Source organism: Cucurbita maxima, unplaced genomic scaffold (genome assembly GCF_002738345.1).
Source record: "Cucurbita maxima cultivar Rimu unplaced genomic scaffold, Cmax_1.0 Cma_Scf00005, whole genome shotgun sequence".
Lineage (NCBI taxonomy): Eukaryota > Viridiplantae > Streptophyta > Magnoliopsida > Cucurbitales > Cucurbitaceae > Cucurbita > Cucurbita maxima.
The window spans coordinates 1,204,989-1,277,077 of record NW_019272021.1 but is presented as its reverse complement, the minus strand read 5'-3'; the positions used below and the strand labels follow the sequence as shown (position 1 = coordinate 1,277,077).

General features: G+C 36.3%; 4 protein-coding genes across 11 annotated transcripts; 2 read left to right on the top strand and 2 right to left on the bottom strand.

Moving 5' to 3' along the window:
- The first annotated feature begins 2,013 nt into the window (after nt 1–2,013).
- Nucleotides 2,014–4,866, top strand: LOC111479980 (putative lipid phosphate phosphatase 3, chloroplastic). Its single transcript, XM_023124916.1, has 8 exons — nt 2,014–2,263; nt 2,852–2,939; nt 3,018–3,127; nt 3,756–3,846; nt 3,997–4,185; nt 4,281–4,343; nt 4,410–4,615; nt 4,682–4,866. Exons 1-7 carry the CDS (start codon nt 2,048–2,050, stop codon nt 4,517–4,519), a joined length of 867 nt encoding a protein of 288 aa, XP_022980684.1. The 5' UTR covers nt 2,014–2,047; the 3' UTR covers nt 4,520–4,615; nt 4,682–4,866.
- A 30,546-nt stretch (nt 4,867–35,412) lies between these two features.
- Nucleotides 35,413–47,838, top strand: LOC111479992. 5 transcript variants are annotated; one of them, XM_023124932.1, is made up of 8 exons: nt 35,413–35,530; nt 35,620–35,691; nt 37,569–37,750; nt 38,225–38,275; nt 38,623–38,900; nt 46,804–46,929; nt 47,031–47,096; nt 47,441–47,838. In XM_023124932.1, exons 3-8 carry the CDS (start codon nt 37,588–37,590, stop codon nt 47,522–47,524), a joined length of 768 nt encoding a protein of 255 aa, XP_022980700.1. In that variant the 5' UTR covers nt 35,413–35,530; nt 35,620–35,691; nt 37,569–37,587; the 3' UTR covers nt 47,525–47,838. The 5 variants fall into 5 exon arrangements, with proteins under 5 accessions (XP_022980700.1, XP_022980702.1, XP_022980701.1 ...); XM_023124933.1 differs by having other exon boundaries at nt 35,426–35,530; nt 35,625–35,691; XM_023124935.1 differs by having other exon boundaries at nt 35,431–35,691; nt 38,623–38,687; nt 38,718–38,900.
- Nucleotides 47,839–47,993: 155 nt separating this feature from the next.
- On the bottom strand, nt 47,994–67,935 carry LOC111479874 (receptor-like protein kinase FERONIA). 2 transcript variants are annotated; one of them, XR_002717716.1, is made up of 2 exons: nt 64,891–67,935; nt 47,994–48,003 (listed from the first exon to the last, which is right to left on the bottom strand). XR_002717716.1 is itself a non-coding variant. In XM_023124736.1 (1 exon), exon 1 carries the CDS (start codon nt 67,755–67,757, stop codon nt 65,043–65,045), a length of 2,715 nt encoding a protein of 904 aa, XP_022980504.1. In that variant the 5' UTR covers nt 67,758–67,935; the 3' UTR covers nt 64,862–65,042. The 2 variants fall into 2 exon arrangements, 1 of the variants encoding a protein (XP_022980504.1); XM_023124736.1 differs by lacking the exon at nt 47,994–48,003 and having other exon boundaries at nt 64,862–67,935.
- On the bottom strand, nt 55,531–57,135 carry LOC111479977 (transcription factor TCP13-like). Of its 3 annotated transcripts, none has more exons than XM_023124912.1 (2): nt 56,964–57,135; nt 55,531–56,547 (listed from the first exon to the last, which is right to left on the bottom strand). In XM_023124912.1, exons 1-2 carry the CDS (start codon nt 56,965–56,967, stop codon nt 55,676–55,678), a joined length of 876 nt encoding a protein of 291 aa, XP_022980680.1. In that variant the 5' UTR covers nt 56,968–57,135; the 3' UTR covers nt 55,531–55,675. The 3 variants fall into 3 exon arrangements, with proteins under 3 accessions (XP_022980680.1, XP_022980681.1, XP_022980679.1); XM_023124913.1 differs by having other exon boundaries at nt 55,531–56,478; nt 56,964–57,134; XM_023124911.1 differs by having other exon boundaries at nt 55,531–56,553; nt 56,964–57,132.
- Nucleotides 67,936–72,089: the final 4,154 nt, after the last annotated feature.

Here is a 72,089-nt window from a genome sequence, read left to right as displayed (position 1 = left end):
TGATGATGTTGAATGCCATGTTTCTGGATAGCGTCCATTAGATCAGCCCTAAGGCTTGTCGATCCTTGAGCTTCCACTGCTCCGTGGTCATGGTATTCGGCATCACCCCCAATAGAGGTTTGTGAAGACCTTTCTAATATAAATAATCTTCAATTTTCATTTTCCAGAAATCGAAATCGGATCCATCGTACTTCTCAATTCCAATTTTAAGCTTTCCATCTTCACAGATCGTGCGCCTAGCCTGATACAACTTGTTAGGATCGCACAACAACGCACACACTCGATCTAGATTAACACAAAAAACAGGATAGAGAAAATGCAAAGTGAATATTGACTAAAGGATTTGTATTGATGATTGAGGTATGTACAGGAAGAGAGAATACAGAAGTACTTCACGTATGTATAGGAAGAGAGAATACAGAAGTACAATTTTAAAGCTCTGCCCATAGAGGTTATATATATGATTCAACTTACTATATATAACTTTACCGGATATAATCATTTACTATGTATAACTATCTACTATTTACCAGATATAGCTCTTTGCTCTTATTTAACAATTTATTTTATATGTTGTTTGTCCTATATAGTTTTAGTATGTATAAACGTTGACTAAGTTGTAAAAAGCCGCAGACTCCATAACCTAACAGACTTGATGTGCAATTTTTCGGCGACTTTTCTCTCTCCTTCTCGCAACATTTTTCGACGTCTTTTCTCTCCCTATCTCTTTATCAACTTCTCCTCCTCTCTTCCACTAAGTTTCGTGTTTGGTGGACTTCTGGGGGAGGTAGATCGGGGTTTCTCAAAAATCCAAATTAAATTTTTTTTTTTCTGACGACACGAGCGACAACGTTGCGTGGGTTTTACTTTTTAGTGGACATACTAAGGTTGGCAAATTTACTAGTATCTCTATAAAATATACTAGTAAAGCTCACTGGCAATGTAGTGCTATGACCCTTTTCATCTCTAGGGTCATAGCACTACATTTTTTTCTTTTCATCTAGCCGAGCCATTCCCTTTTTTTCTTCTTCTATGTTTTAAGGCGCGTGATTAAGCTTTCTAATCTTCCTCAACAAAGCAAAACAAAGAAGTATCTTAATGCACGTGAACACATAAATTATTTTCGTATTTAATTTTCTAACCAACATCAACTTAATTGTAACGAAATGGATGAAATTTTGATCAAAGGAAATTTAAAAATTGACTTACTCGAAGAAAGAATTCCAACCAAAACTCCTATCTTCGTAGTATTGAGAACCTCATAAATAAATGTAAAACCCAAAAGAATGACTGGAAAACATACCTGAATATACAATGGATTTTGTCCGAGAGGAAGATTTTGGGGAAAGTTCTTTTTTATTTTTTATTTTACGGTAACCAAGAACAGTTGGCTTGGATTCAGGTATATTTATTTATTTATTATTTAATATTTATTTTTATTTTGTAAAGAGGGATATTTAATGGGGAAGTGAGTTTTTTTTTTTTTTTTTTTTTTTTTTTTTTTTTTTTTTTTTTTTTTTTTTTTTTTTTTTTAATTTTATTTATTTATTTATAGTGGTTACATCTTGCTTCTCTCTAACCTATGAGAATTGAAATTACGATTAGGTATATTCAAAATTATGTTCTTAATTTATGCTCATTGGTTCACTAAATTAATAGTATAATGCCTCTAGTGTTGTTTTTCTATACAATTTTTATCAATTTTGTGTTGTATATATGTTCTTTAATTCATTAAATACATAGGAGAACTTTCTTTTCTTAATTTTTTTTTTTTTTTTTGAATGATGAAAATAAATATGGTATAGATTTAGAGAGAAAATAAAACAATGTAAAAAATAAAAATAAAACAAGCTTGCTTCTTTTGTTTCTTCAATAAAACAGCTGCAGTGGCACCCTTTGAAACGTGTCCATTCACCTCCACCACCGCCACTCTCTCCCAAATATTTCACTTTTCTCCCCATTTTTGAACCTCCTTTTACAAGAACCCAAAGCAATCACCGCTTGCCCTCTCCTTCTTTTTCCTTTCTTTCTTTTTCTTTTCCTATCCATGAGGGAACCACCGCACCGAAATTCTCAAACTGTTGCCACCGCCGTAACCTCCCCGAGGAGCCGCCGGATGGATTGGTTGATGGTGTTGGTGCTCATGTTTATGTATGTTGGGATATACTTAATCCACCCATTTAAACGTTTTGTGGGGAGAGATGTGATCGCCCATCTTAAATATCCATTGATGTCTGTCACTGTTCCCTTTTGGACTGTTCCAGTAAGTCATCTCTACTTGTTTTGTTCGGTGAGTTATAAACTAGCAGAATAAGCCACTTTTAACTTTTTTAGTCGGAAGAATGGTTAGTAGACTGAATAGAATTATCGGACCAAGTTTTTGTAGGTGTAGACTAAATTTCAAGAAAGTTTAGGAAACAAGTTAGTGCTTTTTCCATTATAAAATACTTCTTTCGTATACTCTTAAGAACTATGTATTCTTCACAACTAACCTAACAAAAAAAAAAAAAAAGAGAATTAAAAGTTAAGTGCTTAAGGTTTCCTTTGTCTCTGGTACTTGTTTCGATATAATTTCGATTGGGTAAAATCCAACCTGTTCTTTACACTCAACTATAAACTATATTGGCCCAATTTGAGCTAGCCTAGTAAATAAAACACCCATCATCGTCCCAATTTATTCGTTATATTAAAATTTTTATAAGATTTCATTTTTAAAGTTGAGCTAAAATTACAAGAACATTTTGATTTAGAAAAGAAACTAAAAACAAGTATTTTCATAGATACTGAAAAATGTATCCTTTGAGGAAGAAAGGAGAGCCTGATAATTATTTATTATATTGCATGGTGTTAGTTGTATGCAGTTGTAGTACCAATTGCAATCTTTCTGTTGGTGTATATGCGTAGGAGAGACCCCTATCAACTTCATAATGCCATTTTAGGTGATTATGCATCAAATTTGTTTAAACCTTTTGTTTTTGCTTAATTTGTGGCTGAGCTTCTAATATGGATCACTGTAGGCATTCTCATCTCTGTGCTCGTAACAGGAGTTCTCACCGAAACAACTAAAAATGCTGTTGGTTGGCCACGCCCCGACTTCTTTTGGCATTGCTTTCCCAATGGAAACGAAGTACGTACGCTTGTTGCTTCAAAATATGGCATGTTGAAAACTATTTAAATGGGGATTTGTAGAAAGGTGTAAGTGAGAGATCCCACATCGGTTGGGGAGGAGAATAACACACTCTTTATAAGGGTGCGAAAATCTCTCCCTAAGCAGACGCATTTTAAAAACTTTGAGGGGAAGCCCATGAAAACCCAAAGATGGGTGTGAAAACCTCTCCTTCGTGGACGTGTTTTAAAAATCTTGAGGAGAAATCCGGAAGGGAAAGCCCAAAGATGGGTGTGGAAACCTCCCTAGGAGACGCGTTAAGCTTGGACAAGGAGAAGTCCGGAAGGGAAAGCCCAAAGATGGGTGTGGAAACCTCCCTAGGGGACGCGTTAAGCTTGGACGCATTTTAAAAATCTTGAGGAGAAGTCCGGAAGGGAAAGCCCGGGAAAGCCCAAAGATGGGGGTGGAAACCTCCCTAGGAGATGCGTGAAGCTTGAAAGGGGAAGCCCAAAGAGAATAATATCTGTTAGTGGTGGGCTTCAATCGTCACGGTGGCTATCTTGCTACTTGGGTGCCACATCGCTTATATTTTCTGACCCTTGAGATTTAATCAAATTGCATTTTGAATGTTCATTTGTTATTTCTTTAGGTTTACGATCGAAGGGGAAATGTGGTATGCCATGGGAAGAAAAGTTACGTGTTGGATGGGTACAAGAGTTTTCCAAGTGGTCATGCTTCATGTAGGCAAAAACATGCACTTTTTCTTCCCTTCACTCAACTCATTACCAATTTCAAGTCATTCCATCATATATCTCCTAAAATATTGCCATGGAAATAGTTTTAAGCACACAAAAAAGGGTTCTGTAAGAAAAGAATGATTTTGTTGGCAGGGTCATTTGCTGGTCTTGGTTTTCTTTCATTATATTTATCAGGAAAGCTGAAAGTATTTGAGCATGGAAGCCATGTTGCCAAATTACTTGTGGTTCTCTTCCCTTTGTTGGTTGCTTATGTTGTTGGGATCTTTATGGTGAATGACTATATGCATCATCCCCAAGATGTCTTTTTTGGTTCTCTCATGGGTAAGTGCTTATAACTATTCTTTGTTTTCCTTTATGAATGGAGAAAAATGAAAAGATATTGAAGACAATGTTATGGATGACCATTGTTTTTGCAGGTCTTTTAGTGGCCACTCTTGTTTATTTTCAGTTCTTTCCATCCCTATTTCATCATCATCAAGGTAAGATTTCTCAAAGCTTCTTTGATTTCTGAAGCCTTTAGAATGATGTCTTTGGTTTTGATGTAGATGTTTTCGTCCCAACTTCGGAACAATCTCGAACCAATGATCAAACAAGCGACATTCTAGTGAATGTTGTTGATAGGTCGATAGACATCGAAGCCCCTGCCCCCCCCTGAAAATAGAGAGAGGTGACTTAATATGAAGTAGAAAGACTATCATTTTCTCGCCTCGAGACAAAAGAGAAGAACAAGGTTCCAAGCACACAAAAAAGGGTTTTGTAAGAAAAGAATGATATATGTGCATCGATCGACAACATTAAGAATGGTCTTGTTTTGTAGGGAACAAGCTCACCGGCCTCTCTTATATATTTGGGGGACTACGTAAATCATATTTGTATGAGTACGTGTGTGTATATAATATATGATTGGAAACAAAATCCATTTGTTTCAAGATCACTATTACTGAATTAAGGTAGATGTACATTTGTTTTGGTTAGAATTAGTCTATGCATACTTATATGAGTTGTTGGGACACGTGAATAATTGGATACATGAATGTACACGAATCCGTACATGAGTAACACTAAAAATGTCTCATTTCTAGCTCCTACTTAACACTATAAACATCAAAAAGGAGAAAAGGGGAGAAAATTGTAGAAGAGGTAAAAAGAGAATCAAATTAAAACTAGCCTTAAATCTAGACTTTAGGCTTGAAATCCGAACTTAAGTCTAAACTTTAGCCTCGTTGGACAAATCATCCGAACCGAAGGTAAATAACTAAAGCTTTGCAAACTTGGGAGTTTAACCTGCATGTCAACAACCCATGCAAACACGACCTAGTTTAGCTTCACGTCTCAACCCAATCCAGCTCTTAGCCAACCTAGCATTCTCACAACCCAAAATCAACAACCCCTCGGTCCAGTTGCAGGGTCACTTGTAGACATGTATGAATAGATACATGTGTTGAAGTGTCACTTGTACATCTATAAATACATGTATAAGTACATGTATGAAAAGATACAGGTAGGTTTAGGTACATGACTTTTGGATAATGAATGGTATTGGAGAATTTCTCAAATTACCTATATATATATATATATATATAGGCATTGGTGGAAGATGTAGAAAATCAATTAAGCATTCCTTCTTACTTATACAAAGTTCTCTTCCCCCAAAGAATTCTACCAAATTTCTCTATTGTCACCAACAACTGGTATCAGAGCGATCTTGCAGCAGCAAGAATGGCAGCAGAAAGACAAGTTGATAACTTCATTCAACCTGCTATCCCGAGATTCGATGGTCACTATGACCATTGGGCGATGTTGATAGAAAATTTCCTCAGATCAAAGGAGTTCTTTGATATGGTGGAGACGGGTTATGTAGAGCCAAATGAAGGCAAGGTACTCTCAGCTGTTCAATAGCAACGGTTGGCAGCATCGAAGTTGAAGGACCTGAAGGTCAAGAACTACTTATTTCAGTCCATTGATCGGACTAACTTGTAAATGATGCTTCAGAAGAAGACATCCAAGGAAATTTGGGATTCAATGAGGAGGAAGTATCAAGGCTCAACGAGAATAAAGCGTGCTCAACTTCAAGTAGTTAGAAAATACTTTGAAATTCTCCAAATGCAAAAGGGAGAAACGGTGAATGATTATATTGGCAAGGTTATGAGTCTTGCAAGTAAAATGAGGATGTATGGTGATTCAATCAATGATGTTGTGATTGTAGAAAATATTTTGCGATCTCTAACTCTAAAGTTCGATTACATTGTATGTTCTATTGTAGAAGCAACAATGTCGAAGAGATGCAAATAGATGAACTTCAAAGCTCCTTGCTAGTGCATGAGCAAAAGCTTTTAATCGCACGAGTGCAATAGAGGAGATGATAGCCTTAAAGATATCCACACCAGGTGAAACTTCAAGCTCCAGAGGTAGAGGGCAAAGAAGAGGCAGAGGTCGTGGAAGAGGCGGTCGAGAAAGAAGTTAAGATGTTGGCAAGTCAGCAGATCTAGTCAGAGACGATTATGACAACAAAAGCAAGAGACATTTTGACAAGTCTAAGGTGGAATGCTACAAATGTGGACGCCTTTGATATTACAAGAATGAATGTTATACAAGGCTCCAAAAGGAGAAAAGAGATGAATTCAATGTTAGATAAAAGCCTGAGGTTTTCTTATTTAACTTTACACGTTTTAATGAGTTGATTGAATATCTTCCTTTGACCACTTGACAAACAAGTCGAATTACCAACTTTTAGGTGGCCATTTCGAAGGAAGTGAGACAGATTTAGTTGGTCATTTTTAGGATAATTAATTATTTAAATAGGTGAGAACAAAAGAAAACATCACTTCTTTTTAAGCAGAGTTATTTTTACACGTTTTTATTTTCTTCCAACAATTTTCCTCTCTTCCCATCAAACGATTTCCTCTCACACCAACTGTGAAAAGGGATTTCCCTTGCCGATGGTCGAAAAACAACAAGTGGTATCAGAGCCCAGTTGATGCCATTGATAGTATATCATTGTAGAGGAGCCAACGTTATCAACAGTCAAGTTGAATAACTCAAGTGGTTAGAGCGTCAATCTAACAATACACAGGTCTCAGGTTTGAGGAGAAGAAAATGCAAAGCGCGAAAATACACACATCGTGGGGTCCATCCCGGGAAGGCTCACTCACTCCTCCACGCCGCCGTCGTGTGCCGGCATCTCCATCACTCCCACAAAGGGGTCGATGCCTTGATGATGGGTGGTCGAGTTGTCGTTGAGCGAGTGATCAGGGAGACAACTACCGCTTCAACTGTCGACAAGGAGGGAGAGGGACGAGCAGCATGAGCACCAGCGATGGGTCCTCGACATAGGGACAACAAACCATATGACCAAGGGTTAGATTTTCATTTTTCGAGCTTGACTCGGGAATTCGCGGGACGGTGAAATTCGGCGACAGCTCTATCGTCGAGATTGAAGGGCGCGACACCATCCTGTTCATCAGCAAGGGAGGCGAGCACTGCAAGCTGACCGGCGTCTACTTCATCCCGAGGCTCAAGGGGCGCGACACCATCCTGTTCATCAGCAAGGGAGGCGAGCACTGCAAGCTGACCGGCGTCTACTTCATCCCGAGGCTCAAGGCTAACCTTATGAGCCTGGGTCAACTCGATGAGACTGGCTGCTTCATTTCCATCGAGCGCGGGCTACTCAAAATCTGTGATGATCGACGACGGCTGCTCATGCAAGTTCGGCGCACGACAAACCGTCTTTATATTATCTTGAAGGTGGCACACAAGGTACGGGCACTTAAACTTTCCTGCTCTACAAAAATTACACAAGGAGGAGATGGTGTAAGGTTCGCCGGCAATCAAAGGCGTGAACAAGCTGTGCGACGGGTGCCTCATCGGCAAATAGAGGCGCACCCCATTTCCGTCTCAGGCATCCTACTGTGCCGGTGAGTCATTGGAGTTCATGCACGGCGATATTTTTGGACCCATCAAGCCGGCGACCCTAGGCGGTAAGACCCTCTTCCTCCTGCTGGTCAATGACAAAAGCCGCTTCATGTGGTTGATCCTGCTACAAACGAAAAGTGAGGTGACAGAGGCGGTTAAGCGCATTCAAGCGCGAGCGGAGGCCGAATGCGGGAAGAAGATGCGAGTGCTGCGCACAGATCAAGGTGGAGAATTCAACTCGATAAGTTTCAATAAGTACTGCGACAAGTTCGGCATACAACGACACCTAACGACGCCCTACTCCCCCCAACAGAACGGAGTGGTGGAGCGCCAAAATTAGACCATCATCGGGACAGCAAGGTCTTTAGAGATGACAGCCGGGATGCCTGGGAGATTCTGGGGAGAGGCGGTTATGACAGCAGTCTACCTCCTCAATCGTTCGCCAACACGAAGACTCGACGGGAAGACGCCACACGAGGCCTGGTACAACAAGAAGCCAGCGATACACCATCTTCGAGTGTTCGACTGCGTTGCATACATGAAGGTAGCACATCCCCACATCGCCAAGCTCGATCTCAGGGGGTTGAAATTCGTCTTCATCGACTATGAACCCGGGAGCAAGGCATACAAACTCTATGATCCTGTGGGGGGGGGGGGGNCCTGGGGGGGGGGGGGGTAAGCTCACGTGTCTCGCGACATCATCTTCAATGAAAGCACCTTCTGGAAGTGGAACGACGTGATCGAGGTAGACCACAACCAAAATTAATTCACGGTGGAGTACCTCGTTACCGAGCGGCAAGAAGGAGGAGTCCAGAATCAGGAACCGTCACATCCGCTAGCAGCTGCACCCCCTGAACCAGTGGAGTTCGCAACACCACGGATTGCGGATTCGACGCTGGATGCCGATCACGATGATGATCTAGTGGCCAGATACCGGAGGATGGAAGACCTAGTGGGAGGAGGTGAACCACCTAGACTGGCGCCGAGTGAACTTGAATAAGAGGTGGCCAAACAGCATGCCATCAGCGCAGATGAACCGAACACCTTCGCCGAAGTAGAAAGGAACCCATGCTGGCTAAAGGAAATGCAAGAGGAGATGACATCCATCACCGAGAACCAAACGTGGAGTCTAGAGGATATGCAGCCGGGACACCGAGCCATAGGGCTTAAATGGGTCTTCAAACTAAAGCGCAACGAAAAGGGAGAAGTTGTGAAACACAAGGCCCGTCTGGTAGCGAAGGGCTACGTTCAAAAGCAAGGTGTAGACTTCGAGAAGAGGTATTTACGCCGGTGGTAAGCTTAGAATCCGTCTGCCTTTTGCTGGCAATCGCGGCACATTTCTCTTGGGAGGTCTACCACATGGAAGTGAAGTCCGCTTTCCTTAACGGAGAGTTGAAGGAGATCGTCTACGTTCGTCAACCACCTGACTTCCTAGACAACGACAACCCGGGTAAGGTAGTGAGCTTGCACAAGGCACTCTACGGGCTTCGGCAAGCACCACGAGCCTGGAACACGAAGCTTGACAGTACCCTACTGTCACTGAAGTTCAAGCGCTCTACCTCTAAGCATGGCATGTACACGCACGGCCACTGCAAGCAATGACTGATTGTGGCAATGTACGTCAACAACCTCATAATCACTGGAGGCGACATGGAAATCCTCTGAAGGTTCAAGAGGGAGATGTCAAAGAACTTCAAGATGAGCGATCTCGGCGTACTCAGCTACTATCTCGGCATCGAAGTGCAATAGAGTACTACTGGTATCACCATCTGCCAAAGTGCGTACACGAATAAGCTGTTGGACACAACTGAGCTTGCGGATAGTATCCCTACAAGGATGCCAATAGAGGCCTGGCTCCAACTAAGGAAGGCCAGCACTACGACAACAGTCGCCGCCACCAATTACCGCAGCATTGTCGGGAGCCTGCGCTATCTGGTAAACACACGCCCTGACTTTGCTTACTCGGTTGGATATGTGAGTAGATTCATGGAAGCACCTCGAGAGGAGCATCTTGTAGCTGTCAAGCGCATTCTGCTCTATATGGCTGGAACCAGTGGCTGGGGTATGAGATACAGCGTAGGGAAAGAAAATACGAAGCTTGAGCTGGTCAGCTATAGTGATAGTGAAATGGCTAGTGACGTTGATGATCGTAAGAGCACCAGCGGGATGATCTACTTTCTCTCAGGCGGCGCGATCTACTAGCAATCAACAAAACAAAAGGTAGTTGTTTTGTCTTCCTGCAAAGCAGAATACATCGCCGCTTTGACGGCGGCAACACAAGGGGTCTGGCTTGCGCGACTGATGGAAGAACTCATCGGAAGAGAAAGCGATCCACCAATGCTTTATGTGGACAACAAAGCTATGATCTCCCTGATCAAAAATTCGGTTTTGCACGACCAAAGCAAGAACATAAAGATCAGGCTCCATTACATTCGGGAGTGTACAGATCGGGGGCTTATCAAGATTGACTTCATCCGAACATAGGAACAACTTGGAGACATCTTCACCAAGTCTCTAGCACGGGTAAAATTTGAGGAACTACGTTCAAAGATCGGAGTTCAAATAATAAGGTAGATATACCACAGGTTTTATGAGGAGATGTTAGATAAAAGCCTGAGGTTTTCTTATTTAGCTTTACACGTTTTAATTAGTTGATTGAATATCTTCCTTTGATCATTTGACAAACACGTCGAATGGATTACCAACTTTTTAGGTGGCCATTTTGAAGGAAGTGGCACAAATTTAGTCAGGCCATTTTTAGGTGAATCTATTTAGAAAGAAAACATCACCTCTTTTTAAGCAAAGTCAAATTGCAATTCTCTCTCTATGTTATTTTTACTCATTTTTATTTTCTTCCAACAATTTTTCTCTCTCTTCCCGTCAAACTATTTCCTCTCACGCCAATTGTGAAAAGGGATTTCCCTTGCCGATTGTCAAAAAACAACATCCAACTTTATGGAGAAAAGAGAAGAAGAAACATAGTTAATGTCATTTCATGCTATGAAGGTTGCAGATAAAGGCGTGTGGGTCATAGACTCTAGATACAGCAACCATATGATAGGTTGTAAGGAATTCTTCTCAACTCTAGATGAAAATTTTCATACTACTATTTGTCTTGGCAACAATGCAACATTCCAAGTGATGGGGAAAGGAACAATAGATATCAAGATTAGAAATGGCTTTGTAGAGTCAATTTCTAATGTGTTTTACATTCCTGATCTGCAGGCCAACTTTCTTAGTATCGGTCAATTGCAAGAAAAGTGGTATGTGATCACATTCCAAAATAATGAATGTGAGATTTATGACTCCAAAAGAGGATCGATTGCTAAGATGCAGATGACCACCAACCGCTTATATTCATTGATGTTAAATATCGTTGCCTGAATTTTGATGGTGAAGAAAGAAGATACCAATTGGCTTTGGCATTTTAGGTATGGTCATCTACCCTTTAAAGGGTTAAAGACGTTGTCTTCGAAGAAGATGGTGATTGGGTTGCCAGACATCATTCTTCTAACAGAAATTTGTGAGAGTTGTGTGGTAGCAAAGCATGAAAGACATCACTCGTCGACAGCCAGCCAGCAGTTGCCGGACGGGACTTCCTTGCCTTCAGCAGTCCGATCTCTCCCGCATCAAATGGTAATAAGAAATATTTCATGATCCTTATTGATGATTTTAGTAGAAAAACATGGACTTATTTCTTGCATGCCAAATCAGAAACCTTTGATTGCTTCAAGAAGTTTTGTGCTACTATGAAGACGGAAACTAGAAGAGTCAAGGCTTTAAGAATTGACAGAGGTGGAGAGTTCTGCTCGAACGAGTTTATTAAGTTTTGTGAAGAGAAAGACATAAGGAGGCAGTTGACAACAGCATATACACCACAACAAAATGGTGTGGCCGAAAGAAAGAACAGGATCATTCTTATCATGGTTCAAAGTTTGCTAAATAAGGGAGAACTTTCGAAGGAATTCTGGCCAGAAACTGTTGTGTGGTCCGTTCACATTCTCAACCGAAGCCCTACTTTCTCTGTTAGAGATATGATTCCACAAGAAGCATGGAGTGGATGGGAGCCTACGGTAGACCATTTTAGAATCTTTTGGTGCATAGCATATGCACACGTTCCCGACGAGAAAAAGAAGAAACTTGAGGACAAGAGTTTGAAATGTGGGTTCCTTGGAGTAAGCGAGACTTCTAAGGCGTACAAGCTCTATGATCCTTTGACAAAGAAAGTGATAGTAAGCCGCGATGTAATTTTTGACGAAAAGAAGACTTGGACATAGGAAGAAAAGATCACTATGAATCAGCAGATTCATGTAGAACTTGATTGAAGAAGAACAAGCTAAAGCCCCTATTCAGCCTCACTATGAGCCTGGAGAGAGCTCATTACAAGCTTAACAAGGAGATCCAGTAGAAGAGAAAGATCATGATCACAGTCAAAGAAATCCAAGAATAAGAGGGAGACCAACTTGGATGATTGATTATGAGATGGACTATGACTCAAGTGATAGTGCTTATTTTGCATTCTTTATGGATAGTGATCCAATTGTCTATGAAGAAGCTGTAAAGGAGAAGAAATGGAGAGAAATCATGACAGTGAAATCAAAACCATAGAGAAGAATAACACTTGGAGCTCACTAATCTTTCTAAATGGCAGAAAAAAATTGGAGTAAAATGGGTTTTCAAAACCAAGTTGAATGAATATGGTGAGGTGGATAAGTACAAGGCATGACTAGTTGCAAAAGGATACAAGCAAAAGTATGGAGTTGATTATGGAGAGGAATTTGCACCAGTAGCACGTCAAGATACTATAATGTTTATAATTTCTATTACATTAGAGAAATCATAGCTTATTTATCAACTTGATGTGAAATCGGCCTTCTTACATGGAGAGCTTCAAAAAGAGGTATATGTGGAGCAACCAGAAGGTTTTGTTCAAATAAAGAGGAAAAAGTGTATAGGTTGAAGAAAGCTCTGTATGGTTTGAAGCAAGGTCTGAGAGCATGGTACAATCGCATTGATTCTCATTTTGAAAAGATGGGATTCACTAAATGCCCATATAAACATATGTTGTATGTGAAAATTGAAAAGGGAGGTAATAGTCTCATTATTTGCTTATATGTTGATGATTTAATGTATATTGGCAATAATGAAGAAATGTTTGAACTTTTTAAGAAGAGCACGATGAAGGAATTTGAAATGACAGGTCTTGATTTGATGAGATATTTTCTTGGAGTAGAAGTTACTCAAACTATCCTGATAACTTTATCTGTCAAAAGAAATATGCTCAAAAGTTACTTGAAAGATTTAAAATGGATGAGTGCACATTTGAAACTCCATTAGAATTAGGTTTGAAATTGCACAAGGATATTGAAGGGCGAGAGGTTAATAATAGGTACTTCAAGCAAATTGTGGGAAGTTTGATGTACTTAATTTCAACAAGACCAGACATCATGTATGCGGTTAGTATGATAAGTCGCTACATGGAGCATCCAATGGAAAAACATCTCAATGTAGCAAGATGGATACTTCATTATGTGAGAGGAACTTTTGATTTAGGGGTATTCTACAAGAAAGGAGATGATTCGAAGATGGTTGGCTATACAGATATCAACTATGCAGGTGATATAGATGATCGTAAAAGTACTTCAGGAAGCATTTTCATGATGAGTTCAAGAGCTATTTGCTGGTCTTCAAAGAAGCAACCTATTGTAACACTCTCAACTACAGAAGCAGAGTTTGTGGCAGCAGTAGCATGCTCGTGCCAAGCAATTTGGTTAAGAAAGATGCTTGAAATTCTTAATCAGAAGCAACCAGATACGATGATTATATATTGTGATAATATGTCAACTATTAAGTTGTCTAAAAAATTTGTGTTGCATGGAAGGAGTAAGCACATTGATGTTCGATTTCATTTCAGCGTGACTTGTAAATAAGGCACTATTGAACTCAATTTTTGCCGAAGTGACGAACAAATCACAAACCTATTCACAAAACATTTAAAACAACCATTGTTTGAGAAGTTTAGAAGAAAGATGGGGATGTGCAAAATTCAAGATGTAGTTCAAGAAGATGAAGTGAAGTCCTAAACTGATATTTGCAGAATTCAGTTTAAAGAAGGGTGTTGAAAAGTCGGTTGTAGATACATGTATGAATAGATACATGTGCTGAAGGGTCACTTATAAGTATATGTATGAAAAGATACATGTGTTGAAGGGTCACTTGTACATGTATGAATAGATACATGTAGGTTCATTAGTTCATAATTAATTAGGTACGTGACTTTTGGATAATGATTGGTATTGGGGAATGTCTCAAATTACCTCTCTCTATATATATATACACATGTTGGCATGGGCGGAAGATGTAGAAAATCAATTAAGCATTTCTTCTCAGTTATACAAAGTTCTCTTCTTCCAAAGAATTCTACCAAATTTCTCTATTGTCACCAACAGATCCGGTTGCCGATTTTGGCTTCACCTCTAGCCTGTAGACGGCTCCCTCCAACAACCCGAACCACTACCCACACGCGCCCCCTAAATTGTGACCCACGACCAAACCATTCATCTGACTTCATCAAAAAATGTCATATGCATGCCCCTTCTTTACTTTCAGCTCGGCGGGGTGCAATCGAGAACTTCCCCTCGACTTATTTAGCTCAAGTTGACTATTTTGTTTGGCCAAATTAAACTTAGTATTACATTTGTTTGGCCAATTATTATTGGAGTCAAGTTTGGATTAGTTAATGCAATTAGGTGAATCAATTTTCACAATAATATTCTAAACATGATGGTGTGAACATAGGTGGGTTTAAATTTGGAGTTGCAGGATCAAGTTAGAACCAACGAGTGATGGTGACATAAGCCAACTAGATAATTGGATTTACTTTAGACTTTGTTACATGACTTGAGTGATGTATTCATGACATGTACTCGGTAGCTTCTTTATCTGACTTTTCCTGAATTTCTGATGTTTACCATGTGATATGAACCAAGACATCTCAATCATTCAATATAAACTTTAAGGACGACGTCCTTCATTTATTCTTTGATGACTACAAATTTTAGGTGAACATAATCTATAGTTATGGTGTTTAATTAATGTATTTTAACACTTTTTATTTATTTTAAGGTAACTATGATCATAAAGTATGAAAGTTACAACTCTTACCTTGTCACCTGCAACTACTAACCAAACTCGAACCATGTAGACAGAAGCTTAGCCCACAGAAACGGATGCACTTGCAACCCAACAACCAACCTACAACCCACGGCCAAATGCAACCCACAAGCATGACCCATGCACTCAAGAACGCAACCTGACCCGACTCGTTGAACTATGCACTCCAACTTTTTGCATGTGCTTGATTTGTGTTACTCGGCTCGATTTGGCTTGGCTCATCTCGACTGGATGGCTCCAGTGGCTGGAAAACAACTTATACAGGTTGGATCTTAGATTTTTGCATCGATTCCTACATTTTTTACCCTTCCGAAGCTGAATTTGACCTTATTAAAAGAGGTTAAGGTCAGTATAAGCCCTATTATCTCAGTTTAATTAAATTAAGTTAGGAATTCAAATTTTACTGAGGCAATTAAGTGAATATTCAAAATAGGTGAAGCCTTAGCATAAGTGAGAACGAATTCGAGGGACGAAAGCATGCTCATTGGGAGTTAGATATAATTTCGGCTAAGGCCATCGAAATAAGTGGCCCTATTATTAGCACGGTCAAAAGAATTTTCTTATGCATGATGACACGTGTCTAGTGTCCCCTGTATGTATCATGTGTTTGATATGATGTGTTATGATGATATGTTATGCTATAATGATATGATATGTTATGATGCTATAATATATTATGATGATGTGATATGTTATCATGTGTTATGATGATGTGTCATGTTACGATGATATGTATGTGTGAGATGCCATGTTGCGTTATGACATGAATATGCTTGGAAATGAAATATATGAGAGGTTACAATATGTATGACAATGAGGAGTTTTCTCATATCATATCATCATAGCATAACATACATAATGATTCTAGTTTTTTACTCTAGGTCAGTAGAAAACTAGAGTCATTATACAACCCATGGTTGCTTGTTTTATCATCGAAACAAAATATATCTTGTTACTTGCAATTGGATGTCAAGGTTTATGGTATGAGTGAATGTTTAAAAGAATTAGAGTGTATGTTTTATTTTGTGATAATGATTCAACTATTGCATCATCAAATAAACCAATTTTTGATGGAAGAAGCAAACATATTGCAATCAAGTATTATTTTACCAAATACTTATTTAGGATGAAGAAATGATAGTAAAATACTGCAAGACTAAAAATCAAGTGACGAATATATTTACCAAAACGTTAAAGTTTGACTTATTTATTAATTCAAGAAAAAAAAAAGCTTGGAATTGGTGAAGGTGAGAAGAGAGCATTTAAGCAGTTCCTCAACATGGGTTATTTTAAAGTACTTTTTCCCCTCCTTTTCCTACCGCTTTGTCCTAATTCCTCTCAAGATCTTATCACCTCTTTGTGAAGTTGATATGTATTTATATTAGTGGGGACTTCATGGGGTTGCAATTCCTCCAATAGCTAAACAACAATCCTATGCCTCCAAAAAAAAGTTAATACCCAAAGTGGGTTAGTCTAAATAACCAAAATTCCATTGGGATAAAGGGGTGGTTAAGATTTGAGCATCTAATCTTTCAATTATTGTTGCATTTTGTAACCTAATTTTGTGTTATGGCACATCAATATCAGTCAAACGTTTAAATGATCCTTCTGTTCCAAGTTGGATGTTGCCAAAAGTGGCCGTACATTTATAGCCTCTAGAATATGCCCTGCCTTCTGTTTTATTGATTTGATGGAAAAATTATGGAAATGGCCAAATTTATGACATTGAAGAGGATAAGAATTGAATGGGCGGGGAGCTGAGGGTGTCTTTTTGTGGCCATTCTTCTGTAGATGCCTTACATGCACTCTAAACCTAATCTATGACGCCATCTCATCTCTCTCCTACCGACACTACTAATCGATTCGAAGAGATTCAAACTTCTAATCTTGTTCGTAGGTAGATATCTCCAAATCAAATAAGTTATATTTAAAAGGATGGTAATATTCTTTGCCATTTTGAAGTTTGAATGGTTGCTCTTATATTTTTATTTTAAAAAATGATGATGATAATAATAATAATAATTATCAATTTGGACGTAGATCAACTAGTTAAAGATATAGATTAAAAGATAAGACACATTTAATAACTCGTGTATTTTATAAAAGTTGTAACGTCATTTTATCTTTTTCGATATGGGATTCTCAACATGCTTCATCAAAGATGGCGTATTTTTAAATTCACCATTGGTAAGTAGGATCCCAATTTTGACTCGAGTACTTATTTACACTTCATGAGTTATTATTCCATATATAATCTACCAAAATTGACAACGATAGAACTCGATGTTTTATAGATTATTAAACATGTAAGACAACTATTTTTTAATGGAATTTAGAGAGAAGTATAGATGAAGAGACAATTGCAATCATAAAATGTGTTTATCAATGTTAAGGGGTGCCCTATAAATGGAGGGTGTCTTTGAGTGACCTAAACCATCCCAAATTTGGTTCAGGCCCTCTCTCTCTCCCCTCTTATTTCCAAATGGAGGGTGCAATATGTGTGTTAATATTAAGAAGGTTTTAGAAAGGGCTTTAATGGTGCGATGCTGTTTTGCTGACAGAAGATAGAGAGCACAGATGGGGGAATGCAAATTCAACCTAAACAACGCATCTCTTTCCTTTGTACTCTCTATTCTTCTGTCATCACCTTTCATTCACCTCTCCAATTATCATCTATCTTATGCTTTCCTATTCTCTAACAGTTTTACCCTCGCAGAGTCCATAGGAACGTTTTTAGAGATGTTTGAGGTTAGTATAACGATTGTTTGATCAATTTAAATTATTTTTTTAACTCAGATACAATTCGTTGAATTAAGTCGCTTATCATGCCTAACCTAATGTCGTAAATCCACATAAATTGAATCAGACTTTGAGGAACAGATTCAAGCGAGTTTAAGGAATAATTAGTAATTTTGGCCTAGGGCACTTAAGTAATGGTTTTAAACTTGGTTCGGTTGGATGACTTGTTTGTCATATGAATAACATATGCCCTGTGGTCCATGCACGTGTCTTGTTTTATGATTGTTTGACATGTGTTATGTTATATTATAAGATATGTCGTGATACAAGCTAGGTTATGTTATAATTTATACTATGATATGTTACCGAATTATGTTATATTATCATTGTTGTATGATATATGAACCTCCATACGTCACACCATATAAACCATGTTAGTATGTTTACTCTGTCAATGAGACACTAATAAGTCATATATGTTATTCATGAAAGTTCTCAAGTATTAAATATGCATGTCTCATTGGAAGGCTATGTCATGAAAAGAACTGAGATCAATTGCATCATAGTATATGTTATGATTTAAAGCTATAAGAACCTTATATATTTTATATGTCATATGCATTAGAATACTTCTCTGTTATGATTAGTACGAACACATACACTATAATATTATGTATACTATGATATTATGTGCACTCTTTGCTAACCGTGTGAAAACGCTAGTCGAAGGGCAAACTTAGGAGTACATATACAAGTTCACCAGGAATTCATGTGCGTGAGTCATGAGTAGAAAAGTACCGACCCATCCCATTTTGACCTAGAAAGTAAGGTGCTCTTTTACTAAAGATCAACTTCGGGAGGCATCAGCCCTATAATCAAACCTGGCTAGACAGGTTTGAAAGCCTAACTTCCACAGATGTCCAACCCTTCAGTGCATCCCAGCCCAATCACGTGACCCAAATCCAATCACGCGCGACCCATTTCACTTCCAACACCTTCAATCCAGCCACCTCACAGCGTTAGGCCATTCTGACACGCTCGGCCCAACTCCAAAATTCATCCAACTCGCTCGGCCCAACTCGTTTCACTCAACTCTGAACCAACTCGTTTTCTAACTCACCCCGACTCGACCCAGCCACCCCTTAGCCATAGGTCATCCTAGGCTCATCCTTCAACGCACGGTTCCCACTTCAGCACGTCTCCAACAACTCCAACTCGGCTTATTTGGGTCACATTTCTTATTTTAAGCCCCATTCAACATCTTTGGACATTTTTCTACCATTTTTACCCTCATGGAGTCGACGTTCTTAGAGGTGTTTGAGATTAGTATGACGACTATTTTGTCAATTTATATTATTTTTTGAGCTTATTGATACTATTAAATAAACTAAGTCGCTTATTATGTCCTAACTTGATGTCGTAAGCCCAAATAGGTTGAATCAGACTTCGGGAAGTAGATTCAAATTCGTTCAAGGAATAATTAGTAACTGTGGTCAAGGTCAACCAAGTAAATGGCTTTCCGCTTGGTTCAATTAGATGATTTGTTTGACATATGAATGATGTGTACCCTATTTTCCATGCACATGTCTTGTTTTATGATTATTTGACGTATGCTATACCATGTTTATGCTATGTTATATGTTATGTCGTGATACAGGTTATGCTATGTTATAATTTATACTATGATATGTTACGGAACTATGTTATATTATCGATGTTGTATATATGAACCTTCATATATGTCACACCGTGTAACCATGTGTTGGATCAATATGACAACCCTAGAGGGAGTGAATAGGGTTTCAACCATGTAAATTATTGTTGGCTTTTTAGTCTTAATATCAAATTAATTAATTAATTAATGTTTCGATGATAACAAACCTACCTTCAATTATTAACAATTCTCAGTATTTTGTCCACAGTGTAAGGTTGTGAATAACGATTTCAACGTCTATTTTGGTTCACTCAAATTAGAGATAAAACGAAAAAGTTCCAGTCAAAACAAATATCAGACGTGATGATGTCGTTGTAAAATTGACATCATGGACCAATCGAATTCAAAACAAGATACCTGACGTGATGATGTGGTGACAAAATTGACATCATTGACCAACGGCAAAATTGGCATCATAGACCAATCGAAGTATGACATTTATAAATTTGGTAGAGTAACAAATGGTGGAGTTTTCAATGACATTTATAGTAGTTTTCATTACTTTTCAATTAAAAGAGGAGTATTTGAATTATAAAATCATTTCAATTACATTTATAAAAGTTTTCAAATTATTTCGAAATTATGATGATTTCATTTACCTTTATGAAAACTAAACTAATGGTTAATGAAAAAAAATTTATAATAATTTCATTTATGAAAATAAGTTTTTTTAAATGGGAAGAAATTATGATGATTTTTTTTTGAGAAAGAAAATTATTATTTGAATTAGAATCATTTTAATTACATTTATAATGATTTCAATTAGATTTATAAAACTTTTTAATTACTTTTAGAAGGTTGCTTACCTGGTTTTCATTAACATTTTTTTATTATATTATTACATTTTAATATGCTATATATATAATAAAAATGAATTTAAAATATTTTTAATATTTATTTAAAATAATATATATTTATTTAAATGAGACATGTGTTTATAATTTTTTACGATAAATTTAAAAATAAATAAATATTATTTTTTGTGGTCTACATTTCTGTTCATGTTTAAGTAGTTTATATCCATTTCTATTTTTACACATTGATAGCTATTTAAACTTATTACCCTCTTCATATTTTTTAGAACACAACACAAAACATTTCACACAAATTTGATAGTTTACTTAATCTAAACTTTAAAAAAAGTCTCTCTGGTTGCCCTTTATAATTTTCAATCCTATTTTTTTTATTGAGAAAGATGTAATTCTATTTTTTTTTTTTTCTTATTCCGGATAGATATATAATAATTTCAATTAGATTTATAAAAATTTTCAATTATTTTTAAAAGGTTAGTTACATGTTTTTCATTTTTATTATATTATAACATTTCAATAGGTTTTATAGATAGATATATATATATATATATATATATATATATAAAATAAAAATGAATTTAAAATGTTTTTAATATTTATTTAAAATAATATATATATATATATATATTTAAATGAAACATGTGGTCTATAATTTTTTACAATAAATTTAAAAATAAATAAATATTATTTTTCGTGGTCCACATTTCTGTTGATCACGTTTTAGTGATCCGTATATCAATTTCTATTTTCACAAATTGATCACTATTTAAACTCATCTCTTCATATTTTTCAAAACACAACACACAGAACATTTTACAATACACAAGTTCGATAGTTTNCTTGATCTATATTTTTTTAAAAGCTTCCATTCTCTTTCCAAAGCTTCCAATTCTATTTTTTTTTTTTTTTTCTTATTAATGAGAGAGATGTCTATTGTATTGTGAGAAAATTGTATAAAAAAACGGTGTACCTGTTTGATCTTGAGTCGTGGAAAGGATTGAGTTTGCTCTTGAACTCGTAAAAAGAGCGTGTAAGCGTGTAGTGGTTGGGCTCTGATCCGAGAAAGTTTTATTCAAATTCCCAAGAGACACTTGGGGAGTGGAGTAGGTCGAGTTTCACCGAGTTTGACCGAATCAGTGTTATATTTTCTAATCTTTTTCCTATTTAAATTCTAAATTTTAAGTTTTATGGCATGTTATAAGCTTTTTTTTTTTTTTTTTTTTAATAACAATCAAATTTGATACCATGCAATAAAACTTAACAATAATTTAGAACTTAAATAAGAAGAGGGTTAGAAAATATAACCCTAGTTTTATAGTGGTTCGGTCAAACTCGACCTACTCCACTTCCCAAGCGCCTCGAGAATTTGAATAAAATTTTATGACTCTTTCCTCGGATGAGAGCCTAACCGCTACACCTTATGACTCTTTCCTTGGATCAGAGCCTAACCGCTACACCGCTCCTCTTTCCTTGGATCAGAGCCTAACCGCTACACAACGGCTCAGGATCAATTTGGTACACTGCTCTTTTTACGAATTCAAGAGCAAACTCAATTCTTTCCATGGCTCAAGATCAAACCAGTGCAACTGTTTGAACTTTATAGAAACACACCACACACCACAACTCTCTGAAAGAGTAGATTTACATTTTCTCATACTACAATAGACATATATCTCTCTCAGAATAAACAAGAAATAAAATTTGAAACTTGTAGGAGAGCAACAATTCGATGCTTTTTAAACAAAAGTTTAGATAAAGGAAACTATCAAACTTTGTATTGTTAAATGTTGTGTGTGTTGTGTTGAAAGTTGTAAAAATAGGAATAGACATAGACCACTAAAGCCTGAATCGAAAGTGGACCACGAAAATATTTTAAAATTTATCATAAAAAAATTATAGACCACATGTTTCATTTAAATATATATAATATATATTATTTTAAATAAATATTAAAAACATTTTAAATTCATTTTAATTATATATATATATAGATATATATATATTTATTTATATATATATAACATATTAAAATGTAATAATATAATAAAAAAATGTTAACCAACGTATCATTTTAAAAATAATTGAAAAGTTTTATAAATTTAATTGAAATCATTATAAATTCAAATAATTTTGTATTTCAAATAAATTCAGTTTAATTGAATCTTAGTTTTCATAAAGATAAATGAAATCATTTTAATTTAAAATAATAATTAGTTTTCATAAATAAAATTATTATAATTTTTTTTTCCATTTAAAAGTAATCATTGTTTTCATGAAATCATTATAATTTCTTTCCATACTATAAATTAAATGTAATTGAAATGATTTAATTACATTTATATGATTTTATAATTAAATGTAATTGAAATGATTTTATTTTCTTTTTATTTAAAAATAATAACTAGTTTTCATATAAATGATTATAATTTCTTTCCATTTAAAACTAACCGAAAACTTTTATAAATGTAATTGAAATGATTTTATAATTAAATGTAATTGAAATGATTTTATAACTCAAATACTCCTCTTTTAATTGAGAAAAGTAATTGAAACTTTTATAAATGTAATTGAAAACTCTACCATTTGTTACCCTACCAAATTTATAAATGTCATACTTCGATTGGTCTATGATGTCAATTTTGCCGCTGGTTCATGATGTCAATTTTGTCACTAAATTATCACGTCAGGTATTTTGTTTTGAATTTTATTGCTCCATGATGTCAATTTTGCCTCCACATCATCACGTCGGGTATCTTGTTTTGACTAAAACTTCTTCGTTTTATCTCTAATTTGAGTGAACCAAAAAAGACGTTGAAATCGTTATTCCCAACCTTACACTGTAGACAAAATACTGAGAATGGTTAAATAATTGAAGGTGGGTTTGTTATCATCAAAATATCAATTGATTAATTAATTTGAGATGCCAAAAAGCCAACGATCTCCCCTTTTTTATGATGACAAACCATTTCAAGAAAAATAGTATGAAATCTCTAAAACCATAAAAACTTAAAATGATGCACATGTCCAAATAATAATATTGATGCATCTAGGCATTCTAATATAATATCATAAATTTGAAATTCACTCAAATCCATATTCTCTCCCTATATTAATGCTTCATTGTGGAAGTGATTCATTAATTATAAAATAACAAACTTAGAGCATATTTTTCTTAATTTTATCACCCTTTGTAATTATAAAAAAAAAAAAACAATAAAACAATAATAAAAGAATGACATGCTCCCCTAAGAACATGCCTATAATTAAGATTATAAAATTCAAAATGTATCACACCTAGTAATACCAGACTCAAATTCAAGATATATCACACCGAATAATACTAAGCTCAAGCCTATTTTTGTAAAAAATTTCTTCATTTAACGACTTGGTAAAAATATATGCTGATTGATTATTAGAGTTTACAAAATCAAGAATAATATGTCAATTTTGCACCTGCTCTCTAATAAAATGATGTCTAATGTCAATATGTTTAGTTCTAAAATGATGAACAAGATTTTTTGTTAAATTAATAGTACTGGTGTTATCACAAAAATAAGCACACTATCAAATTTTAATCCAAAATCATAAAGAGTTTGTTTCATCCAAAGAATTTGAGCACAACAACTAGCAACCGAATATATTCTACTTTCGTAGTAGATAAGGCAACCAAATTTTGCTTTTTACTAAATCAATAAACTAATGAACTACCAAGAAATTGACAAGTTCCACTAGTACTTTTACGATCAAGTAAACTTCCCGCAAAATCCGCATCAGAATATCCTACCAATTTAAACTCGACATTTCTAGGATACCACAATCCTAGATTAATAGTCCCAAGAAAATATTTAAATATTCTTTTAACCGCATGTAGATGAGATTTCTTAGGACAAGATTGAAACCTAACACAAAAACATACACTAAACATAATATCAGGTGTACTAGCAGTCAAGTAAAGTAAAGATCCAATCATACCTCAATAAGATGTCTACACATTTAACTTTTTCATCTTTATTAAGCTTAGTAGATATGCTCATTGGAGTTTTTGTAATCTTACCTTTATTGAACTTGAACCTTTTGAGTAAATCCTTGGTGTACTTCTCTTGATTTAGGAAGATACATCTTTCCGTTGTTTGATCTGAAATCCAAGAAAGAAACTGAGCTCTCCCATCATACTCATCTCAAACTCATTCGGCCTACATTTAGAAAATTCTTCCCAGAGAGAGAATTAGTAGAACCAAATATAATATCATCTACATATATTTGTACTAATAGCATATCTTTTTTTTTCATTTTAATTAAGAGAGTAGTATCGAGCTTACCCATTTTGAAATCATTCTCAATAAGAAAATTACTAAGTCTATCGTACCGAGCTTGTTTTAAGCCATAAAGAGCCTTTTTCAACTTATAGACATGAGGTGGAAAATCAAAATTTTCAAATACAGGAGGTTGTTTTACATAAACTTACTCGGTAATTTAACCATTTAAGAATGCACTTTTCACATCTATTTGATATAATATAAAATTTTTGTAAGAAGCAAATGCAAGTAATATTCTAATATTTTATTTCTAAAAACCCATTTGGTTCCAATAATGGAAATATTAGAGGGTCTAGGACTAATTCCCAAACTTTATTCCTCTCAAATTGATTTAGTTCTTCTTCCATAGCTAAAATTCAAAACTCATCATTTTCAGCATCGACTTTTTGGTTTAATTTGAGAAACAAGCAAGATTATTAAATAAATTAATAGAGGAACGAGTTTTCACACCTTGTTCGGGATCACCAATAATCAAGTCCTTGGGATGAGATGGGGCATACCTCCATACTTTTGGCACTGATGAAGAACTTTTTTTGTTCTTTTCATTTAAGCTCACTTCTTCTCTACTTGAAAAAGTTTCCTTTTCTTTGTCATTAACAGGGAAATCTTCAAAATTTCTTTCTAAATCATCCCTACAAATAGACTCATTAAAAATATCATTACCAGATTCATCAAATATCATAGGTATAGATTCTTCTATAACTAAAATTCTCTTATTGAAAACTCTTTACTAATAGATGAATAACCAAGAAAAGTACCAATATCTGCCTTAGAATCAAATTTTCTCATCTTTTCTGTGGGTTCAAAATAAAACATTAGCCATCAAAAACTTTGAAATATCCAATATTGGAATTTTATTATGCCAAAGTTCATAAGAAGTTTTATCTAATCATGATCTAATTAAAACTCTATTTGAAACATAACATGTTGTATTAACCGCTTCCACCCAAAAATATTTAGGTAAATCATATTCATTTAACATTGATCTAGCAAATTCTTGTAAAGTACGATTTTTTTCTTTCAACTACACCGTTTTGCAGTCCTTGGAGAGGAGAAGTCATGATAAAAACCATTATCTTTACAAAAATTTTCAAATGCTACCCTATCTAATTCTCCTCCATGGTCACTTCTAATTTTAGTAATTAAAAAACCATTTTCATTTTGGACTCTGTTTCACAAAACTAGCCAATCTTTTCAAAACATCATTTTTATGTTTTATCATCAAAACCAAAGTAAATCTAGAAAAATATCAACTATCACAAAGACATAGTAATTCCCTCCAAAACTAGCTATTTTAGAAGGGCAAAATAAGTCCATATGTAATAGTTGAAGAGATCTGGTAGAAATCACATTTTTAGATTTGAAGGAGGACTTTGTTTGGTTACCCATTTTAACAAGTATCACAGATTTTATCTTTTTCAAATTTAAAGTTAGGAAGGGCTCTAACTAATGAATTTTTTGAGATATTTGAAATCAAATGCATACTAGCATGTCCTAATCTTCTATGTCATAACTAAGAATTATCATGCAAAGCCGAAAGACATTTATCATTTGTTGGACAATCATTTAAATCAATAATGTACACAACAAACAACACTTTTCTATCACTAACATTTTCAATTATGCAATTATTTTTATCAAATATAACTCTAAAACCTTTATCACATAATTGACTAATGCTAAGTAAGTCATGCTTTAAACCATCAACTAAAAGTACATTTTCGATGAGAGTACCAGAGTCATTACCTATAGTACCCTTACCAATTATTTTACCTTGTTGTCGCCAAAAGTTACTAAGTTGTCATCCTTCTTGTAAAGATTCACAAACTTGGATTGGTTTCCGGGTCATGTGTCTTGAGCAACCACTATCTAAATACCACTCATTTTTTCTTGGAGGCTTTCAAATAAACCTATAAATAAAGATATTCAAAATTGACCTTTTGGTACAAGTTAGTTTTCACAAATTTAGGAATCATGCTTGCATTCATATTAAAAAACTTACCGCACAAGAAACAAACAACATCATGCAGGAATTTATTTCTTGGACTAAGTTTATGTATTCTATTTTCAATAAAAAAAAATTATTTCTTAAAACATTGTAAAATTTTATATTTTGAGAAAATTTTCTTCCTGAAGTAATTTTTCAATTTAAAGCAATTAGGTCTAATATGACCTTCAACACCACAATAATAACATATAGGCACAAATCTAGATTTATCATACTCTCAAATATAAATTTGCATGTGTTAGGCTTAGGCATAATGGAAGATTACAAATTTGCATGTGTTAGACTTAGGCATAATGGAGGATGGTTTAACAAATATTGTTTTAGAACGTGAAGGAGTAGAACCTTTATCAATATAGTATAATCCTCTTTTATCACCATAAGGCTTACATGTTTCAATTATTTTATGAGCACCTTTAGTTAACTTTTGAATAGACTCTTTAGCTTTACCAAGTTCTTGTATAGTATTTGATTTCTTTTCTTTGAGTAATTAATTAACTTATCTTTTTCATAACAATCCTGCTCAAGAAACTTAATTTTATCAAGTAATGCAGTTTTCTCATCACAATCATTTACATGCTTTTCAAAGGTATATCAAATTTTACAACATTATGATTATTCTCTCTCAAGCAAGAAATTTCATTTAATAAAGACTCCTTCTTAATAATTGAAGCCTTATATTTCTTTTGAAGCAGAACATATTTTGAACCAAGTTTTTTTAATCAAGTTGCATCTCCTCAAAAACTTTAAATAATTCATCATAAGAAGGAGATTCAAGAATTACCTCGTCTTCTTCATCCTCTTTGTTACCCTGAGCCATGACTTCATCCTCTTTGTCACCATGAGCCATTAAGCAAAAATTTGCTACTTTTTTTATCACTTATAGATTCATTTGCATACATTTTATTATGAGCTAACATGCTAATTTTTGTTTCTTTAACTTAATTTGTTCCCTCGTGAGTTACTTCAAGAATTTTCCAAATTTCATAGGCTGAACAACACATAGATATTCTATTAAATTCATCATTACTTAGTGCACAATGCACAATAAAGATAATTTATAGCACTAGGATTAAAAGAACATTTTTTTATATCATTTTCATCAAATTCATTCTCTAATTTAAGCTCCTCAATATTATTAACAATTTTTATTGGAATGAAATTCATAATTAATTGATTGCAAATAAATTTTCATTATAGCTTTCCAATACGTATAATTTGTTCCATCAAAATGAGGAGGTCTAGAAGTTGATTGTCCTTCACAAATATCGTTTTTAACAGGTAGATTTGTCATAAGCTCTAAAAATAAAGTTTATATAAAAAAAATCAATAGAAGCAACCTGCTCTGATACCAATTGTTGGATCGATATGACAATCCTAGAGGGGGTGTAGGGTTTCAACAATGTAATTATTAAATTTTTTTTTTAATAACAATCAAACTTGATACCATGCAGTAAAACTTAACAATAATTTAGAACTTAAATAGGAAAAGGGTTAGAAAATATAACACCCTAGTTTTATAGTTGTTCGGTTAAACTCGACCTACTCCACTCCCCAAGCGCCTCTTGGGAATTTGAATAAAACGTTATGACTCTTTCCTCGGATCAGAGCCTAACCGCTACACCGCTCATTTTACGAGTGCAAGAGTAAACTCAATCCTTTCTACGGCTCAGGATCAAATCGGTACACTGCTCTTTTTACGAGTTCAAGAGCAAACACAATCCTTTCCACGGCTCAAGATCAAACCGGTACAACTGTCTGAACTTTATAGAAACACACCACACACCACAACTCTCTAAAGAGTAGATTTACAATTTTCTCACACTACAATAGACATCTATCTCTCTCAGAATAAGATAAACAAGAAATAAAATTGGAAACTTGGAGATAGCAACAATGGAGGCTTTTTAAACAAAAATTTAGGTAGAGGAAACTATCGAACTTTGTATTATGAAATGTTCTGTGTGTTGTGTTCTGAAAAAATACAAAGAGGTGATGAGTTTAAAAACCAAAACGTGGACTACGAAAAATAATATTTATTTACTTTTAAATTTATCGTAAAAAATTATAGACCATCGGTTTCATTTAAATATATATAATATATATTATTTTAAATAAATATTAAAAACATTTTAAATTCATTTTAATTATATATATATATATATATATATATATTTATTTATTTATTTATTTATTTATTTATTTATTTATATAACATATTGAAATATAATAATATAATAAAAAAATGTTAATGAAAACAATAGGTAACATTTTAAAAGTAATGAAAAAGTTTTATAAATCTAATTGAAATCGTTAGAAATGATTTTGTACATCAAATAATTTTCTTTCCTAAATAAAACCATTATAATTTCTTTTTATAATGAAATTATTATAATTTTTTTTTATTTAAAAGTAACCACTAGTTTTCATAAATGTAAATGAAATCATTATAATTCAAATACTCATCTCTTGATTTAAAAGTAATGAAAATTTTTATAAATGTAATTGAAAACTCCACCGTTTGTTACTCTACCAAATTTATAAATGTCATACTTCGATTGGTCTATGATGTCAATTTTGCCGCTGGTCCATGATGTCAATTTTGTCACCACATCATCATGTCACGTATCTTGTTTTGAATTTTATTGCTCCATGATGTCAATTTTGCCTCCACATCATCACGTCGGGCATCTTGCTTTGACTGAAACTTTTTCGTTTTATCTCTAATTTGAGTGAACCAAAAAAGACGTTGAAATCGTTATTCCCAACCTTACACTGTGGACAAATACTGAGAATGGTTAAGGTAGTTTGTTATCATCAAAACAATAATTAATTAATTTATTTCAGATTAAGGGCCAAAAAGCCAACACCATAAACCTTCATATGTCCCCGTTATCTGCTACCCCAATGATAATGTGCCACATGTCGTTGTGCAGCGCGAGTCTCCTGATACTCGTGCATGATGGTTGTGCGTGATGAACCTATACTTGCATGTGATGGCACATGCATGGTATTTGTTTATCTCATTTGACCTCTGTGAGTAGTTAATTAAAGTGATACCCTTGTGTGTATAAGAAACCCACCTTGAGAGGAAACAAGGGACTGCATAAGTGGAAGACATAAAGGACTGCTATTGTGTGTAGGATATAACCCGCCTTGAGAGTGAATGAAGGATTACATAAGTAGATAACATGAGGAACCACAATTGTGTGTAGAACAAACGTCCCACCCTAATAAGGGTCGAGGGACTATGTAAGCAGTTCATAGAGGAGCTACTATTGTGTGTAGAATAAATCCACCTTGAGAGGAGACAATGGACTACATAAATAGATTAGCCCATGAAAGACGCCACTCTAAAGTGTGGTAAAAGTCAGGGGATTCTTCAATTATGTCCACACTTTTAAGAACCTAAAGAAAAGTTCGTGATAACTTACTAGGTTTAAAGTGCAATAAGGGCTTACAAGTTGACTACTTATTGAGTATTTTTATACTCACCTCTTTTTCTTTCTTTGCAGGTGTTTGCTAGTTGCTTAGGAGAGCGTTCGAGAACGGCATGATCACAAAAGGATATTAGGTTTTGACATGACTAAGCCAGAAACATAAACTATTGAAGTTCTGATGTTATTGAATACTGAATTTGGCTTTTATAGCCTTACAAATAAATAGAAACTAATCACAAGTCTAGTAAACAAATATTGTAAATAAACTAGATCCCTAAAAATACTCTAATTCTTTTTTACCTAATCAAATTCTTCTAACAATCCCTCCCTTGAATTTATTCTTCTTTTATCAAGAATTAGTTAAGTCAGAAAAAACTCTCCACCCCAAGTTATTCAGACAACTTCCGAAATGCTTTCTTCGAAATGCTTTCTTATGTGTTCAGAACGTCCATGTAGAACTGGATTTTTGGATAGCTTAATAGTTGAAGTATTACACACATTAGCTTTATTCCTTGTATTTGAGAGTGACCAATCTCTTTGAGTATCCTCCTCATCCAAATAGCTTGACATGCACCGGCACTAGCAGTAACAAACTTAGCTTCTGTGGTTGATAAGGTGACTATAGGCTGCTTACGAAAAGACCAAGCTACTACTCCTCCACTCATCATAAACATATAGCCTAAAGTACTCTTGTTATCTTCCATGTCTCCGGCATAGTCACTACCATTCAATCCATTTAAATCACTAACTCCTCCCTTTCTATAAAATATACCATAATCTATCGTACCTTTCAAGTACCTTAAAACGTTTTTAGCTGCTGCAAAATGTTGTTGTGTTGGACATGCCATAAAACGACTAATCACTTACAACAAACATGAGATCAAGACAAGTAGCTGTGAGATATATCAGACTTCCCACTATTTGTTTATACAAAGTTACATATGTTTTTGCACCATTTTCATCTTTGCCAATTTTCTGTCCTGGAACAATGGGATTACAAACAGAATTGTAATTCTCTATGCAAAATTGATTTAAAACTTCAATAGTATACTTTCTTTGACATATGAAAATACCATCTAATCTTTGTATTACCTCTATTCCAAGAAAAAATCTCATCTGACCTAAGTCAGTCATATCAAACTCTTTCTTCATGGAACGTTTAAACTCCTCCAATAGTTCTTCATCGTCTTTAGTAAATAAAAAATCATCAACATAAATGCTTACAATAAGAATTTTGCCTCTCTTCCTCTTGAAGAAGAGTGTTGCTCAGTGGAACGGCTTTTGAATCCTTCCTTGATGAAGTAGGATTCTATTCGACTAAACCAGGTTCTAGGTGCTTGTTTTAATCCGTAAAGAGCCTTTTGGAGTTTGTACACCATCTCCTCACTTCCCTTTTTCTCATAACCTTCACCGGAATCTGCTAACCATACAGGTGGATGTCGATTTCTCCCCTCCCTTAGTGTCAAATCTAGTGCAACAATTACTGGAAAATATTTTTTAGCAATTGGTTCAATTGTTTCAACAATCGATTCAGTCTTTTCTTTCGTGATTTTTCCTTCTTCGTTTTTTCAGCAACTGGTTCAATTATTTCAACAATAGGTTCAGTCGTTTCAGTAACCGGTTCAGTGGTTTCCTCTATGATTCCTCCTTCTTCGGTTGTGTTCTTATCAATTTCAATGTTTTCCCCAGTCTAATTTTTCTATTGCTCTCCATTTACCCATTTTTTGGAATGGAGTCCGATGTTACTTGCCTTTCTTACATGCCTCACAGGTGGTGTTTGGAGCCCTAATTTGCGGCAGGCCTTTCACTATGTTTTTTGTGTTTCAAGGTGCACAAGCCTTTGTAGCCGAGATGACCATATCGATGGTGTCAAAGTGTTGACTGATCCGTATTTGAAACTTGGAGGCATCTTTCTTCATTTGTTGTGGTAGATGGTTGAGTACCCAAAATAACTGCCGATTTGCACTCATAATTGACTCTGCTATTTTTCCTTTTTGTGGATGATAAATGCTACATACACCATCTTTAAATAGCCCTACTACTCTTTTTTCTTGTAGTTGTCTCATGCTCAAGAGATACGAACCCTATGTAAAGTTAATTTCAGTGCACCCTTTCCTATAACTTTCATACTTGTATTATTTCCAAGTTTGACAATGTGAGAAAATGTCTTGTCTAAGCTTGAAAACATACCTTCACTTGCACACATATGGTTTGAGCATCCAGAATCTAAGAACCAAGCATCACTCCTTTTTGCTTCATGTCTTTCCATATGAGCCATTAACAGCATTTCATCCTCTTTTTCCAACTTTGCCTAGTTCAATTCTTTATTCATCTTTGGACATTCATATTAAAAATGACCTAACTCATGACACCTATAACATTCAACCGTTGCTTTGTTGAAAGTTGATCTTCCTCTTCCTCGTCCTCTACCGTGTAAGTTCCTCTTCCTCCATTACTTATTTCCGTTCGTCCTTCGACTTTTAGAACTTGCTCCTCTCCATTAATGCTGGATCTTTTAAATTTTTGTTCATGCACCACTAATGAACTTTGTAATTCATCAATGGACATGTTATCAGTATCTTTGGATTTCTCAATGGATACTACAACATAAGTAAATTTTTCAGTCAGGGTAAGCAGAATTTTTTCTACAATTTTCTTGTCTGGCATATCTTCTCCATTGCTTCTCATATCATCACTCTTGCAAAATAATCTGTGATACTTTCATCGTTCTTCATCTCTAGTATCTCAAATTCTCTCCTTAATGCATTAAGAAGAGCTTTCTTCATTTTTTGGTTTACACCAAATTTTCGCTTCATTGAGTCCCAAACAATCTTAGCTGTGCGACGATCCAAGATTTGTTCAAACATAGTACGATCAATTGCTCGGAAGAGGTAATGCTTTACTTGGTGATCTTTGAGTCTAGCATCATCAAGGTGACTCTTTTGTGGCTTAGACCTTTTGCTGGTTCTCAGAAACCAATCTCCACTACACTCCATAGACCTTTTCCTCTGAGCAAATTTTCCATCAGCTCACTCAAATGCTCAGAGTGACCATCGAAGTGAGGGATCTTTGTTAAAACTTTGTCTTCACTCATACTCTCTATTTGATCACTCAAAAATTGCGGCTCTAATACCAACTGTTAGGTTTTTCTCTCTATTTGATCACTTAGAAATTGCGGCTCGGATACCAATTGTTAGGTTTTGACATGACTAAGCCAGAAACATAAACAATTCAAGTTCAAAGTGATGATGTTATTGAATACCGAACTTGGCTTTTATACCTTTATAAATAAGGGTAAATAGAAACTAACCACAAATGTTAGAAACCGAAACATCTAGTAAACAAATCTAGTAAACAAATCATGGAAACAAATGTAGTAAACAAATCTGGTAAACAAATCTGAAAAAATATTTAAACTGATCTCTAAAAATACTAACTCTTCTTGACCTAATCAAATTCTTGTAACAAAGGGATCGTTCCAGAGCATCAATCCATCTCGTATATCATATATTTGCATTAGTCTGTCGAGTATATTTACAAGTGTAGAAACGAGCCGTTATTCCTGAATTGGCAGCAAAATATGTAGAAACGGCGCGAGTGGCCAGAGAGGTAACAGGGATTCCAACGACGCCGAACATTCGGTCGACGCCGCAGCGGACCAGCGCCATGGCGGCAAGGACGTTTCCGTTAATCGAACCGTGAAATTTGAGGTCATTAGGAAGCTCTCCGGCGGAATCCCCCATTGGAGCTTGAGATTTCGAGGTGGGGGAGAAACGAAGTGTGAAAAAGAGTGAAATGACATGAAAGCTTAATTGGGGAGTGGATTAATAAACCGCCAGTACGGATATTTCACTGATTCATGTAGACGAAAATACCCTTGGAAGTTTCGCTGATTGTATGGGTAATATGGGAAATATGAAATGTATTCCTCATGGTTGGGTCCAACTAACATCCAAAAAGTTAAAATATTAATTTTAATGTGGTTCAGATTAAAATATGTATAACATGATGTATTATTGCCAACATTGTTGGCCAAGGGAGCTCACTCCTCTAAATTTCATAATACAGTAATGTACTTTGTATATGACAATTTATTTTAATGTACTTTTTCATGTGAAACTGTATTCGTTGTTATATGTAATGTTGTTTGATTATCACAATACAATAATGTTGGTTCGTATAGTGGAACTTTCAAGTTTGAAAGAATGTATATGCGCCAAGTTAACTCTAAACAAGTATTTTTTATAGCTCGATACTCGACTTCTGTTGATGATCGAAACACATTAGTTTTCTTTTTAGACTTCTAAAAAATAACTAAATTTCACAGGAAATGCAGAACCTAGAAATAGAACGTATGGTAGTTCGACAACCACTCCAATCAAAATCGCAATATACTTGTAATCTCAAGTTGTTTTCAGGTGATAGTAGAAGTCCTTGACCAAGAGTACCTTTAATGTATCTCAAAACTTGAAAAGTTGCCTCTCAATGTAGCTTTCTTAGTTCATGCATAAATTGACTAAGTATAGGAATTGAATACATTATGTCAGCTGGTAACAATTAAATATATTAATTTGTCAATCAACCGTTGCTTTGATCATTCAACTTCTCTCTTTCGGTTAAAAAAAAAGCTTCAAACTTTGCTCTATAGTAAAATTTTCTATATGTACTCATGTAAGACGTGTGTCTTGAAGTAAATAAAATTAATTAATTAAACGATTTAATTAATCGACTTTCATTCATCAACTATAAATCACTTCACTTGACTTAGAGTTGCATTCTTATCCAACTAGGTCAAAATTCATTTTACCCCTATAATTACATTTTTTACCTTAAGTACCACTAATTCTTTAATGAACAATTTGTTTATAATTCAATTCTAAACCAAGTTCTTCTCCATCTAGTTAGAGGGTGAGCCTTATTGTTCAAGTCCCGAAATCAACACCTAAGGGAGCAGCTCATCTATTTACTCTATATAAGAAGGAAGGAATTCTATCTCGTGAAATTATATTCCTAACTTCATATTTGGTAAGTTATTAAAATGACAGACATATTGAATTGGTTACAAAGTTATTCTCACCCATGCAAATGTAAGGACAATCTCTTGTAGGCAGAAGTGTATAACTCATTCAAGAAGATCGAGTTGCATATGATTATCCTATAAAATATTAATTTTCTTAATTAACAAATTTATAAAAAGAGATTAAATATTTCGTGGTTTAATCTCTTATGCGTATATTATAGACTCTTTAAATTATCACTGATATTCTTATATATCTATCACGTACTTTTGAAGATACACTAATAATCTGGAACTCATACCATAAAAAATATTAAATTACAAATAAAATAATTAAAATTATTATTAAAATTAAATAATTAACTAAGAAATTTTAGGACATAAATCCCTCGAGGTTTCTTTTTGAATAGAAAAAAAGAAAATCGGAAAAAGAAAGGGAAATAAGAAAACCCAAAACCCTAGCCCAAAATTACGCAGGATTGAGATTATTTGAACACTACACAGCTAGGTCTTACAGCCTCTTGGCCACGTTCTGAAGGTAAAGCCCTGCTTTGAATCCCTTTCGAATTCGTTTTAAGGTGTTTTAGATCAGTCCCCACCACTTGCATGCTCTGTTTGTGGATTTAGACTAGTTTCAGACTTCTTCGACCACTAGAAACCAAGGTTTTTGGGCTGTTTGGTGGAGTTCAATTGGTAACGGTAAGCTTTAAGCCATTTTCAAACTCGTTCTAAGTGCTGTAAATTGGTTTAGAACTCTTGGAAACTCTCTGTTTGTAGTTCGGGATTGATTCGGAGTGTTCGAATTAAGGTTTAGGGATTTTTTTTTTTGGGAAAGAATATTCATTCAGAACATTCATGGGACTGAATAAGTTTTCCGGCTGAGTTTTGACTTTAGGTTTTTCCAGCCTTTTAGAATAATTTAGTTGCTATTTCAGTAGAATTCTACCCGTTGCCTTTGTTTGCTATGTGCTAGCATGCTGTATGTTTTATTTGCATAACATTTATGATTTAAATCTTTGATGTTCTTTAATATATGATCTAGATGTTTGAGCATGCTGAAATGTTGAGATAATATTGTATAGATTAGCATGCTGAAGTGTTGCTATGCGACTCTTTGATTATGAGCATGTATATTTGTTGGGAATGTTGTATAACATAGGATGAGAGCAGATTTAGAAGTTTGTTGTAGGACCCCTGCATTCTGGTGAGATTGTATGAGAAATAAAGAGGTTAGAGAACCTTGTACATTTATAAAGGAAAGCTGGGTGAATATCAGTTTGCCTCAAGTAAAAATGATCGAGAGGTGATATCTCACTGTTGGATTTGGAAGAGCATTGATGCCTTTGATAAAGATGGCTAAGGGTCGGTGTCTTGAGTGTAGAAGGGAAAATATTTGGGTTTACAAGGAAGAGGGACAATACGGTATCAAGTCATCAAATGCCTTGACTAAAAATAGTCAAGAGTTGCACAACTCTGGTAGGTGTCAAGTCATCAAATGCCTTGAATAAAAATGGTCAAGGGGTTGCACAACCCTGGGTAGGTCAAGCAAGCGCCATGTTGTGTGCTAACCCACCAATAGATTTTGTTGGTGATGAAGTGTAACCTTGGTGATGCTGAAGAGGAGACATGAAAAAGATTAGCCATTAGGCGTGTCTTTTAGTTTCTGCATTTCTGGAGAACTTCCTTTGTGGCTGAAGTCTTGTTTTAGATTAAAGTATTAGTTGTTGTTCCACCTTTGATTGGGTGGTGGTTGTAGGCTTTGAGTTGCTTTATTAGTTGAGTTTTTACTTTAAACTTGTTTTTGAGTTTAGGACTCATTTGATTATTTATAGGTTTAGGTTGCTAGTATGTGGATGAATGAGTTTGTATAGTCGAAACTTAAGAATTTTGAATATTAGGATTTTTAGGATTAAGTTGGTTTTTGTTGCATAAACCCTTGTTTTAGGCTGAATTTTGGGGGCATTACAGCTATGCTGGTTCTTCTTTACTCCTGACTACTCTTAGTTGGGCTCTCATTAGTTGTCTTTCCTTCACTTCGCTCTTTTACTCTTTTTTACAGGTTACTGCCTCTTGGTCTAATTGACAATGTTAACTTGAATTTGTAAATGAATGCATTTCTCTAAGAATGTTGGCTTTCTTTACAAAATAGATTGGGTTATGGTTGACCTTATGACTGGATATCGAATAACATTCCATTTAAATTTTCGAGTTAAATGGAATATAGATCAATGTTCCATTTGAAATTTGTGTTGGATTCTTTTTTTTTTTTTTTTTTTTTTTTTTTTTTTTTTTTTTTTTTTTTTTTTTTTTTTTTTTTTTGTAATTATTTGCTTATTTTATCTTGCTTGATTGGAGATCTTTCTTTTAGGTTGCCTCTGTTTTTGTGGGCTCTCTTTTTTATATGCTTTTGTATTCTTTCATTTTTTTCTCAATGAAAGCTTGGTAATTCATTAAAAAAATTGGAAGGTAAAAGTCTATTATTGTTGAGTAAGTGTTAACCATTCCACAAGAATGCTCCTGTATTTAAGCAAGAGATATGTGGTATATGTGATGATTAATTCTTGTTTCTGTCTCAGTTTCACTAAAGGATTAAAAATGATAAAGAGGAGATTCTACAGGCACGAACATGGTGATAATGACAATGCCTCAGATTCATCTGTATCATCATCTGATTCTGAACCAGAAGTAGACGGTGCAGAAGAATCACAGGATGATGTAGAAGTTCAAGAAGATGATGAATCCTGCTCTACCTCATCTGGTTTGTTTATCTTTATACCATTATTTCTCCTAGAATGCTGATAAGCTCAATTTCATTTATCAATATGGATGCACGTCTCTATATTTTCTTACTCGTACTTCTTGGAAGTTTTGGTTTTTGCACATATCATATGAATCTATTTGGAATGTTCTAGTTAAAACATACAGTTCCTGCATTGCTGTCTGTTTAGTTTTGCTCTCCCACTTCCACTGATGAAAAGAAATGCACAGAATTTCTAGTATAGCTAATTACGTTAGAGATAATAGCATCAGAGTTTTTAGTACAGCTAAATACATTGGGGACAATAACATTTTAGCTCATACTTACTTATTCTTTAATTGGAGAAAAAATATCCTAATACTATGCAGACAAATTTAATGCACAGCATGCATAGATGCTCCACTACTTCATTGTAGCGATTCTCACACCTGCATTGATTAATATTGACTATATTTTAACATTTTCTCATTTCAGGGTATGAAAGCGAGGATAGCTCTGTTAATGAAGTTGATATTGACTCGTCAGGTTTTCCTTTTCTTGTTGTTAAACCAATATTTCATTGTATAAAGGGTTGCTTCTTCCTGGTCAACAATTGACATTTCAACACTTTTACCGAGTTGAACCTATAAATGGCTTCTAAAATTCTTTTGTACTTGCAATTGGCTACCTATCTCTCTCTCCATATATGTATTATACAGATCTTAAGATGTTACTTGGAATAAAAACAATGACAGCTTTGGTTGCTTAGTTAATTATAACTGAAGTGTATATCTTTAGCATTATGATTTATCTTTTGAATTGAAGGTTTATTTTGGTTTCATAGAATGCATTTGTTTGAGATGTTTGACATTCGTTTTCTTTTTGTATCTCAGGTCTTCCAAGTATTGAAGAGGATCCTGAACTTGGAAAAGAAAGTCTAATTCTTACTGGAAGTCCGATACCTGATGAAATCCCTTTGGGTACACCATTACCTGATGAAAGCTCTTTGGGAACACTGGATCCTCAGTCAGACATCTTATCCATGAAGGAATCACTACCAGAAGATATTCCAGCGTGTATTCTGAAATGCAAATCAGTTTTTAAGTGTAGGATATGCCCTAGAGTTGTCTGTTTGAATGAGGAGACATTAAAGGCTCATCTTAAATCCAAGGTATGCCTCACATTTTTTTTCTAGATTGTGGAGTCTACAGCGTGTTCAATATATAGGTTTTGTTGGTAGATATAATGTTTTTATTCTTCTTTCTTTTGCTTGTTATCAGTTTGTAATTTTTACTTTAAAAGTGTTTTCAGAAGGTATACTTTTATTTTAAAATGGGGGCGGTAACGTGTCACAATTGCACTTTTGATGGAAGCGGACTTGCGATTGTGCGGCACTCACTTTCCAACGACAAGTGAGCTAAGTCAATTCGTTCTTGTGTCGCCTACGACCAAGCGACGTATGCTCGAGCCTCTGGCCTTGGTTTTAAGAGAAGGTTTTAGAAAACGAAGGCAGAGAGAGATTTTCGAAAGAGAGATTTTTGAAAGAGACGTTATATAAGCAAGCAAGAGAGAAATAACAATGGCTCACAATATATAACCTTGGGTAGGGAGAAGTTGACAAATAGTCGTATCCCCCTATAGTACATTCTGAGGCATTTCATGTCTGACAGACCTAGACATGATATTTGTGAAATGTCATACTTCCTAGAAATACAAAAGTAAAACACTAGAATATGAAAAGACATAAAGGGTTGGGCTTGTCATGGGCATGCGGCCATGGGCAACACGCCTTGGGCGAGCATGACTGTGACATCCTCCCCCACCTAATTGGTTGACGTTCCTGTCAACCGACTACTTTCGAACCTGGCGATGTGGGTGGGGGCGGAGTCCAGGTCTTCGACACGTTCCCAGCTGGTTTCCTCCGTAGGGAGATTCTTCCATTTGACAAGGAATTCACGAATCGTCCGTACAGGTCTTCCTATCTTCCTAACCCTGTCGGCTAGGATCTTCTCTATTTCTTTGCTGTCTCTTTGTTTTAGATCGATGCTCGGTCTTGTGATTACATTTCGCTGGTCGTCGTCCGGGTCAGAGTGATAAGGATTCAAGTTGCTCACATGAATTACTGGGTGGATTTTCATCCATGTGGGTAGCGCAACTCTGTAGGAGGTAGCCCCGATCTTTTTAAGGACTTCAACCAGACATTTATATTTTCGAACTAGTCGCTGGTCCTTTTGGCTGCAAAATCTGATCGGTTCTGGTCTCAACTTGATTAGGACTTGATCTCCTGCTCAGAATTGGAGGGGGCAACGCTTCTTGTCCGCCCACTTCGTCATATGCTTGGAAGCTTTCTCTAAATATGCCTGGGCTATATCTGTTGTCTGCTTTCATTCTCTTGTGAAGTTTTGAGCTTGAGGGTTTTTCCCTGCATAAGGATGTCAATAATATGTGGTAAGGCCGGTTGTCGTCCACTTACAATTTTGAAGGGACTCTTCCTCGTAGACAAGCTCGTTTGACAATTGAAACAGAATTAGGCAACATCTTGCAGTTGTATCCAGTTCTTCTGGCGAGCGTCGACGAAGTGACGTAAGTATTCTTCGAGCAAGCAGTTGAACCGTTCTGCCTGTCCATCGGTTTGAGGATGGTAGCTCGAAGACATGTTTAAAGTCGTTCCCAAGAAGGCGAATAATTCGGTCCAGAATGTGCCAATGAATCTACCATCCCTATCACTGATGATGCTCGACGGAATACCCCATAACTTAACAACGTGTTTGAAGAATAGTTGGGCTATTAGTTCAGTCGAGCATAATTTGGGAGTGGGGACAAACGTTGCATATTTTGAGAATCGATCTACGATAACCAAGATGGCGTCATATTCTCTGACTTTTGGGAGGTGTGTTATGAAGTCTAGAGACACTTTCCCAAGGCCTTGTTGGCACAGGTAGAAGTTCCAAGAGTCATGAGACTTTGACTTTCTCGACTTTGTCCTATTGGCAGATGAGGCACGTCTTGGTGTACTGCATGATATCGTCTCGCATATTCAGCCAGAAGTACCCCTTTTAGATTAGGGCATACGTTCTTTGCCACCTAGGGTGTCCTGCCCATAAGGTATCATGACATTCCTGAATGAGCTTCTTCCTCAATTCTCCCATTCTTGGGACGTATAATCTGTTTCCTTTAGTCATTAGAAGGTCTCCCTTGACCCAAAACTGTCGTGTCTTCCCAGCTTTAGCTAGTTCGACGACGGCTTTGGCCGATGGGTCTTTGTGTAAATGTTCTTTTGATGATGTCGCGCATCGATCCATCGATCTTACTTGAATGAATATGGGCTAACTTGCACAGGACTGCATGTTCACCCTTCCGACTTAGCGCATCGGCTACTTGATTACTCTTCCTGCCTTGTGTTCGAATTTAAAGTCGAATTCTGCCAACGACTCCTGCCACCGGGCTTGTTTTGCCGTCAATTTTGGTTGATCGAAGAAGTGGCAAATGACGCTGTTATCCGTCTTCACTATGAACTGTGATCCCAAGAGGTACTGTCTCTAGACGCATAGACAATGGACCACAACCAGCATTTCTTTTTCGGAGATGGTGTATCTCCGTTCAGCATCGTTGAGCTTTCGACTTTCATAAGCGATGGGGTGGCCTTCTTGAATAAGGACACCGCCTAGGGCAAAGTCGAAAGCATTTGTCTCTATTTCAAATGGCTTTGTAACATCTACTAACCTGAGGACAGGACCCTCGTCATGGTTGCCTTCAGATCTTCAAAGACCATTTGACATTTATTTGACCTCGACCAAGGGTGGTCTTTCTTCAGGAGCTCTGTTAATGGGGCGGCTCGCTGTGAAAACCCTTCGACGAACCGCTTATAGTAGTTTGCCAATCCTAGGAAGGATGGCACATCGGATACAAAAATAGGGGTTTTCCACTCTTGGATAGCTTTTATCGTGTCACTATCCATGCCGATCTGTCCACAACTGATGACATGTCCAAGGAAGTTGATGAATGTTTTTGCGAAGACACATTTTTCTTTCTTGACGTACAATTGATTCTGCCGCAGCTTGTCAAACACTAGCTTCAAGTGCACCTTGTGTTCTTCTAGGGTTGTGCGGTATACAACTATGTCGTCGAGGTATACTATGACGAACTGATCCAAGTATTCGTAGAAAACCTGGTTCATTAACGTGCAAAACATAGCTGAGGCGTTTGTCAAGTCAAAAGGCATTACCAAGAACTCAAAGGCCCCATATCTTGTTACGCATGTCATCTTGGACTTGCCCCTTCGGCAATACGTACTTGGTAGTACCCACCCTGATCATAAGTCCAACTTCGTGAAGTATTTGGCCTCGTGAAGTTGGTCGAACAAGTTGGATATTATCGGCAGTGGGTATTTGTTGCGTACTGTCACCTTGTTTAAGGCTCTATAATCTATGCACAAACGCAACGTCTCATCCTTTTTTTTTTTGGAATAGTACGGGGGCTCCGTAAGGTGCTTTTGTCGGGTGGATGAATCCTGCCGTCAACAACTCATCTAATTGTTTCCTCAATTCGGCTAGCTGAGGGGGAGCCATCCGGTACGCGTTCTTCGCTGGGGGTTTAACCCCGGGGAGGATTTCAATTTCGTGATCAATGCCTCGACAGGGTGGTAATGTTTGTGGTAAGCTCTCTGACATTATGTCAACGTAACTATTTAGTACGTCCTTGATTTCGCTTGGAATAGTTTCCTCAGTGGTCACTTCTTCCATCAGTGGTATGGCCATAAATGTAGGTTTCTCTCGTGAGAGTCCTCTTTTCAATTGTATGGCCGAGATCATTCTAAGATTACCTGGTTGCTTGATGCTTGCAGGTATTACTATGGGGGTGCGGTCGGTGATCACCAAGCATTTCGCCAGTGGCATTTGGATAACTTTGTGTTCTAAGAGGAACTCCATCTAAAGTACCACGTCAAAGTCATCCATGCGAACCATGACAAGGTCCAACTCTTCTGTCCAAGCCCCTAATTTGAAGGGGACTCTTTTGGAAACTCCCACAATAGGCAAGGCCTCGGAGTTGACAGCTTTCATTTTTTCCAGGGTTCTTTTCCATGGTGAGTCCCAATCTTCGTGCTTCTTGATCGGCGATGAAGTTGTGGGTCGTTCCTAAGTCTATCAAGGTGCTCTTGCTTGGTCGAGAGTTTATTGTCGCATCCACAAACATGAGCCCTTTCTCTATTATCTCCTTCGGGTCGACCTTCCGTTGGAGGGCTGACAAGAATTTGAGCGCGCCCATTCGGGGGTTGTCTTGTTCTTCCTTCTTGTCTAGCATAGTCTCGACTCTTGTGTCGTTGCTCTCTTGAATGGACACTTGGAGTGCACTGAGAGAGGCTCGATGAGGACAGTAGGACACTTTGTGGGGGCCTCTACACAACAGGCATGGTAAAGGTGTCGTCGGGTGGTTCCTTCGAAGGTAAGGTCCTCGAGAGGTCCCCGCTTGGTTGTTCTGAGGAGGTCTATCTGTCCACCCGCTTGGTCTGTCGTTACTTCCGTTTGGTCTATTGGGGTTTCCATTTCGATGACCTGGCGGCTTATATGTTTTGCCCCCCAGTGTTTGGGGACTGTGTTGTTTTTCTTTGGTAACCTGCTTCGTTCCCATAGTCTAGGAGTCTCTCGGCGCTGGCAATTGCGGTAGCTAGGTCTTGGACCTTTTTCTCATGTACCTTTGTTTTGGCCCACAGTTGTAACTCATTTATAAAGAAGAACACCTTGTCCTTCTCTGATGTGCCCCTGATATCTAACATCAGGGTCGATAACTGTCTGACATAATCCCTTATGCTTCTAGTTTGCTTTAGGGATATTAGTTTTTCCATTACTAGATGCTCTATGTTTTCGGGGTGGAATTGGTCCCTCAACTCTCACTTGAGGTCTTCCCACGAGTTTATGGTGCACAATCCATTCTCGATGTCTTGTACCCTCGTACGCTACCAAAGTTTGGCGTCGTCTACGAGATACATCGAGGCTATTGTCACCTTTATGTCGTCGGTACAAGCCGGTGTGGCTTTGAAGTACTGTTCAACATCAAAGATGAAGTTCTCCAACTCTTTGGCATCCCAGTTCCCTTTGAAAGTTCTAGGGTCTGGGAACTTCAGTTTGTTGGATCCTATATTAGTTTGCCCAGCTGAGACGTTCTCCACGACTTTCATGGTCACCTCAATTCGGGTGCTCATAACGGACATCTTTTCTTGGATGTCATCGATCGTTGTTCTGAATTCGTCAGCTAATCCATTGAACAAACTCATCATTATATTTTGTAGCACGTTGAACTCTTTGCCACGTCCCTCCTTGTGCGCGACAGAGCTATCGGGGCTACCAGACGGCTTGGGCTGCTCGTAGAAGCAACTTTTTCTTCGAGTGAGGTCACTCGAAACATCAGTTCTGCGATTGGCAACCCATCCAGACGGTTACCCATTGCGTCGATTTCTACGACTTCTTCACTCAATTCTGTCACCCGTGCTTCCAGGAAGCGGATGGTGTTAGGGACTTCTTTGAGGAACAACATTTCCTCCTCTATTAAAGTTAGCCGATCAGTTTGTGATTTGGGTGTCAACTTTGTCGTCGACATGTTTTCGGTCTTTGCTATTTCACGGAGCTTACAAAGCTCTAATACCACTTGTCACAATCGCACTTTTGATGGCAGCGGACTTGCGATTGTGCGGCAGTCACTTTCTAACGACAAGTGAGCTAAGCCAATTCGTTCTTGCATCGCCTATGGCCAAGCGACGTATGCTCGAGCCTCTGGCCTTGGTTTTAAGAGAAGGTTTTAGAAAATGAAGGTAGAGAGAGATTTTCGAAAGAGAGATTTTTGAAAGAGACGTTATATAAGCAAGCAAGAGAGTAATAACAACGGCTCACAATCTATAACCTTGGGTAGGGAGAAGTTGACAACTAGTCGTATCCCCTTATAGTATATTCTGAGGCATTTCATGTCTGACAGGCTTAGACATGATATTTGTGAAATGTCATACTTCTTAGAAATACAAAAGTAAAACACTAGAATATGAAAAGACATAAAGGGTTGGGCTTGTCATGGGCATGTGGCCATGGGCAACACGCCTTGGACGAGCGAGCATGACCGTGACATAACGCCACCTCTGGAAAAGGGAGCAAGCAATGCCAAATCCTTCAAGTCAAGGAATTTACAGAAGGATTCTTGAATGGATAAATATAAAAAAGAAGAGAGAAAAAATATCGTTCATTGTAAAAAGCTTACTGCATGTAGTAGATCTCTTTGAACTCCTTTCTATACTCAACATTCTTCTAGTTTCTTTTTACATATCACCTATAAAGTAGCATGGAAATCGACCACCACATACTAGGATTAAGAAGCAAATCTGGAGATCCAAACAGTCTGTAACAATGAAGCATCCGCCATTTCTGACATGAAATTAAGGGATGGAAAACCTCACTCGAAGTCCAAATCTGCCCAACGTAGGTGGTGTAGAATATCTTTTGGGGTTAAGGTGTAGAGGCTTGTATTAGTTTTTGTATTCTGTGCCTTCTTTTTCCTTCATCTATTCTTCAAGCTTTACATGTTTCACTAAGCATTTTCAAGTTCTACATAGGACTCTAGCCTGTCCATCATGTTTGGATCACTGTTCTATACTTATCTCAAGCCTTCAGTTATGTTCTCTTGTAAGTTTGTTTTTGCTCCATTGGTGTCCCAACCCAACCCTTTCGTCTTGCATCCTTTTATTCTCCTTGATCTGGAAGGCCATCATTTTGAAGAAGATAAAGTTTTTTGCTTGGTTGGAGTCAGTTTAGTTTGGTTCCTTACCTAGGTTGTAGGGATATGATGCAGGGAAGTTCATCCCCCCAGTAATAAGGGTTGGGTTTTTTGAATTTGGCATGCAGAATTCCTTGCTATTTCGTTGAATTTATGGCTGGGGAGAATTAGGAGCATTTTTAGGGGTTGAAAGAAATCTTGGGGGGAGGTTTAAGTTGTGCATTCAATGCCCTCTTATTTGGGGGCGTTCAGATTTTGGTGGTTTTGTAATTGCCCTTTTCTTTAATACATTTTTGTTCTTTACTATTTGAACATTCTTTTGAAATTTTGTTTTCTAGTTTTGTTATTTTCCTTTTTGATTTGTTCCTTTGTTAGTGGCCTTCTTTATAGGCCGTCCTTTTCTTTCACATTAATAAAAGCCTTTTTTTTTTTTATCAGTCATCACAAAAATGAATAAAAACCTAAATCATAGTTTTTTGCTGACTGTCAAAATCACGTTGTCCATATTTGATTGGGCTATATCAAATAAATACTGTCTAGTAGCTAATAAAGATGTAATGTATGTGAAGCTCTAGCAACCAATCGCCAAAGTTATGTTCGCATTTTCTGATTTCATGTAACTAAACCTGCACACTGATGTTAGATATGACATAGAAAAGAGGGTAGGCTAATCTCCATCTACCTCCCTTTTATCTTTTTCCATTCTTGTAGTGATTACATATCGTATTGGATACCTATCTTATTGAATATTATTAGTGAGTTGAGCTAAAGTTTTGCAATCATTCTCTTATCTGAAAATATCATGAACTTGGGGCAACTTTTTAACATGAGTTTTAATAATGTATATGTTAATAATATGGGTCTGCCTTGTTTTTTGTCCATACCATAAATTTTAGATAATGTGTCACTGTATATGTATAATCTCTTGTATGTGTCTGGCTTCTTTCTGAGTATTTCTATTAGTTGGAATTTGGTCGATTATTGAAGTTGTACAGCTATGCTAAAATCCATGTTCATAGCTTTGCTACAATAGTTTAGCATATGACACTCACTAGTCATTTGTTATCCACCCAACTGTTCATTTGAATGGCTGCCAAACCAAATAGTTTTATCTATAAATTTACCTATGTCCAATCTGGCTTGTACAGTTAGGAGAGATGAAAAACGGGATGGTAAGGAGACACCCATGCCGTTTCATTTGTAGTGCTTCTATTTATTTAGTTATCGCAAGGCAAGATAATTTTCTATGTGGCAGTGCGTATATGCTGCAAATGACCCATTTTTCATCTGATGATATATGTCTTTCTAAAATGATGCAGAGACACGCTCGTTCTGAGAAATTACTAAATGAAGGCAGGCTGAAAATTATGCTCAACAACAATGGAGAGATTGAAAATCCTGAAAATTCTACCGAGTCACCTCCTCGACTGCCTGCTTTTCCACCGGTTAACACTTACTGATTTTCTGATAGACTGATATTTAAGCCTGTATGATTTCCTTTATTGATAGTGGATATTATACTCATGAATCTTTTAAATCAATGCAGGAACATCGTAGAAAGAAAAAAAAGTCGAAACAAAGTTATGGATCACAGGCAAAGAGTTCAAACAAGGTAATAACCTCTGAATGACCGTTAAAAAGAGAATGCTCAACACTTGTCTGCAATTAGTGTGCTTACTGTTAAATTTTTTGGGGAAAAAATCCATTTAATAATTATATCAAAGTTAAATCATAAACTTTTGTAAGTGAAAATGTAGACCATAAGTTGATGATCTATACATATTTTCACTAGATTTCCTTTAAAATCACTCCAAAGTCATTTAAGAAGATGGAAATCACTATTAACTAAACTTGGAAACCATTTTTGAATTAACTAAAACTATGCCAAACTTGTATGGAGTCCAGATTCACGGATACCCATATGAGTCTCAATTTTATTAATTGTACAAATTGCAGAAAGAAAAGAAGCGTTTGAATGGTGGTCAAATGAGGGGATCAACAACAAAGAACCTAGGGAAGAAAAGACGCAAAATTGAGTAAGTGAACATCGATGGCTATTCACTTCCTGCATCTGTTGTAGCTGAACCATAGAGTTTTTTGAAACAAAAATTGGTTTTGGAACCCAACTACAGTGATGCTTCTATTTCCATCTATCTCTTGTTGTGGTAGTGAAAGGGTATTACGCTTCCCTTTTTAAGCTTCTCTTGTAACTTCTTGTTTAGTTCATTTTTCTTTTCTTTTAACTTATTACAAAATGAAATCTGCAAGGCCACTTTTGTTAGGGTGTTTGCTGACAGATTCTGGTAAGATGAAATTTTTGTTATGATAGAGATTGAGACACCATCGTTGGCTTATTCGCACTTCAATTACTCTCTTATCAAATACAAAATAAATAAATAAATAAGTAACAACATATCTACAAAACTAACAACAGACAATAACAAAATTTGGAAGCATCTTGTATGCATCTTCTGGTTCAAAAGCTGAAAAGCTACAAAATCAGAAGGCAGGACATCATCCTGCCAACTTCAAATGAATTCAATCTCTCGTATATAAGAAGATCCAAATTACTCATTTATCTATATTTCTAGTAATCTTGGCCTATTTTGTTGAGAGGCACATGCCTCCACCACATTCTATTTAGCAATCTTAGCCTATTTGTTGCATGTTGTTATTCAGTCATTTACCCTTGCCAATTGTTGTAATTGTCACTATGAATCTTCGTTGTAACCTTTTGCCATTGTTGTACTTGTCATGGTTAGTCACACATGGTTCAAGGTCTAACTGGGCTTGGTTCACGATTATTTTTCTAATTCAATATCTAGTTTGGTCGGATATAAATTTATATTTGATCCAGCTCAAAATCTAGTTTGATTTGATTTAATGCTACCGTTTGGTATGGATCAAATTCATCAACCCTTAAAGTTGGAATGGACAAGATATTGATACTTTGTATGTATCCTCAGTACAAACCAAGTACTTGTACTAAAGCTTTCTCTTGTAGTAATTTATCTTCGTGCATCGCAGAACCTAGATCTTCTTATCAATTCCAGATCACGTGTCAAGTTCTTCTCATTTATTTGACCCATACTCTTCTTTTTCATATTGCAAATTGATAGTTTTTCTTCTATTTTTGGTCAATTAAATTGGATGGGAATATCTCCCTATTGTCTATTTTTTTATGTCCTCAAATTAGCCAATACCCTTTCATTGGACAACAAATTTTTAAGAGATTCTAACCATTGTGCTTTCTCTCTCCATATATATATTTTATTTAGTTTCATAACTTGAAAAAAAGATGATTGAGAATGTTCGGGTGCTTTGATTGTACTTTGATGGTGTCTACTACCTTAATGGACGTTCTTTTAGTAATATAATAACTTAGTATTTTAGTAGTTGAGTATTAAAAGTAATCCATTTTGTTAGGTCAGGAAAGTCAGTCAGGAAAGACATACATGGGATTATGATTAAGACTAACATGATTATTGTGGAATCTAAAACTTGGTCTACAGTTTCACTTCTTTTCTTTTCCTTAGGATATGCATCATTTTCATACACAGTTTAATGTGCACCACTTTCATGTATGCTAAATCCATAAGACAATTATCAATTCTGTACTACCTAGGTACATCACTTTCAAGCATAGATGTGTACTACTTTCATACTCACCGACCCTAGATACATCATATTCATGCACGTAGAGCCTCCAAACATGCATCACTTTCATGTAGCTAAAACATATATATACGAAGGGAACATATTTAACATTCCATGAATTTTTAAGCATACGAATACAAGAGATCCTACTGAGAATTATATAGAAAATCTATGGTGCATAACAACATTCTCATAATATACTTACAAAAGAAAATACATTATTCTCATCACAAAATATCAAAGAATACATAATTATCCATGTACTAGTGTAGGACAATCTAACTCTAAATCGTTCCAATCGTAAAGTCACTAACCTTAATTGGTTATTGACGACAAGCTTATTTTTCTTTGACTTGTAATAGCGTTGGTCCAATCCTTGATACAAAATCTCAAAATAACGCCAAAATATTGGGACTAAATACCACTATAACATCTAAACCATAAACAAAGGGTTTAGAAAATTTAGGGAAACAAATGCCAAGTTGGAAGTTGCTAGAGTGTTAACAGTGTGACTTGTTGTGCCATGGGCGGCCGAGAGAGTGAGATCATAGAGACAAGAGGGATGCGACTTCCGATGAGAGTGCATGAGGATTTAGCAGCGAAGTGAGATTGGTGATTAGGTGTAGCAATGGGCAGACAGTGAGAAACGACGTTATGCCAATAGCTGCTTGTAAGAAAATTTCATTGAATGCAAGTGAATATATCTTAACTATCTCCAAAATCCAACTACAACATATTGAAATCCAATTACCCATAGGTGGATGTAAAACAATAAGCCCTCCTTAAGAAATTTCTAGTAAGTGTAGTAAGTGGGATGAGTGTATGCATTGATGTTGGAAAATCTAGGTTGTGCAATAAACCCTCCTTAATTGGTATGTAGTGAAGATATTGATGGTGAGATGAATCTTTGAGAATGAAAGTCTTATTATTCGGATCTTCAAGGGAAGAATTGTTAGGTTACGAAACCTGCCTTTAACCGATGTATATGATAAATGACATATAGTAAATGATAAACAACTATGTATATAGTAAATGACTATATATAACATATGATTATATTTAATAAATCTATATATAATAAACTAAACCATATATATATATATATAACATACGAATAGTTGTGCTGTACAGTACTTAGGTTCTATAACCTAATCTTGAGTCTTGAGTTCTTATCGTGATCTAGACTAAGAATCTTGGTTATGGGTTGTGAATTCTTTACCTTGGTTCTAATCTAAAAACCTTAATTCTAAGGTTCTAGGTTCTTAGTCTTGAAAACTTGAATCTTGATCCATGATATAATTCTTATCCTTAGTTCTTGATTCTTGATCTTATTTCTCGTCCGGGTACTCAACCCTTGTTCTTGGTTCTTAAGTGGTACTTACCAGTTTTCATATCTTAGAGGATTTATATAGCACTACAAGAGAAAGTAAGATTCTAATTTCCTTGATCAAATAGCTCAAGACAAGAATACCTTTTTGAGATTCGAATCACTCCACAAGCAAGATTGATTATGTCAAGCTTAATGATTCTAAACATGCAATCTAAACTATATAGAATTGCAAAAAACTTATTTCTAATGATAAGGAATTCATCCCAGGGAAAGTAAAATTCAGATTACTTTGTTGATTGAATATCTGAAGGCAAGAACACTTTTTTGAAATTCAATCACTCTACAAGTAAGATTAATCATGTCAAGCTTGAATGATTCTAAATATACAATCTCAAATATATAGAATTGCACGGAAACTTAGTTCTAATGATAAGGAATCACTCCAAGAGAAAGTTAAATTCAGATTACCTTGTTGATTGAATATCTGAAGGTAATAACACTTGTTTGAGATTCAATCAGTCTACAAGCAAGATTGATCCTGTCAAACTTGAATGATTTAAAAAAAATCTAAACTACATAAAATTACAAAAAAAAAAAAAAAAAATTAGTCATCGGCTAAAAAGCCCAAATGTTCTTTTTACTACATTTTCAAGTCTCTTTGACAATGGCAACTTATATAGTCTCAAAATGAAATTCCTTAACCTTGTAGGAGGCATTCCAAGAGTTATAACTTTCATATTTTATGACCATAATTAGTCACTCTGCCTATTTTATAACCATAATCAGTCGCAAATGTAAGCTTACAGTCAATATAAAGTTTTAAATTACATTAATGAAATATCATAACTCTAAATTATCATTCACCAAAAATTTGTAATCATCTAAGAATAAATGAACCTTGATATATATATATATATATATATATATATATATATTAATATGACATGAATTGCAACCTCTTGTGATAATTTGAACCTCATTTTCTTCCCATCTTCCTAAAGTTTATATTCCAAGATTGATGCCTTGGTTCATATTAGATTACTTAAAAATCAAAAGTTTACCTAAAACTTACTTGAATTATGATCTTAAGGTAGCATATTAATTACTTAAAAATCAAAAGCTACCTAAAGCTTATCAAGAGATAACACTGGTTAACCTTGAGCTCATCTTGCTAGGGTAGCCTCCTGGTTACTTAAAAACCAAGGGCTATCCTAAAACTTATCATGAGATAATAGCTTGATCACTTAAAAACCAAGAACTAACTTTGAGTTCATCTTGAGTTAGAATAGCCTCCAAATTACTTAAAAACCAAAGGTTATCCTAAAACTTATCATGGGTTAGGATCTTGATTACCTAAAAATTAAGTGCTTAATTTGAACTCATCTTGATTATTTAAAACTCATGTATGAACCAAGAGCTCATCTTGACATAGGATAGCCTTCTAGTCATTTAAAAACCAATGACTAATCCCAAGTGTGGCGTGAAGCTTATAACACACCCTCCATGATTCTTGATAACATTTAAGGCCTTGAAGTGAGCACACGTTTAGAATAATTTTCATGCATAAAATCTTAGGTTAACCTGTAACGCCCCTAATTTTCTGATACTCAATTAGTGACGTTCTTACATGAATGCTTTAAACACTATGCGAAAACTCAAAATAAATACTTTTAAAACAAAGCCATGGACTTACCTATTCAATTAACAACAAGAAAATAGAGATAACAGAGTCTTTAAAAATAAAACAAAATGCAATAAAAACTTATCAACTACTAAATGAAATTCAATGTATTTTATTGCCCTACCATGACCTATCTTGATTTCTATGACCTTTCCATCATTCATTGTCATTCATGCATGTGAGCTTTACCTTTACCTACAACTGTAGCACGTGACTTGAGTATTTTAAGAAATACTCAGTAAGTCACCCCACTATTGGGGTTAGTAATGCAATTACACACATAAACATGATTGGGGTCTATCTTTTAAAACCGTCACATGGTCTTGGAATCTTTCTAGTTTCAGGCAGGGTTGGATGTGTGATACTTCTCCACACACAATCCACGTACGCTCGAACCAACTATGTGAAAGACAGTCTCTAAACATACACTTGAACCAACTATGTGAAAGTCACCTAGTCTCCAAACAAACAAGATTGTTTACCGACACTTAAAATACGACATACTATATATCTTCTAAATTGTTTACTGACAAAGGCGCTAGATACTCGCACCCCCTACGAAACATTGTTTGGTAAGACACCTCACTTCGAGCATCTAAGTGTCTGTAGTTGTACAACACATGTTAAGACTACAAAGCCATGTATCAAAAAGCTTGATGATAGAAACCAAAAGATGATATACTTTACCATAGAGGATGAGACCAATGCACACAGGCTATATGATCAGCAACATGAGAAAATTTAGGTTAGTAGAACTTTGTACTCGAAGAAGAGAAGAAATGAGATTGTTTGCAATATCGGCGATAACAAACAAACTATTACAGAGTTCACTACTCTGTAAAAAGAGAGAGACACAACAAGCATAGAAAGTGCACCAACAAATCCACGCATGTCATCACCGACGATACCAAAAGGCATGATGAATTCTCTAAAACAGAGAGCTCAAACGAGAGCATATGATGATCCACCGCAGATGATGGACCAAATTTAAGTAGATACATTTGAAAAAGAATTAGATCCCAACGAGTTAGTGTTGCTTGCGGTCCAACTAAGACAACGTGGCAGGAGGCCATGCAAAATGAGTTTGAAGATATGGGCATTCACTCTTATCGACCAGAAACGTTGTCCATCAATTTGAAGTGGGTGCTTAAGTTGAAGAAGAATAGTGAAGAAAATGCCATCTAGCATAAAACATGACTTGTGGTGAAAAGATACATGCAATGGTAAGGAGTTGATTTTGAGGAAATCTTTGTGCCTGTGGCTGGACTCGATACTGTAAGGTTGATCTTTGCCCTCTTACCTCAACACGGGTGGGAGGTCCATCATTTGGATGTCAAATCGGAATTCCTAAATGATGACCTCCAAAAAGAAGTAGACGTTGCCTTACCTGAAGGCTTCATCATCAAAACCAAAGAGCACAAAGTGTACAAGTTGTCAAAAGCCCTCTACGATTGACAACAAGCATCGAGGACATGGAACAAACGTCTAGACAAAAGCTTAAAAAGTCTAAATTTCTTGAAGTGCTCACAAGAATAAGCAGTGTATACAAGAAACAGTAGAGCTGAACACTCATAGTTGGTGTGTACGTTGATGACTTGATCGTCATTGGTACAAGTGTGGAAGACATCAAAGAATTTAAGCAGCAAATTGAGATGATTGATCTCGAGTTACTCATGTATTATTTCATTATTGAAGTGGACCAAGAGAAAGATTATATCAGGCTAAAACAATCAACTTAGGCTAAGGTGTTACAACAATTTAAGAGGGTACCCAACCAAATATCCTTATCAAAGTAAAGTTACTACTTCGAAAAAGATGTCATAATGGTCCAAATGTTTCAAAAAATGCTATTGGAATAGTGGGTAGGTACATGGAAGAGACTAATAGGATGCATCATCAAAATATCTAATATATTTTGATACATTAAATATATAATATATGAACAAAAAATATTTATTATATTTAAAATATTAATATTAAATAACCAATAATATATATTTAAAATGGGAATGAAATTATAATTAGTTAAAAATATATTTAAATATGATTTTGTAAGAAATTATATGAAAATATATTAAGATATGGGTTCAACCTTGTGTTTGTGGCGTTCATCGCACTGCCGGTTGTCCTTTTTGTTTACCCTCTGTCGCCATCAAATTCAACCTATACTCCTATTCTACAATCATTACAAAAATAAATAAATAATAATAATAATAATAAAAAGGCTAAAAGGTTGATTTTAGATAAACATTTTAATATATCTATTATTTTACCTACAAAATAAATGTACCATTTTTTTTTTAAAATTTTATATTAAGCGTATTACTACTTTAAACCTCATACTAACACTAAGAAAATTAAATTTATTTAAAGAGATAAAATACTTCTTTGTAAATTTCAAACTTTCTAATGATTTTTTTTTTAGCATTAAATTTACCAAATATTCATAAATTTTGGATTAGGTTTCAATTATACTCCTAACCTTTAAAATTTTTTATTTTCATTCTTGTACGGTGAAATTTGCTTATATTAGATAGAAATTAACCCGATGACTAAAGATAAAAAAAAAAAAGAAGTTATGCAAAGTATAAATATTAAGTATATAACCAAATTTAAGTAGAGAGGTTTAGGATTTGCAATCCGAGGTAGATCGGTTCACAATCATAGGATCCTTTTCTATCACATGAGAAGGGTTTCAAAGTAATCATAGATTCTATATGTGGAAGAAATCATGTAAGGAAGGGGGTTATTATTTGTACACATGATATTTCGAATTTGAAACGAACCGGAAGAACTTAACGATACTTGTTTATATTTTGAGTTGTTCTGCCGAATCAGTCGTTCAAGATCTTTGGTTTGTATCCGGACCGATGATGAAAATGATAAGTTGCATTAAAATGATGTGGTTGGATGTTGTGCTTTTCAGTAACTTCCAAACACCGAAGAGTCTTGTTCAATCTGAACCTCCTTCCCAACTTTTCTTCATTTCTTTTTCCATCACTCATTACTCACTTCTTCCAATATTTTCTTGCTTTCTTCCTTTTTCTTATGTTCTTCAAACTTATATTTCATAAGTTTACCAAACTCTGAAAATATTAACCTAATTCTATGCAATCCTCTTTATGAATTCAACTAAATTAGAATCATATATTAAACCCAGATTTAACCCCAACTAAAATTGAGCATGTTGGGTTTAGTTATAAGTTTATTTTGGTGCAAATAAATTAAAATCAAAGTACTCAAAATTCTAAATAAATATCTTACCATTGGATTAGGTTATAAATATTGTATTATTCAAAAAAAAAAAAAAAAAAAAATTTATTAATCCAACTCAACTCGTTCGGAGTACGAGAATGTAAATATTAATAAACGATAACCAAACAAAACAAAAACAATAGCAGTTCAAGTCTTCAAATATATATGATAATTGTTGTAATGCAATTGGAGATGATTTAATTTCTAAGAATCACAGCAAATGTAGAATACCTTTTCGGAAGAGAGAGCGTATGTTCGTTCATCGAAATCATTCATCAGAACCGAAGTCGTCCTCTTTATGTGCAGGATCTCCATTGTTATTCTTATCTTGAGAAACAAATTTGGTAGCCATGCTGAAATGAAAAGGCCTAACAGCGGGGTGGGTTATTGAGTGCATAGGAGGAGGTGTATTCAAAGAGTTGTTAATGAAGAAATTTTGGTGCAAGTGATTGTTGAACTCCAAGAACTGAGAGCCAGTTGAGAGTGACAAAGGGGTGACATGATTGAAGTTATGAAGGTCCTCAGCTTGAGATGTAAAGAATGGAAGATTTGTTGTTGACGACGACGACGAAGATGAGGGATCCCAATGGAACCCAAATGGAGGGGCAGACACATTGTTCAAAAGGGCTGAGAAGGAAGAAGGATTAGAATTGGATTTGTGTTGCTTTTGTTCATCATCGTCGTCGATTTCGACCTTGTCGATGCCGGAGTTGATTTTGAACTCCGGTCTATGTGCTGTATGAGGTGGTAGCATAGATTGGTAGTGAAGGCCGAGGCTTGCAGATGGTATTGGCAATGGAGGGAGTTCGTCGATTTCATCCTTGGCAACGTTGAGCAGCCAGTCGACGACCTTGCTTGGCTGATTAAGGCCGAGGCGGTCCTGAAGATCATAGAGCTGAATTGCAGTTGAAACCGAAAGCCTTACACGCCTGTCGCGCAGCCCTCTTATGGTACAAACTTTGCTATGTCGATCCTTGCCTCCGAAAGCTCGCGACACTCGCACGATCCTCGGATCCTTCAACCTAAGCCATGGCGTTGCCACCGCCGCTGCCGCCGATGAGCTTGATGAAGCTGCTAGTTTTGGAGGGGAATTCTCTTCTTTAGAATTTGTAATCATAGTATGTCTCTCATCATGTTTGCCTGCAGCTAAAATAATTTGTACATTTTTTTTGCAATTCATTAGCATTAGCTTATGAAACAAAACCCTCAAATTTTGTGTCAAATTTTTTTGAGTTGAAATTGGACAAACCCACAAACCCACAAACCCTAACAAGAATTCCACTTCTTGAAAATGTTCAAAAGATGCAAGATTGTGCAAGTTTACTTCAAACCCCAAAAAGGATTTGTTGGTTCAATTAAATTTTAGAAAAAAAGACCAAAAATTGTGCAAGTTTTTTCTGAAAGTTGTCATCTTTATGTACTGATTCAACGAATTATGTGTTGAAACAAGATCTGTAAGTGATTTTTGAAGCTCAATTTAGATAAAGCACAAGAAAACACTGAATTTAGTGAATCATCGTTGAAATTGAAGATAGAAAAAGTGGAATAAAACTTACGCATAAGAACTGATACCCCTTTTATGAGGTTGAGCTTGTAGCAGCTTGGAGATGCAATTGAAGTTCTCAAATTGATGAGGGGAAGAGCTTCAATCCTGTTAGCTGCAGCATATTGGTTTTCTTTTTCAATGAAGTATCCAACTTGATATGTAGCTCAAACCCGGTTCAGAAAAAGGGAAAAAGAAGGCAAAAGGAAGATGCTGGAATTCAGCCGACCATCCTCCATTGGAAAGCTAAAGCAATGGATCATATGCAGCCACGTGTCTTCGATCGTCATCGACTCTGATAATTGTACTACTCTCGACTCCATAATTAATCAAAGAAAACTTGTCAACCCATCGACTAAAGAAAGCATACTCCTAATTCTCTCCTATTTTCTAGTTTGAGCATATAATCTCATCTTTGACTATACTACATACTATCAATTTGAGCCTAACTTTGCTGAATATGACAGCTATTTCTTTTTCTAACAAACAAAATTTTGAATAACAAATTTAAATTTTTAGATTGAACAAGATTTAATTATAGAAACGAATGAAAAATGGAAGAAAAAAAAAGATGATAAATTAGAAGAACTGGGGGACCATATGGTGGAGCACATTTTTGAAAAGTAGTGAGTAGTGCTTTATCGACAACTACAAAAGGTTGGGGTGAAGTCCTATCCTATCACATGGGCTTTGATGGAATGCACGCCTTGTACGAACATAAATAAGTTGATCAGAATCATGTGATCATCACCACAGATCTTACACATAATCAAAAATTTATCCTTAAAATCAGAAGATTATTGTTGATGATTCATATCTAACAAGAAGGAGGGCGTAATGATGAGTATTAATACACACAAACAGGTAGACAGAGATGAGTATTAATATTGATGTTCATGATAGCAATGGGCGAAGGCAAAGGTTGTAGCTGAGGGACCATTCTTGTTTTGGACCACTCTACTCTCTCTTACCTTTTGGTGCACATAGATATGCATGGGAACCCAACTTGGAACTGTGGTTTTTAAGGCTCTTAATAACTCCATATTACACTTCAAACACAGTGATAATAACACTCTTCCTTCTTCAATTTTGATGGCTACACAGAGGCGTATCCCATTTCTCCTTCTCTTCTTTTTTGTTTGGGATTCTCATATGGGTTTTAGGAGGAAGAAGAAGAAGAAGAATTAGATCCATATTTGAATTTGACTACAACCCCACGCCCTAAATCTTATTCTTATCTCTTCTTTTTCGTGCGCATGGAAGCCAAAAAGTGAGTTCAGATAGCAACTTCGTGTGCAAAAAAACAAAACTCAACATGATCAAAATTGTTATTCAAGTTGGATTGCTAAGAACCAATTGTAATCTTGAATCTAACAAGAAAACAAAAAATGGGTTTGATTGAAATCATTGAAAATATCCACAACAAATCCCCTTCTTTGCAAAATAAGCAAATTTGAAGGGAAGTTTGCGCATATCTTCACTTGTTCAATGCCGAACACTAGACATGGCTCGTGCATGGAGAAGGTAGAAAATTGAAAAACATTGTGATTAAAAGTATTTTAGTACAAAGTGTACTTTGTGAGTGTTTCGTTCGGCTTCGGTTTTTAGTTTCGGTGTGCTTTGATCGAGACTCAAAACCAACATAGAATCAGAACACGAATAGAAGAAGATGAATATGAAAGAAAATTGGGAAGCTTTTGTGCAAGTTTATCAATGGCCAATTGGTAAGGGTCTTAGGGTTTCAATTAGGGCATCTGAAGAAGCAATGAAGAGACAAATTTTTAGTTTTTAGCCAAACTAAGGCCGTGGGTTAATTAATTATTTGTGAGATCTCATGTCGGTTAGGGAGAAAAACTAAACATTTTTTATAAGGGTGTGAAAATCTCTTTCAACCAGTTCTAAAAATTTTGAGGTTAAACTCAAAAAAGAAACTCCAAAGAGACAATATCTATTAGGGTGGACGGTCACAAAGAGGAAGGATTTTAGGGTTTTTGGATATATGAATTATTGGTTTTTGTTGATGAACACAGTCCATGTTCTTGTGTTGTTGACTAACTGATATTGAAGGTAAGAGGATGATGATTTGGAAATAAATGGTCCCTTAGATTCTTTTGGACACACTGATTTAGGCCTCAGTTTTATGACTCATCACATTCACTTTCTGAGAACTACCAGTATGTGTCCTATAACATTGTTTTGAATCTCACTACCCTTTTCCGTTTCACGATATCTCACGGTCATTGTGAAGGAGAACAAAGTATTCTTTATAAGGGGTTGAAATCTCTCCTCAACCATCGAGTTTTAAAAAGAGAAGTCCAAAAGAAAAAACTCAAAAAGAACGATATCGACGAGATTTTTCAGATTTTTAGCCTATAATAATGTATAATGTTATGTAACAATCAATGCATCATTGCTTAACATTTTTGTTGTTTTATTCCACTGTGTTGCTTGGCCTCGGTGGAACCAAAATTTGGCTACACCCATCACTCTCTACTGCAGCCTTGTCTTACATCAACCTCTATTCAATCAGGATAACAACAAATTAACAACCCTTTCTTTTATCTTTCGAGTTGTTTTGTCAAAAACATGTCGAGTTTAGGTTGAGTTTAAATTTCGTCGAGATAAGATGAACGTAGTTGCTTATAAAAATATAATCGGTGGAGAAATTTGAATGGTAGGGATGAAGGCATGATCGAGATTTATGATGAGTGGTGTAAATGTTTGAAGAAACAGAAGCTGACAGTGGCAGAAGAAACGTATGGCGGCAACAGATAGCCGAAATTATAACGCTCTTTTCTGACTAAATTCAGCAAACCTCAAGCAGAGCTCCACACTACTGTGTGTGTGTGTGCATGGGACCATAAGTTTGTCATTATCTCACCCTCAATATATACTACTCATAATAATGCTAATGACAACGATAGTTGCTTCTTACAATTCGGTACCTCCCATCTTTTAATTCCTATAATTATCCCTTTAAATTTACCAAATTGTTATGGTCCTATGCGTCCTCTGATATTAAATGTGCAAACATAATTCGGTAAGTTTTGGGGTTTAATTGCAACTAACAAAACCTTTTATCCTTGCAAAACATCGAGTAAGTACACATTAAGTGACTTAATTCACATCATCCTAACATTTTTAATAAATGCTTTAAACAATTTTTCACTCATATCAAACCAAAGTTGATGTTTCTGGGTAAGATATATTAGTTTGTCACTGACTTTTTTTTTTTTTTTTTTTTTTTTTTTTTTTTTTTTTTTTTTTTTTTTTTTTTTTTTTTTTTTTTTGTTTTTTTTTTTTTNAGAGAAAAAAAAAAAAAAAAAGATGAGAGTTAAAGAGAAATTTGAAATGTGACACCCTACTTAATTGAGCTTAATCTAATCTAAATACTCAATTAATATTATGGAGGTACATAAGTTGCAAAAATATTTTGACTCAGTGGGTTAGATTATGAATCGAGAACCAAAATAGAGTTCACAATTCAGTTAGATAGGACAGTAGAGTTGTTTTTTTATATATAACATTAATAACTAAAATTTAATAACACTTAAATATCAAACATTTACACTGCACCACTAATATTTGACAAATATTCTTAATCTTCATAATAATTTTAAAATTACGATAAGTTGGGTTAAATCGTAACTCTATTTTTGAATGTGTTGAGGTTACATAGCTTGTGTTGGATAATGAAAGTCTCACGTCGGCTAATTTAGGGAATGATCACGAGTTTATAATAAAAAAAAATACTCTCTCCATTAGTACGAGGTTTTTTGGGAAGCCAAAAGCAAAACTAAGAGAGGTTATACTCAGAGTGGACAATATCATACCACTATGGGAATCGTGTTCATCTAATAGTTTGAACTGATCCGATGCTGGAGTGGTAGAGAGGCGGGGAAAAAAGGGAGAAAAGTGAGGGAAAGAAAAAGGAAGACAACGAGGGGAAGGAGACAGGGTTTTAGTATTTTGGATGGAAGTGTGTGTGGGTAGTTTGGAACATCTAAAAGAGCAGACAAATGCAAAAGCTCATCTCCACGCTTCCACTGTTTCCCAACGCCCTTCCTTCCTTTCTTCTTAATTATTATCATTATTATTCTTCTTCTTCTACGCTTCTCTCACCTGACATCCTGCCCTGCCTCCTCCTCCTCCTCCTCCTCCTTGGATACTTCACACTTTGTTTTGTAATATCTATTCAAATCACATGCTATCTGGACTCAAGAGGCTCAAGTAAGCCTAAAGGGCTTATTAAACCATAGTTTGGCCCAAAAGCTTCTAGGATTATTGCCATATATATTATATATATAGGGTTATTGCCATGGTAGGTGGGTTCATTTTAATATTAAAACAAAATAATCAATCTCCACGCTAGTACTCATCAATAAAAATAATCATCAATAAGTGAAGATAGGTTCATTTTAATATTTAGCTTATTGTTATTCCCAAATATATATATATATATATATATATATACACATAGTTGGTATGTATATATCTTAGTGTTGCCCCCAANTAATCAATCTCCACGCTAGTACTCATCAATAAAAATAATCATCAATAAGTGAAGATAGGTTCATTTTAATATTTAGCTTATTGTTATTCCCAAATATATATATATATATATATATATATATACACATAGTTGGTATGTATATATCTTAGTGTTGCCCCCAATTTTGACCCACTTAATATTCAATTTGAAGGGATAAATATATGTATTGTTCATTGACCAAACTTTATAATAAAATGCCAAATATTGAAAAGGAAAGCTCACCTTTTTTTTTTTTTTTTTTTAATTAATGGCTAAATAAGTATGCTTCGATATTAAAAGGGTATCTAATGAAATTTGTTACCATAGTAGCAAACATTAATTAATAATCCTGATCAAAGAAGATAAAATTATGAATTGACTTAAAATAAAAAAATTGAACAAAGAAAAAATTAGTAGTTAATGGACAAAGATATTTACCAATTCCAGAGACGACTTTAAATGCATCCATAGATGTATACTCATGGGGTAAAGTTTTAAATATAAATAGTTGTTTAATTGAGGTAAGTATATGAATGGTTAGGTTTAAAAAGCCATTTTTAAAAAATAGCCAAAAGACTTTTTATTAGATGAGCGCCCAAAAGATTAAATGACGGATTCAAAATCCAAAAATCAAACACTAAAAATTAGAGTTTTTGGATTTGTCTTAAAAACTCCAATGCTTTGTTTTATTGCAAATGACGTAGAAGATAATGAAGCATTTGATAGTTATTTTAGGTTTGTTTTATTAGAAAAATGGAGCACGAGAAAATGCATTCTAAAAAATTTAGAAAAATCAATGTTATAAGCTAAAAACGAATTCACACTTTTGATAGCATATAATCCAAGTAGGAAAAATTGAAAACTAATCGCATCTCCTATAGTACATTTTGGGGCATTTTAGCCCTGACAAGTGTAGACATAATTTTGGTGATCGGTCATACACATTCTTATTAACACAATAAGAACAGTAAAGTTCTGTCTTGAAAGTATGTAAAAGGAGTTTGGAACGGGCATATGGCCATGGAAAACATATTATGGACAAACATGACTAGGACATCCGTCTCATGGCCCAGGCAACACATCTTGGATAACCATGACTGTGACATCCTCCCTCACTAAATTGGTTGACATCTCTTTCAACCAACTCTTCACAAACTCACCGAGGTAGGATGAAGTTGGTTTCATGTCTCTCAATGCGCTTCCAATTGATCTCTACCTTGAGTAGTCTCTTCCAATTTGTTAGAAACGATTGAAAACCACTTCTTTGTTCATCGAGTATTCGCATCTTCTTTATCAAAATCTCTCCTACTTCTTTGCAATGGTACTCTTTTTTGTGGCATGAGGACGTACAACCCCCTTGTGCCTTGTGTCTTCCTGGTCTGTATAGTAACGCGTTAAATTACTGACGTAGACAACAAGGCTAGTCCACATTTATGGGAGCAATTAGATCCTATATAATGCCTTCTTGACCTTCTAAATGACTTTTCCTTCCTTAACTTTCTAAATGACTTTGAATGGTCCATAGTTTTTTTTGTATCAGTCATTGGTTCTTTTTGTCTTGAAACTGGAGTTGATCTAACCTCTACTTGATCATAACTCTTCTCTATTTTAGAATTGGTGTGGTCGACGCTTTTGACCGATCTTTCTTTTCATATGCTTCAACGACCTTTCCGAGTAACCATGAGTTGCTTTGAAGGTTTTTCTTTGTCTGCCCCTTCAGTAGAGGTGTTGGCTTGATGTCTCTCCAGGTCTAATGGTTCCGATTTTCAACAAGTCACTTAGTTGCTTGTGGAACTCTGCTAGCTCAGGTTGAGCCATATGACACATATCTATGGCAGACGATCTCACCACCAACATAAAATTAATCTCGTGACCTATCTGTCTAGGTATAGATAAATACTTTGTCTAACCTTCTAGTCTTGCACCACAGTGTTTCTATAGCGTTCACAAAGTTTCTGTTGGAGTTAGCTCACTTGAGCTCTCCGATTCAACTATGGCAATAGTAGTGAGCGTAGGTTCATCATGACTAACATCCTTTCTCAACTGTAGTATCAACATCATTTTTACCCATTTTGGTTGACGGGTGTTTGTTTGAAGGATTGTCAGGTTGGATCCTGTTACTACTAGCATTTTGTTAAGGGCATGTAAATGACTTTGTATTCTAGTAGGAAATTCATCCCTACCACGATGTTGAAGTCATCCATCTTAACTATCACAAAAGTTGGTTTGTCTCCACCTTCCCGACTTGATTGAAGTTCTCTTTGCAACTCCTAAAATAGGTTAGCTTTTATCTTTCTTGTATCTCGATGCCAAAGAATGTTTAAGCGTTTTGCTTCGGTCTCCGAAGTTGTGGGTGACTCATAGTTGACAGTGGTGTTCTTAGCCGTTCTTTAATTAACCCAAGTCTTGACACATAAGATCGTGTTCCATTGACTCTTCCATTTCTTTCGCTCTCTTCTAGAATATAGAAAAATACTTTAATATCCCCATGGGGGTATATAATGTTTTCAACTAATGGTGTTTCAATTTTTGTGATCTCATACTCAGCTTCTGAGTTCACTCCAAGTTTTTCTTTGAAGGCATGCCTTCGGTGGGCATTCAAATTCTTGATGATCCCACTTGCATATGAAGCAAGACAATGAACCTTGATTGTGACTATTTTGCGTGTGAGGTCTATGTTTAATAAATTCTACCTCTTTGTTGAGAGGACTCACATTCCCCTCCTTTGCTTTCAAGTTTGTCATCCTCCCCGTCTTTGGGAGAGTTAGGTCGATAATTTCTATTATCCCCACTTAAGAAAACTTGGTTCTGTCTTTCGTCTTTGGATGGATCATTGTTAAGGTTAAATAGTCGTTTGACTTTAGCATAGGTCATGGAACATTTTGGATCCTTTGTTTGTAAAGTTTGACCTCACCCAAAGTTTCAACCCCTCAACAAAACTGAAGACCTTGTATCAAACAAGAGAGTTAGATGATTTAAATTTCTCAAATATATTCTATCTTAGATATCGGAACACCATATGTATACTTAGATGTCGACAAGTGGGATCAAATGAACATCAACTAAAAATTTAGTGACTAAGGCCTACAAAAAAAAGTGCTACGGTTGGAATGTATTTGGGCTAGGTTGAACAAATTATATGATGTATAACTAACATATACTTATTTCTTGTATTAGGATATGCAATAATGCATGTACTTCCACAATATTAATCTATATATGTTATGATACTATATTCATGTTATGCCATATGAGACAATGCCATATGAGACACATAATAAACCATGTACATTAATTATGAACATTATATCATGTACATGTATATAGTCTTTTAGGAAGAAAAATATAGAAGTATGATATGTATCATAATAATATAGCATGATTTAAATGTGGGACAAATTGTATTGACATGCATGTGTAACCATTTTAGATTCGCTACATGATCAATTATTTAAATAATAACCCTTCCCCCATAGTATTGTTCTCCTGTAATTATTACTGCAAGTCCAAAAAACACAAAATAAAAATAAAAATAAAAATATTTGCTATTCGTCTTCATCATCATCTTCCGGCGGGATCCTTAATCTCAGAAAAAACAGTACCAGATATTCCTTTATTATATGTAAAAATGGAGCCATCACTATTGCTTGTCGTCACATAATTGCTCATTCCCGACTCCGACTCCCTTCTCCGATCACCAGTACTACTGAACAATGTCTCATCCACCAACCACGGTTCTTCGCGGACATCCCTCTCGCCGCCGCCCACATCATCTTCCTCTCCCTTCTTTTTCGACGCCTCCTGTAATTGCAATGCAAACTCCAATCCCCACACCACATCCTTCATCGACGGCCTCTTCGTTCCCTCATCTTCAATGCAACTCACCGCCATCTCAACAAACTTCCTCAAGCATTCTGGCGTTATCTCATTCCTGAAATTCGGGTCAACAATTTGCGCCACTGTGTTATCACGGCGGCACCGCCGAACCCACTCTGCTAGGTACACTTGCTTCTTATCTGCAGAACGTATTAACGGCGGACGAGAACAGAGCACTTCACAGAGAACAACCCCAAATGAATACACATCAGATTTTTCAGTTAGCTGCTGCCGTCTGTAGTACTCCGGGTCTAGATAACCAAAGCTCCCTTTAACCACCGTGCTAATGTGTGCGTTGGACATGTTCGCCGGCCCCACTTTTGATAACCCAAAATCAGAAACCTTCGCGACCCATTTCTCATCGAGTAAGATATTAGTGGTTTTCACATCGCGGTGGATGATTGTCTGATTGGCTCCTGTGTGAAGGTAGTGTAGCCCTTTCGCGGCTCCAATGCAAATTTGGAGGCGTTGATTCCATGTGAGAGGCTGTTCGTTGTCTCCGTTTAAGTGGCTGCGGAGTGTCCCATGAGACATATAATCATAGACAAGAATCATTTCCTTACCATCGTTGCAGTACCCAATGAGGGAGACAAGATGGAGATGGCGAAGCTGCGAGAGCATCTCAATCTCTGTTTTGAATTCATGGGCGCCCTGTTTTGAACCTGGTTTCAATCGTTTAATTGCCACTTGGGTGGCATCATTGTCGATGTAGCCTTTGTATACGTTACCAAATCCGCCAACGCCAATGATGAAATTGTCGTCAAAATTCTTGGTGGCCGCTAGAATCTCCGGCAATGAAAAGTAACGGCATAGATTAGAGGGGAGATTGGAGTTGCGGTTCTTACTTGATTTGTTTGATTTGTTCGTTGATTTGGAGTACAGAGCCAACCACGAATCTCCCTCGCTTGAGTTTTGGTCGGTAAATATTCTTCTTCGCCGGAAGAAAAACAAACCCAGAGCTAATATGGCGACGACACCCACAATCACCACCGGTATTACAACTGCCACCGTTTTACCAGAATTCTTCTTTGGTGGGATCGACGGTGGTGGAGATTGCGTCACCGTGGTGATAGGTGGGTCTGGGTTTTGACCACCGAGATTACCATTTGAATCGTTTAATTTGAAGATTTCTATACCATTCAAGATCACATTGGTGAATTTCGTCTTGAAATCCTCTGGGTTTGGTTGGAGCGTAACAGAGAGATTCACTTTCTTTTGATCACCACGAGGAACAAGCACAGCGTAGTCTCTGTAAATTGGGATAAATTTCCCGCCGGCTCGTGGAAACACATCGAATTGTGGCTCAGCCGTGTAGTTTCTAATGTAAATCAAGAACACTCTGTCACCGGCAGCTGTGATATCATCCTCAAACTCGCAGAAATGAAGACGAAGCATGTAAGTGAACCCAGGATCTACAGGGTACTCCCATGTGAGATTATGGCCCTTGTTAAAAGTCCTATTCGGTCCCATGGTCCGGGCAATTCGATACAAATTTTCTGGTGCCGTGTATGGGGCTATTTTAGTGTAATTGAGATGAGCAGCAGAGAGATCAGTAGGTTGAGCAAATAACTTACTATCCAACAAATTACTTTCCTGTAACCAGGTTCGAAGCATTCCAGTGTCTTGGGAGGGGGATATGAGGTTTCCACCCATATTCATTCTATATACCAATTCAAGAGCGGTGTTGTTTTCAACTGGGATGAACTGATTATCAATGTTGACAAGCTTCAACCCTCTACCGCCTTGGTCATTGGGGTTGGGTGGGGTGTAATAAAGATCATCCGGCATGGATACAATCTCAATCCCATTGATAAACGCATAGGAGTCTTGATTTGTGGGAGTAAATGTAAGGTTAAGCTTCACACCATTTCCCTCTGCGTACACGCAGAACTCACGAACAATCGAGGCGGAAGGAGGATCGGAAATGTCCGCGTTTACAGAGGCATTGAAATCACGGAGGAGAGTACGGAGGCCAGTTTTGACGGAGAATACGGCTTTGGAGCGGTGGAAGTTTTTGTAAGGAGCGGAGTTGAAGTAGAGGCGAATGAATTTCTGGCCAGGACTCAGCGGGAAAGAGTAGATGAATTCAGAGTGGGACAGGCGTGCTGTTGTGTAAGGGACGCCGGTGATAGAAGAGGATTGCGTTTCCGCTTGGGAAGTGAGCGATGCGTTGTTGTGATGGAGATCGGAAGGGAAGAATTTGGAGCGTTCGTCCCCGACCCAGAGGCGGTTGTCCAGGGAGTTGGACGAGTTGCCTGGGGAGCCGCAATCGAGAAAGATTTTGTCGGTGGGGTTGAAGGGCGGTGGCGTGTCACCAAGGACGTGGAGGAAGAAAGAAAAAGCGAAGAATAGAAGGGTTGGTGCAGTGGCAGAAGCAGGTTTGGATGTGCAGTCCGCCATTAGATAGAAGAGGAGACGCAGAAGGAAGTGGAGCAAAGAGGAAGAGAAGGTGTAGAAGAAAAGAGAGAGGGTTGAGGAAGTCTAAGGTTGAAAAGTCTTGGTTTGCTTTCTCCCCAATGAACAATTCCTCAAACTTGACTAGAATTGTGTCACTATCTGTTGGTTAATTTTCATACACAAAATGGAGCAACTTGGCATTGGTCATTGTTTACCATTAGCATCCGTGAATGGTCGAACATGAAAAAACAAATATGCGATTGAGACAACTAATTAATCTTATTGGATGTTTAAATTTAAAGAGGTGGGTAATTCAGTGGTGGTGGGCCTTTGCCGTTGAGTCTCATCTACGAAAGGATCTTATATGTGGTGTCAGGCTTGAAGTATTGAAGTATCAGTGGAGGTGGGCACTATTTGATAGGTATTTTAGGCTTGGTAAACTTATTACTCGATTAATTTTTATACATATACTCCAAGTTACTTTAGTTTAAGTATGAAGTTACACTTCTGTGTGTACTATAGGACATGTTACAATTCATCTTTTAGAAGTTGTTCATTATATTGCTATAACTACTTATACCTTAAGTACCCCCTGTAATCCAGCTAAATGGTCAGTTACGACGTGGGTCTCTCATTTTCCATGCTAAAACAGCTATCGAACAGTCGAGTCCTGATCACGAGCCCGCTGGCCCCCCACGAAGCTATAACACCATTCACACACAATTAGCTTAAGGGTACTCTAGAGGTGGTTCATGTGTCGTGGTAGTTTCTTAGGTTCCTAGGGAAAAGTTAGGTTCATACTTAGTGACTTCACAGATCTGTACACTTTATCAAACTTGTGGGTCATGGAAATTAACTGAGTGTGCATACAACTATCATCCAGCATCATCATACAAAATTCATGCAAAGTAAACATACATGCTCAACAGGGGGATAACATCCATCAACTCCTAGAGTGCAAAGTTCACAAGTTCTCGTCCCCCTTTTAGCATGAATTAAACATATACATATATAAAGCGGAAGCTTAAAACATAATTGCAACACTCAGATGATTCTCATAATATTTCACATAATACATCCATAATCTTAACAAATGATGTGTGCCCGTACGTAGCGTTTCCACACAACTAGCGTATCAAATAGTACTGATTTTTCCTCAACTATATCTTATTTCATATAAAATAGAGTTAGGATTGGATTTGGGAGGAAAATAGGAAAAACAGGAGTTGAATGGGACGAAAACGAGCTTACACACCCTTCCACGCACCGGGACCAGTTCACTCGCAAGATCCACGCGCGAGTGTCACGCTTGTACGCTTTTGCTGCAATCGCGAGTCGTCGGTTTGGTTCGGGTGCGGTGGTTCAGGTGGACCGCGGGTCGTTGCGGTTCGTCTCGTCGTGCGGGAGCCAGATCGATTGTGGGACGCGGGTCGGGTGTTGCCACTGCAGATGCATGTCGCTGGAAGACTAGAACCACGTCGCTCCAGACGGCGTTCGATGCATGTTCGGTGGCTATCAGCGCACAAGAGACCTACGTGGCACGTCGTCGCTTTCTCTCTCCTCCTAGCAGAAAAGTGGATTTCCAATTATTTTTCCGTCGTTCTTCTCATTTTTCTATCTCTCAATTCTTAATCCAAATCGAAATGACTTCTTCAACAAAGTTTTAGATCATACTACAACATATGTGCCAATATTTTTTCTTGATTTTTACTTAATCATACGACGAGTTATGAGCGTCGGAAGGAGGTCTGTTAACATCCTTACCGTTCTTGGAAAGATTCTCAGACCTCAACGTTTCGTCCAATTTTCCTCACGAAATCAGCGGCGGATCTTCCTTAGATGAAGGTAGCAAACTTTAGCACTCTATTTCTAAAGGAAGATCTCAGATCTGAAGAGGAACGTTCGAGATATTACCTTGCGAATTTCTTTCAGATCTTGATGGAAAATGGAATGTGTACAACACGAGTCCTCCTTTTCTTCAAGAAGGAACTTTAGCGTGTAAGTCTTTGTCGAGAATGAACCTCGATGATGGTTCTTCGACGAGAAGTCCGGCAATTTGTTTTTCCCTCTCAAGTTTCTTTTCTCTCAACTTACTTTCTCACGCTTTTCTCTTTTACGGGTGCTCTGTGGAAAATCCTCTAGATCCCTATTATGTGTTGAGGAGCAAAATGCCCCTTTTGCCCCTTTGACTTTGACTGTTTTTTTTTTTAAGCGTTACAAGAAATCAAGTGGTGTGTTTATTAATCAAAAGAAATCTGTATTGGAGGTGCTGCAAAGGTTTGGAAGGGAGAAAAGCAATCTGGCTCACAATCCAATTGTTCGCAAACTAGTGAATGATGAAGGAGGTGTTAAAGTAGACCCGACTCATTTTAAACAGATTGTTGAGAGTCTTACTTTCCCTTATGCCCATGTATGTCCATCAATATGACAATGCATAGTACTTCTCACAAGGAGAAATTTTACCATGTTTTTCTCTCACTCAGGATTAGTCTACATTATGGTCCATGATTCAATGCCTACATAAGCGGGTCGTGACACATGCCCTCTCAAAAGCCAAAGAGAGATTTAATTTTTGGTTGAGATCATAAATAGATGACTTGTTTGAGGATCAATGGTACTTAAGGGAACTCTTAAGGTTAGCATAAGATCATAAATAGATGACTTGTTAGAGGATCACGTCTTAACTAGGGTGTTGCACTCGCAGGGCACTAGTCAAACACAGGTTAGCATAAGGGAACTCTTAAGGTTTAAATGAAAGTATGAAAACCCCAAAGAAACCCCAAGGGACAAGTCCCAAGGAGCTAAGACTAGAACTAGATGTTCTAGAGCCAAAGAAAAGTCCATGGATGTTTGTTAAGTTCAGGATGCGATAAGAGCCTACAAGTAGGTGGCTTACTGAGTATAATTTTATACTCGTTCTTGCTATACCTTTCTTTTTCAGGTACGTGAGGCATTGGGCCAACAGAGGGCGCGTTGAAAGATGTGGATTGTCACAGATGAAGCGTGTCTCGGGGCGTCAGTCCGATTTTACCGATTAGTACACTTGCCCTTCATGTTTTCTTTCTTTGTCTAAAACTAGTCATCTATGTTCTCTTTGTATTCAAACGCTATTCTTAGGAAATAAATAATTGATTTTTTAAAATGATGTTTTCCTTTGAATTACTTGCATACACACTACACGTCATAGTCTTAATAAGTCACAAGTTGAGGAAAATTTTTTGGGTCGTGACAAATTTGGTATTAGAGCACCAGGACATAAGTTCAGTAGACACTTAGGTTAGAGAGTCGTATCCCTATGACACGCCCATCAATCACGTGCCGCTCGCGACTAGACAGTTTCACGGATTTGAATTGCGAAGTCAAGAGCTAAGTTGTTAAGTAGAGAATTTATCATGGTTGTTTCTTGTGTTATAATTGCACATTTTCTAGAGGTTGAGCTTTGAATGAATTGTAACTGCAAATTTTCTATTGTGGTAGCTAAATGGCACCAAAGAGATATGGACCCAATCGAGATTGGACCTAGAAGGGGAAGAAGAAGATTCGCTCAAGACACTGATGTTCCGTCACCTAAGGCGGAACAATCTGTACCTGAACCTCAAGAGGAGGTTGATGAAATGCCCCAATGGTTCGAGAGTCCTATACCACAGGCACCAAGATCAGGAATGAGTCAAAAGAGAGCAATAACTCAAGACTTACCTCACGCAGACTCTACTGCTCCTTCTCTTGAGGCAGTCCCACCGGTGCCCACCAATAATGTAGGGGTTCCACCTAGCCAGCCAACATCTAATCTCACTACGAATGTACTACAGGCATTTATGTTAACCTCTATGGAAAATTAGGCTCAGATGACTCAGATGATGCAGACACTGGTGACTAATCAGGCGACAATGAGACAAGCAATACAATAGGCAACAAGCAATGCAACAGACAACATTGCAAGGGATCAGAGACTTAGGGACTATGACTGTGGAGTCTTGTTATCTGAAAGACTTCTATAGGCATAACCCGCCTTCTTTTGATGGTGGTAAATAAATCTCATCGCAGCAGAAACCTAGCCCGAGGCTATGGAAACAGCCTTCTTTTTCATGAACTATCCGCTGGAATATCAGGTTCATCCCGGAACTTATATGTTGAAGGGAGAGGCTCATTTCTGGTGGAAGGATGCTCAAAAAATTATTGCACCGCTTGGAGAGTCTATTACTTGGTGTCAGTTCAAAGAGGCCTACCTCCACAAATACTATCCAGTCACTGCTAGGATGAAGTTGCAGGTAGCATTCCTTGAACTCAAGAAGGGTGACAAATATGTGGAGGATTATGATTTGGAATTCAATAGAT

Excerpts from the sequence above, each read along its gene's own strand:
- LOC111479874 (XM_023124736.1), bottom strand. The coding sequence starts at position 67,757 with ATGGCGGACTGCACATCCAAACCTGCTTCTGCCACTGCACCAACCCTT.
- LOC111479992 (XM_023124934.1), top strand. The coding sequence starts at position 37,588 with ATGATAAAGAGGAGATTCTACAGGCACGAACATGGTGATAATGACAAT. Across the intron at positions 37,751-38,224 it reads ATCCTGCTCTACCTCATCTG|GGTATGAAAGCGAGGATAGC; the intron begins GTTTGTTTATCT and ends TTCTCATTTCAG. Across the intron at positions 47,097-47,440 it reads AGGCAAAGAGTTCAAACAAG|AAAGAAAAGAAGCGTTTGAA; the intron begins GTAATAACCTCT and ends TACAAATTGCAG.
- LOC111479980 (XM_023124916.1), top strand. The coding sequence starts at position 2,048 with ATGAGGGAACCACCGCACCGAAATTCTCAAACTGTTGCCACCGCCGTA. Across the intron at positions 4,186-4,280 it reads CTTTTTTGGTTCTCTCATGG|GTCTTTTAGTGGCCACTCTT; the intron begins GTAAGTGCTTAT and ends TTGTTTTTGCAG. Across the intron at positions 4,344-4,409 it reads CCTATTTCATCATCATCAAG|ATGTTTTCGTCCCAACTTCG; the intron begins GTAAGATTTCTC and ends GTTTTGATGTAG.